A 70,463-nucleotide genomic window follows, 5' to 3' on the forward strand; every position below is an offset into this window, starting at 1 on the left:
TTATACTCATTTGAATCTTACCCAGTTTCCGGCGACCTCCAAGGATTTCATGGTATTTTCCGGCCAAACCACGATGAGTTAGACGTCGTGTGAGGTATCCTTCTCTTCGTCTCTTCGAGGGCTACAACTTTCGTTTTTGAATCACTTGATTTTGTGGAATTTTGACAAAGTTATGGCCATTTAAATGTTGTGCAGCTTCCGGCCGATTTCCGACTTTCTCTCCCATTGGGTCTGGCGACCCACTAAACCCAAGGCTTTTAGGCCTTCCCTGCCGACCCCAACCCTTTTGGTTGTGAGGCCTTTGGGCCGTGAGAGTGTGTGTGTGTGTGTGGGTTGTGTGGTGTGTGTGATATGTAGTACATGTGTGTGTTGTGTGTGTGTGTGTCCGTGCATGTGTGGTGTGTGTGTGTGTGTTGTGCACATGTGGGTGTGTATGTAAGTGTTGTGCAGGTGTGTGTGTGTGGGTGTACGTCCGTGTGTGTGTGAGTGTAGTGCATGCGTGTGTGTGTTGTGTTGGTTTGGGCTCAAGCCCAAACCAACTCTTTTGTTCTCATCTATCCTAAACCCAAAAACCTTAGGACCCTAAACCCAAAACCCAATAGGTCCTAACCCTATTTAACCTAAACCTAAACCCTAATCCGGATCCAAGCCTAAAACCTATTTGACCGTTGACCCCGGTCAACATTGATTTTAGGGTTGACTTTTCGGGTTTTCGTCTGAGACCCCCCTCCTAGCCTAATTTTGACGTCTTGAAGCCATTTCCAATGTCCGTTTTCCCAAATTCAATTGTTATTATATAGTTTTATTTATTGGACTATTTATGTGTTTAGGGGCAATTATAGTGGCGTTTTTGTCTTCGCTAGCTGTGTGACTTTTCGACGGTGAAGTATGTGAGTTGACCCCTTCTAAAATTACATGATTTTATAGTTCAATTGCATAAATGAATAGCATGCCTTACGAGTTTATGTTTTGATTTTATGTTAAGCATGCTTATTGAATATGTTGATTTTCATCTCGTGTTTTTTGTGAGGAATTAATTGTTGGCCTATTTTGAGCTATATTTTAATATACCGTATTTTCTATAAAAATCATGAACTGGTAGACTATCCAATGGATGACGATAGGATACTAGAACACGTTTTAGAAACTCCTCTTTATAGTATAGACGATGGATGACTTTATAATATGAAGTGGTTATTTATGAGAGGCGTAACTATTTGTGCATACCTAGAGGACACTATGCCCCCTGGGGCGAGGATCTGGTGTTGGCATTTAGGCCGGGAGTTGGTAATCCCTAGCTACGGGCTGAGGGACATGGAGCAGGCATTGGGCCAGGAGTTGATAATCTCTGGCTACAGGCGCAGAGACCACGGAGCAGGCATTAGGCCGGGAGTTATATTTATTCAGTGATCTTTCTAGCAGCACACCGCGCTTACGAGACGATATATGATACGTTTACTGTTTTGATTTCCGCGATGTTGTTCCGCGATGTGACTTTTGAGATATTTTTGGCATGCTAGGATTTTTATTAAATCCTTCACTTACTATGCTAGTAGTTTTCACTATTAAACTTTGGGGGTTAGTATGTTGATAACTGTTTTATTATTATTGTATATATAAACTTGGTCCACTCACCTTTGTTTTGCGCCCCCATTCAGAACTTAGGATCAAGGCACCTAATCCCGGCGTCAAGACACTTCCGCAACAACATCTTCGAATCCTCTCGATGTATGACCCACTTCTTTATTCATTCAATTTTATCTTAATTCTTTTAGAGCTCTAGTTAGTTGTATGCTCTGAACACGTTCCTAAAATTTTAATTCATTGTATTTAAATTCATAACCCGTATTTATTTCTTATTTTTAGCTTTTGTATCAATTAATGACTTTCGTCACCCTCGGGTGTCGGTCAGCATGTGTTTATCTTGGTATTCGGGGAATATCAGGGTCGGTGCGTCTCATACAAGCTAAAAATGAGAATGAGAATTACAAAGAGCCTTATGGGAAGGCTTTCTTATACTTGCGAAAACAAAAGGAACCACACAAGTGCTTTTAATAAACAAATACAACATGTTAGCTTTCCTAAAAGCAGTTCAGCTATCACATGGCAGCACACTGCTGTCTTGTAATCACCTTTTGGCTGACAGATAGAGGGAGCAATGATGTTTGTAGTTGTAGGTGGTGCTTTACAATATGGCTAATTTAGCTACAATGAGCTACAAATGATACGTAATCTACGTTGTCCTGGAATAAAAAGTTGTATGTACACACATAGAGATATATGTATGTCTTCAGTTACATTTCCTTCAATCCAGCCAATGGGACTATTTGGTCCTTTTTTTTCTCAACATGTTTGATTTCTGTAGCGTCTAAGGGAACCAGTGGGCACAGATATACACAGTAACTCTTGTGAGCAAGTCCATGTTCGAATGAACAGTTCAGATGCATGCTCAGAGAGGCACTGTACAGATGCTGTGCTGGAGAACATGTATCAGTCATTAGGCGATGATGAAGGTGGTGTACAAGTGTGCATCTAAGAAGCACTTGCACATTTTCGAGAGATTGATCACACAACGCGAGTTAAGGTTTGTGCTGCAACCAAGAGTTCATGTGTTCTACATATAATAGCCAGATTTATAGGCTATTGGCCATTGCTTTCATACTTTTGAGTTTCAAGACAATTTGATTTTTAAATTCTGTTATATTTATTGTTTTGCAGGAATCTGGTGATCATGAGGATAGGCACCGATGCTGTTTTCTGACACAGTCTATATTGAATGGATCTCAAAAGGCAGCCAGCATGAATGCTGGTGTTGTATCGAATGGATTTTCAAATAAATCAAACCATCATACAGTTACAGCGATGTGTCAGCGTGCTTTTTATAATGTTTTAGTTTCCGAAACGTTCACCTCGTTGTGCAAAGTCCTGCTGCAAAATTTTCAAGGAATCAAGGCTGACAGCGTTTTTGACTTTAGTCTCATAAACTCAAGGATGACAAGGGAAGATTATGAGCATTCTCCAATGCTCTTCTCAAATGATATGCAACAGGCAAGTTGGATAGTCTTATGTTTTAGCTGTCATGATAATACATGCTTATATTTTGCTTAATATCATGGTGTGAATGTGATAATATGTGGTTAATGATTCAAAGCATGTTTGGTACGACAAATAACTTTAAAAGTAATACTTTCATATGGTTACCATTTTGGGATGATTATGAACGTATGATTGACGTATTTTCAGGATGCTCTTCATTATTTGGTTCAAGTTGAAGGTATTGGTTGGTGAAATCTCTTTAAATATTATGGTCTCTGAATTTAATGTGTGCTGAAAAGAACAGTCAATTGGATAATCTGCTTTAGTAAGGCGTATCATGTTGTGGTGTGAGATTTACTGCTATACAAATACAAACTCTAAAATCCTGCTTTGTGAAAACACTCATTGACTCTATTTCTTTAAAAGGTGATTTTGATAGTGAAATGATCTGGTATATGAAAATTTTAATCCCATCACTTGGCATATTTATGAGTGAAAAAGATTCTGTAAATGTTAGAAAGTACCAGAAAACTATGCATACAATCGAGGTTTTGGATATTAGTTTGAAGTCTTACTATATTAATGTTCTTCATGGCTTATAAACTTTATAGCCCTGCTTTAAATTTTTTGCAACGTTTTGGCGGTCTTAAATTTCATTGGCTAATGTATGTGTCATGGTGAGGCATAGGTACCTGGAGACAAGGTGAACATTTTTGGTTGCTTTCCTTTTGAATGACCATCTTTCTGATGCTTGATATACATGATATATGATTCTAATTGTTGTTTCTTTTTTACATGTATATGTGTGAATGGTATACACTTTGAAATTCTCCCACCTGTTTCACTAATTATGTCTTAAAGTCTAAATTGTCTCATCATATTCCGCCGTTTTTTTTTGTGTGTCAATTACATATTCCGAGCCTGAATATTTTACAGGTATGGAGAAAACTTCAAGTGATCGGTACCGACTTGATTTCTCTTGCAAGAAACCTCTCGGACATGTCTAGGGCTTCTCACAATGAACAGGTTAGGTGATTCAGTTGAAGAGATGTCTAGTCCAAATACCTGAAGATGTAGTTTAAAGAAATCTATTACTTCTAGAAATAACTTATTGTATGTTCACTCTGTGGTGTTGTAAGCCTGATCTCACAAATTATTTTATCTATCATCTCAAGTGGGAGGTCTAGTCTGTTGGGGCTTAAAAAGACTTCACTACTTTGGAGACGTTTATCTCACAAAGAAAAATGTAATGCAGCGGAATTGATAGGCTAGAGAAAGAAAGAACACTCAATGTATTACACAAGATTTTTATTCACTCACAAACTTAGTACAAGAGGAAACACTCAAACACTCTTAGAAGCTTTGTTGCTTCTTCTCACTTCTCACTACTTGGTCTCTTGGTTGTTTCAAATGGTGTGGATGCCTTCTCCTTTTATAGGCATGGATGGAACCTTGGAGAAGCATGGAAACATCATGCTAGATATATCTAGACAATTCCACTACCTTCCTATGCTAGAATTATCTACACTAATCTTGTATGTTGGTGGAATCCTCACCATTCTTCTAGACTCTTTCACCAACTTGAACTTTGCTAGAATTCTCTAGCATGTGCATGGATCTTTCTTTGAGCATGGGTTAGATCCATTATCTTTGGGCCAAGACAAGATTACAATTCAACATCCCTTAATCTTGTCTTGTGACGCCGATTGTGTTCCTCAATATGACAAAGTCTTCTTGCCTGAGTGGTTTGGTGAATATGTCGGCAACTTGGTCTTGTGACTTCACGTATTCCACTTGCGCATCATTTCTTGCAATACAGTCTCTTATGTAATGATAGCGGGTATCTATGTGTTTGCTTCTGTCATGGAATACTGGATTCTTTGCTAGAGCTATTGCAGACTTGTTGTCGACATAGATCTATGTTGGCTCTTCTCGTGGCATGTTTAATTCTTTTAGCAAGTTTCTCAGCCAGATTGCATGACAGACACATGAGGTAGCAGCTACGTATTCAGCTTCGAAAGTAGAAAGAGTGACAATCGATTGCTTCTTCGACATCCATGTGAATGCAATGTCTCCCATGAAGAACACAAATCCAGTAGTGCTTTTTCTATCTTCAGAATCTCCTGCCCAATCACTGTCGCTATACCCAACAAGTTTGTAGTTATCAGAACTTGAATAGAACAAGCCAAAGTTAATAGTACCTTTAAGGTATCAAAGAATTCTTTTGGCGGTCTTCAAGAGTGTAGTTGTGGGATTCTCCATGTAGCGACTGACTAATCCGACGACATAGAGAATGTCTGGTCTTGTGCATGTCAAGTAGCACAAGCTTCCAACTAAACTCTTGAAAAATGTTGGATCTACACTTTCTCCTTCGTCATGCTTGGTTAGTTTGACTCCGCACTCCACTGGTGTACTTATGGGCTTGCAGTCTTCCATTTTGAACTTTTTCACTATCTCCTTTGTGTAGCTTTCTTGGGAGATGAAAATGCCTTCTTTGTTCTGCTTGACTTCAATGCCTAGGTAGTATGTCATCAACCCGATGTCGGTCATCTCGAATTCTTTGGTCATCACTCTCTTGAACTCTTCATACATGCTTGGATTACTTCCGATGAAGATTAGATCATCCACATATAAGCACACAATTAGAATATCTTCATATTTGACTTTGACGTAAAGAGCATGTTCATGAGGGCACTTGATGAAGTTGTTCTCTTGAAAGTACTTGTCGATTCGACTATTCCATGCTTGTGGCGCTTGTTTTAACCCATAAAGGGCTTTCTTCAACTTCAGAACTTTATCTTCATGCCCTTTGATTACATAGCCTAACGGTTGCTGAATGTAGACTTCTTCTTCAAAGACTCCATTTAAGAAAGCGGACTTCACATTCATTTTGAGCTACCAAAGAAATTAGTAATCGTATAGTTTCCAACCGAGCAACGGGTGCAAATACCTCATCATAGTCGATTCTAGCTCTTTGACTATAGCCATTCGCCACTAGTCTCGCCTTGTATCTTTCAACCTCTTCGTTGGCATTTTTCTTTGTCTTGTACACCCACTTGACTCCGATGGCTTTATGTCCTTTCGGAAGATTAGCGATTTCCCATGTATCGTTCTTTTGGATTGCTTCAATTTCTTCATCCATTGCTTTCCTCCACTTAGTATCTTGCACTACTTCTTAGAAGTCAACTAGTTCACAATCAGCAAAGAGACAGAAAAGTGTAGGATTATCGAGTCTTTCAGCTACCTCATAGAGATCTCGTAGACTTCTTGTGCGTGGTACTTCTCTTTCATTTAGACTCTCACTTGATGATGCTGATGCTGGTGAATTACCATAATTGGTTAATGTTGGTGAAGCAGGTGAAGTAGTGGACTCTTGTTGAACCTCTCTTGCTTGCTCCATCATCCCTTGTTCATGCTCTTCTTCAAACTGAGGAAAGAAGTGAAGATCACCTGCATGGGAGCCAAATCCCATTCTCCTTCTTTATCGAACGTCACATCTCGACTGATCACCGTCTTCCCATTGTTTGGATTATACAGCTTATAGCCTTTTGAATTTGAGTCATAACCGATAAAAATGAACTTTTCACTTTTATCGTCGAGTTTGGTTCTCCTCTCGTCTGGTACATGTACATAGGCTATGCTTCCAAAAACTCTTAGATGAGAGATACCTGGTTTTCTTCCACTTCATGCTTCTTGCGGAGTCTGGGTTTTTTTCCACTTCATGCTTCTTGCGGAGTCTTTCCCCACACTTCTTGTTGGAGACCGATTTGATAGGTAAACAGCACATGCTACCACTTCTGCCCACAGCTCCTTAGGCAATCTCTTACTTTTGAGCATGATTCGAGCCATGTCGAGGATGGTTCGATTTTTTCTTTCCGCCACACCGTTTTGTTGAGGGGATCTTGGAACTGTCAAAGGTCGACGAATTCCATTAGCTTCACATAATTCTTGAAATTCCTTTGAAGTGAATTCTCTTCCTCAATCAGATCTCATGGCTTTGATCTTGCAATCACTTTCTTTCTTTACAACAGCTTTGAACTTCTTGAATGCTCCAAAGACTTCTGATTTCTGCTTCAAGAAATACACCCAGGTTTTCCTTGAAAAATCATCACTGAAGAGAAGGAAATAATTATTTTTTACCCAAAGAACTTGGTTTTATTGGACCGCACACATCGGTATGAATGAGCTGGAGTGGCTTCTGGGCTCTTGTGGTTGACTCCTTTGGAAAGCTTTTCCTGAATTGTTTCCTAAGTAAACAACCTTCGCAAACTTGATCAGGGAGACTGATGCACGGTAAGCCTCTCACCATCTTCTTCTTGGGTAATAATTCCAGCCCCCCAAAGTTAAGATGCCCAAAATGAAGATGCCAAAGCCATGATATGTCTTTGTAACATGTTTTGAGGCACTTTGCAACATCATTTTGAATATTCATAGGAAACATCCTATTCTTTGACATTTTCACCTTGGCAATTAATCTTCCTTTGTCATCTCTAAGAAAAAGGCTATAATTTTTCATGTGAATATCATAACCTTTGTCTAAGAGTTGACCCAAGCTCAAAATGTTGCTTTTCATATTGGGCACGTAGTAGACATTTGAAATTAATTGGTGACCGCCATTTTTCAGGGGAATTAGGATGTTACCTTTTCCTTTGACGGGTATTTTGGATTCGTCTCCAAAAGAAACGTTGCCACTCACCGATTCATTGAGCTCTACGAACATGCTTCTTCTTCCGCACATATGGTTGCTAGTGCCGGTGTCAAGGTACCATGTATAGTCTTGGTCTCCATCATTGTTCTTGCATGCTAGTAGCACAATGCCATTATCTTCTTTCTCTTCTTTCACATAATTGACCTTCTCATCAAGTCTGTTGATTGGAGCTCTACATTCCCAAGCATAATGCCCAAACTTTTGACAATTGTAGTATTGAACTTGAGATTTTTCATACCTCAAGTTTGAGCGTCCTCTTCCACGACCATTTGTTGAGCTTCCTCTTCTTTCGTAGTTGTTATGATTGTTGAAGTTCTAACCACGTCCACGTCTATGTCCACGTCCACGACCTCGACCACGACTTCTTTCGTACTGGCTTCTCTCGTTGTCCAAGCTTTCTTCTTTCTTCTTTAGCTGGACATGCGTCTTGAGGAGTTGCTCATCATTCCCTTGCCTCTTCTTATGCTTCTCTTCATATGCTTGTAGCGAGCCCATTAATTGCTCTATACTAATTTCTTCCAAGTTTTTAGTTTCTTCAATCGTCACGACAATGTGCTCGAACTTGGGGTCCAACGAGCGTAGTATCTTCTCCATAATACTAACATCTTCTAACTTTTCTCCGTTTCTTTTTAATTGATTGGAAACTGCTAAGACTCTTGAAAAATAATCAGAGATTGATTCAGACCCTTTCATTTGTAGAGATTCTAACTCACCTCTTAGTACTTGAAGACGAACCTTTTTCACTTGTTCGACTCCTTTGTAAGAGGTTTGAAGTTTCTCCCATGCTTGCTTGGCAGAGGTTGCACTTGAGACCTTCTCAAAGCCATTGTCATCTAATGCTTGGTAGATGAGGTAGAGAGCCTTATTGTCTCTCTTTCTTGAATCTTTCAAACTCTCCTTCTGGGGTTGGGACAGAGTAGCTTCATCTTCTGGCTCAGTGTAGCCTTTCTCCAGGACTTCCCATACATCATGTGCTCCCAAAAGGGCCTTCATTTTGATACTCCAATTATCGAAGTTGTGGTTATCGAACACTGGAACTTGGAAGGCTGCCATAGCGTTGCTAGCCATAGCTCTGGTACCACTTTGTTGGGGCTTAAAAAGACTTCACTACTTTGGAGACGTTTATCTCACAAAGAAAAATGTAATGTAGCGGAATTGATAGGCAAGAGAAAGAAAGAACACTCAATGTATTACACAAGATTTTTATTCACTCACAAACTTAGTACAAGAGGAAACACTCAAACACTCTTAGAAGCTTTGTTGCTTCTTCTCACTTCTCACTACTTGGTCTCTTGGTTGTTTCAAATGGTGTGGATGCCTTCTCCTTTTATAGGCATGGATGGAACCTTGGAGAAGCATGGAAACATCATGCTAGATATATCTAAACAATTACACTACCTTCCTATGCTAGAATTATCTACACTAATCTTGTATGTTGGTGGAATCCTCACCATTCTTCTAGACTCTTCCACCAACTTGAACTTTGCTAGAATTCTCTAGCATGTGCATGGATCTTTCTTTGTGCATGGGCTAGATCCATTATCTTTGGGCCAAGACAAGATTACAATTCAACACAGTCCGCAATACATTGAAATATGGAAAAAATGAGGTACAAGAGTTTTCTATTTTTAACATAGAATTGAGTTTACTGAATCAGAGACATCTGATGAAATGCCTGATTGTATGGTGCATTTGGTGCCTTGGAAATATAAATTTAGGAAACGTTTTCAGAAATCTCCTAATATTCTTATGTGTTTACGCTTTTAAAGTAGTTGTTTCTTTCACTTTTCTAACTATTGCCTATTTTCCTTTTGCATACTTGTCACTTGTAGGATTTTGCCTTCTCAGCATATTTAAAGTTTCATGTCTTTTGGGATATGTGAAAACGGTTATTTGTTTAATTATTGTGATGAGAATGGAGTCACCTGACAATTAAAGAATTCTGAAAACAATTTTTGTGGTTTTCATTGTCAATCTAATTCATGTCTGGCTAAATGCATCTCAGTTATCATGCTTACGATTTTATTTCAAGGCCTTGATCAGCTGGTTTTTAGTAGTATACTAACGTTTGTCACTTTAAAACAGTTCTACCACTTGGGATCTGACTCTCGCGCTAAACTGGAGCAAACAGAGGATTGTGGTGTGTACAGTGCATGCACTTGCAGGTGCTGCGGATGCCATGCAAATGGGAAGGATTGTTTAGTATGTGATTCATGTGAGGAGATGTACCATATCTCTTGCATTGAGCCTGCTGTCAAAGAAATTCCTCCAAGTTGGTATTGTACTAGGTGCACTGCAAGTGGTATTGGATCACCCCATGAGAACTGTGTCGTGTGTGAGAAGTTGAACGTGGCCAAGACTGTAGTTGATGGAATTGGAGGTGAAAGTGTTTCTACAGAAGAAGAAACAGTCAATGAGACAGGTGAAAATTCAAAATGGAGTGCAGATGATGGAATCCAGCTATCGGAAGAAAGCAAAAGAATTTGCAAAACTTGTCGACTTGAGGTAAAAACACAATGATAGTTTGAGGACATGTGGTCATCCATACTGCCCCAAGCAATACTACCATGTGAGGTGTCTGACAACTAACCAGTTAAGATCTTACGGCCCCTGTTGGTATTGTTATTCTTGCCTATGCAGAAATTGTCTCATTGATAAAGATGATGATATGATTGTGCTTTGTGACGGTTGTGATCACGGGTACCACCTCTATTGCATGGAACCACCACGCACTTCCATTCCAGCTGGAAAATGGTTTTGCAAAAAATGTGATACCGGAATTAAGGCCATACGCAAGGCAAGAAAGGCTTATGATAAGAAAGAAAAGACACAGAGAGCGAAAAGTGAAGGTTTAAAGAAGTTGAATGAAAAAGGGGATAACAGGGAATCAGAACAAGGTAGAGGGGGAATGGAGGTCCTTCTCTGTGCAGTCCATACTCTAGATAATGAAGAGTAAATGAGAATGAGACGGTTTTCAGGGAATGACATGTTTTCTTTGAGTAACGGATTTGATTTTTGTAGGTCTATCTCACGGCTAACAAGTCTGCGTTGGAGGCGATATTTTGGTAGGTTGTAAACTCTGTTAGATTCTGCTGACTTTTGGATACTTAACTCAGCGAAAGACAGGATTCCGAAATGGCTGTAAATGTAGTTTCGTTCTTGCTAGAAGTGCACAGTTTGAGAAAACAGGACGGCAGATTGGTAAAATGACCATTTTAACGGCCACCATTGAACATACTGGTGGTTTCTACTTTTGTAAGTAGTTATTTTTTAAAGGTATCAGCATGTAATTCTCCGCGCTTATGTTGTAAGACGATGAAAGTTGATCAAATTTCGATAACTAATGGAACACTTTTTTGAACATTTTAAGCTCCTTGTCGGGTCTTTCTTGTCTTGTGGTCTTATATTTTGGTACATGATGCTTGATTTAACTTTTGCAAATGCTTCTTTATGCACGAATCTGCTCTTCATTGAGATTCTGTTTGGTGGACATGGACTTCATCCATGAAATAAACTTGTGATGTTTTTTATTTTTGTTTTTGTTTTTGAGCTACTGTTTTATATAATTTCAAAGTCTCTATCAACGAGATTGGTTAAGTTGGTAAGAATCGTTCTCTACGCTAATCCAAAGTCTAGGTTTGGGCCTCATTACCAACAATCTCTTGTGGTGGGCAATTTGTAAAAATAAAAAAAAATGGGCTGAGATGATAACATGCTAAAAGATGATACATTTTTTTTGCTCGACAAGAAACGATAAGGTGGTATCTCACCACAAACGAATACAGAAATGCCACTTTGGACGTTGCTCCAATGACTAAAAAATTTGTATGAAATGATAAAAATTTGGACTATTTCTTGATCCATGCCCTATCTTTTAGCAAAGGTCATGCTACTTCCAATAATGCAGGAGGCTTGATAAAAATTTGGACTATTTCTTGATCCATGCCCTATCTTTTAGCAAAAGGTCATACGACTTCCAATAATGCAGGAGGTTTGATAAAAATTTGGACTATTTCTTGATCCAAGCCTTCAAACAAAAAACTTCAAAAGCAATACAAAATAATGCATCAAATATAGTAGAGGTATTTTTCGTTATTTTAACAGTGTTTTTTACTATTTTTTTTTCATACAGTTTTTTTTTTTTAATAAATAATTGGTATCTCACAATAAACTAGTAATAATGTGATTCAATCAGTTCTTCATTAAATATTATTTTCTCTATTTTAAACACATGTAAAACATCTTAAGATGTGTGTAATGCCGGTTATAAAAAAAGGTCTTACGCACGTAGATAATAATGTGATTAAATTAGTTGTCAAATGATTGTATTTTTTTTTTTAACAAACGATATTATCTACACTAAAAGGTGATGGGGTAGGCTTAGTCTCGCAATGAGCTAGCAATAATATGATTTAATCAGTTGTTTATTAAATATTTTTTTCTCTATTCTTAATATAAATTCAATAGAGACTTTTTCTTCTAGCATGAGGGATTTCTTTTAGCATGATCTAAGGTTATTCATTTACTTCAAATATTTGACTTTTTCTTTTGTCAATTTACTCATATAAATACATTCAAAACATGTAAGTCGCACGTAGCACGCGGTGATTCACAAAATGTCTTCTACATGCGCTTGAGCGCGTGCATGAAGGCTAGTTTTTCCAATAATGCACTGCAAGCTGAACTTTTGTTTTATGTATCCCTTAGAACAACTCCACCCATTAAGACGAAATATTAAATAACCTTTCAGAACTTTGACACCACCCTTTCATTTGATTGAATTTGTATTTCAATTTGAGGACCCTCAATATGCTCTGCCTCTGTTACTTTTACATATCACTTGTGAAAGTTTTGGAAGTTAACTTCAAAGTTCCTTCAAACGCTGTTTCAAATGTGGTACAAAAGAGAGAGAACCCACAAAGGAGAAAGTGAATTTGGTTCTTTCGTTTCGATGGGTAGAGTGGAGTGGAAAGATAGGTGTTGGTGCTTTTGGAGAAATTTTTCAGTGTGCCTGAAATACAGTACCTATATTATATGTCATTATACAAGTGGAGAGACATTTAAAATAAATTTTTTTCTCAATTTGTATAATAATGCATGGCATATCATTCCATCCGATTAATCTAAGCTGTGAACATAATAAGTCTTGAAAGATTTTCAAAGTGCCCGAAACCAAACACATTAAAAATTACGTAGAACTTACATCGTCATTTTTTATTATTAAAGATGCTCCGGCTATTTAGTGAGAAGAATAGGGTTAGTTCGAGCATCTTTTTGAATAAAAAAAATATATATTTGAGATGTACATTTCCATTTACATCTCAATTTATATAAAGAAAAAAAATTAAACTTAGAATTACATTCACTTTTCTCTCTTTAATTCGCAAGCCCACCTCCTAGGATGTGAAAGTAGGATGTAAATTCACATATTTATTTACATTTTGCGGCGAAGAATTTTACATCTTGCAGAGCAGAAAGCTTTTTGACCAATCAAAAAGTAAACTTTTTATTTTTAACATTTTGCATTTTCTATCGGATATAAATAATTTATTGCTAATCTGCTTGTACAGACTGAGTGTGTAATTATTTATAGCTTGGCGCTTTGTATAGTTTCGGAGATGCTCTTCAAAATGAATTAACTTCGAAGTGAGAGGTAACAGAGAGTCCATAAAAAATTTCATTTTAAGAAAGTCTTTTTAGCATTGATCTTACATAATACATAGAAATCTTGGTAAGAAAATAAAAAAACAAACACTTGGGTCTGACAACCTATGTTCTACGTTTGTATATTTTATGTAGATATTAATGAGAAATTGGAGCATTGATTTTTTTATTTTTTTTAAGTTTGAAAAGGTTTTTGATGGACTAGATTCTCGGCCACCAGCAGACCTGCCTGCCCTTAACTCTCTGCTTAGTCCAAAACATCGTACTTTTGTTTTAATTATATGATATTAGGGTTGATAGTTCAATGTACGGCTGAGACAAGTGACGGTGGCTTACTCTCGGCCACCCAGCAGATAGGCCTGGCATTTTGGACCCAACCCGTTAACCCGATCCGACCCAACCCGTTAATATTTATATTTGGGTGGATGCTTAACAGGTTGGGTCGCTAACGGGTGAACCCGTTAACAACCCGTTAAATAACGGGTCACTTTGGATCAACCCGTTAGACTAGTTAGGACCCGTTAACACCCGTTAGCACCCGTTAGTTGATGATATTTTAGTAATTTTAGTAAAGTCTTGATAACAAAAAATAAATTTTATGCAAAAAAATAATAATAATAATTGTTAACGGATGATAACGGATGAAACGGGTGACCCGTTAGCTTAACGGGTCGGATTCGGGTGACCCGTTAGCTTAACGGGTTGGATTCGGGTGACCCGTTAACTTAACGGGTCGGATTCAACCCGATCCAAACCCAATAAACCCGACCCGTTTACAGGTCTACCAGCAGATGTGCAGCCCTTACTCTCTGCTTAGTCCAAAACATCATACTTTTGTTTTATTTTTTGATAATACGGTTGATATTTGATCCAACAAAACCAAATCAAGACATTGCCTCGCAAGTTCCTTCTCCATGACCAGTGCACCACCAACCGAAATCTGATTGAATCCGAAGGGCAGATTCATGTCAAGTTGTATATTATGTTAATATACATGTTGATTACGGGCCCAAAACAGGTGAAAAAGTTAAAAAGGGAAATTGGTTCGAATATCCCTCATAGAAAACAGGTCCGGTCTTAAGACGTTCCCGAGCAAAAAAAAAAAAAAAAGACTTGACTCTTTAGTCAAACATGCCGCGATTACAGATGTTTTGGATACGCATGAATTTTTGGTCAAAATAATCCACTTGACTTCAGTAAAATGATGGAATTAAAATATGTAATTTAAAATTAATTTTTTTATTATATGCGATATTTTCTTTTAATCTATACTAAAATGAGAGAAAAATGATGTGACATTGAGACACGATGAGTTAAAGAAGAAGACTCAACTCAATAAAGCATTATACGACTAGCACAACTCAAAACTAGTTGATAATGTATGTAGGAGGCCAAAATCTTAATTAGTTTAAATAAAACTATACTTTCCTGGAGGTGGGTAGAATCTCTCCATATATATTGCGAAAACATAATCCAAAATGTGAGGTTTTACTTTGAGATTTAGATGCATTCAATTTATTTCATGCATGATATGGATATGGTAATTTAATGCAAGCATTAGAAAATGATAAACACACACCATTTTTCTCTTCATGCGCACCATTTATTAACCTTATTTGTTGTTTTTGTTTAATTTATTCAATTTTATTAACCTTATTTGTTGTTTTTGTTTAATTTATTCAATTTAATAGCAAAACATAAATAAGAATATTGAGAGGCCAAAAATAGTGTTTAAATTGAGTTCATACATCACTACATATGCATTATTGTAGAATTCCACTTAGATTGTGTTTGAACTTCTCTTTTAAATTTGTCATGTGTTCTATTATAGTGGCTAGGAAGAAGAAATCTTTCAATCTACTATAAATTTTAAAAGGGTTTCGTATTAGCACCTCATATGTTGTTGGATACATCTACATTAAAAGTTATTATTGAATAACTTATATACGATAATATGCAATGACAATTTCGATCTCATAAGTTTTTGTTTTAAATAAGTAACGACCAGAATAACGTGAATATGAATATATCTTAAACGAGAACATGTGAAGAAAAAGTATGATAATCTATTATAAGTAACCATCATTCCTAATTCACATCCATCTAATTTGTAAGATTTTCGTAACGAAATCATCTTCATCCAAGAGCCTTACTTCCATTACTTCATGCCAAAACCTATTCCTCTTCATTAATTTGCCTATCGAGACACTCTGTATCCTTCCCATTAGATGAACAACATGGATTAGGCAATGTATACAGCTTCCTGAGTTCCTGTAAAACCATAATATTCCTTTAATAATCTCATCCATCCCGAATTTCGATATTCGAAAAAACTGCTAATCGTATTTTAACTGTGTAACCCTCTCTGTTTCTCCCCTTGAATAACCTCTAAAACTACGCCATGTTTGAAAATTGGAGCTGAAGAAAGTGACTGGAAGTTTCAGCTTGTAAGAAAAAATGTGTGCGCACTAGAATGTAGGCGTAGTAATAGTAAACATACTTTTTCAAAAAAAAAAAAAAAAAGAACAAAAGTCGTAGGTATGAACCCAAAATTTGTAGCTTACTCATTAATAAAATTAAAATCTCTCTTTACATTAATAATTTTTGTAGTTTACTCATTTTAACTTATTCGTATATAAAGTTGGTTGTATTTGTGTAGTTTCAGTCTGTTAGCACCATGGTTTTATTTGTACAATTAACGTGATTTCTTGATCAAACATGCATGTATCTGAATTTTTTTAGGGGTTTTTGAACTTGAATCCGTGAAGAAGATTAAAATTTAATAAAAATCTGGTGTTAGATTGGATATTGATTTTAGTCATTTAATGTGTACTTAATTCAAATTTCTATTATAAAACAAAAATAGATATCTTATGTAATGTCATTACTTTAAATTTTAAATGTATTATTATACACATTTTAATTCATTAATTTTATTTAACTTCCTCTAATTAGTGTACCTAAACATCCATATTGTCACAGCCCGTCCTGGAATTTTAATTCCGAGGACGTGAAAAGACGAAAACGCCCTTAAACGGGATTAAGGTGCGTAATTTTGGTGTTTGTTTTACCTAAAATTTCTAAGCTATTGTTGTGTTGGACTTTAGGTAGGGTCCTATACCCTAATTTCCTCCCCATTTTCCGTAACCTTTCCTTCTCTCTCTTCTTCTTCCATTTCAGATTTTCACTCTCTCTCTCTTACTCTCTAACATACGGACTCACACACAAACCACAATCAAATCTCCACGAACGTCCAAGTTAAGACCACCATTGGAACCCTGAAGACTTCACGATCACGATGGTATCCATTTCAGGTAAGTTTTACTTCGGAAAACCTAGATTCTAAACTCCCCATGAAAGTGTACTGTTCATGAGCTTTGAATTGGTTGATTTTTAGGACAATCCAAGCTCATAGTGAGCTTAGTGAGGTCCCAAGGAAGCTCGGAGTGCTTCGTTGGAAGTTTTTGGACGTAAGAACACGGAGATCGACAAGTTCAAAGTTTGGCCGGAGCTTTCGAGGAATTTTCCGGCGAATCCCCGACGAGTTAGGCGTTGAGGTAGGTATCAATCTCTTCGTCTCGTCAAGTACTACAACTTTCCTTTTTGTTTCACTCAATTTCGTTGAGTATTGAAGAAGTTATACTCATTTGAAAAATACCCAGTTTCCGGCGACCTCCGAGGCTTTCGAGGCAGTTTACGGCCAAACCACGGCTAACTAGGTGTTGTGCAAGGTACCATTCTCTTTGTCTCTTCAAGGGCTACAACTTTCGTTTTTGAATCACTTGATTTCGTTGAGAAATGACAAAGTTATGGCAATTTGAAAAACTGCCCAGAAAACGGCCGCCGGAAAAACCAGTCCGGCGACCCAAGGAAGAAGAAGGTGCTACAGTAAAAATAAAAAATAAAAATAAAATTATTTTAAAAATATGTCGACGTCCGTGACGTCGAGTAGATCACTGTGGTATATTCATATACCCAATTTGAGCACCGTATGAGAAAGTTATTAAGGATTGTTGGTTAGGTGTTCGAATAACGTTTTATAGTTTTGGTGAAAATGTGAATTGATGATCCGACCGTTGGATCGTCACCAAAATTTGATACGTTGTAATACGTAATATTTGAGGATTATAGGAACTTACAGATTGGGAATCCGATTTGCGGATCTTCCGAAATTGGAGTTGTAAGTCCATAATATAGAATGTTAACCGTCACTTAGTTTTGGAAATTGACGGAGATCCGACCGTTGGATGGTAATGAAATTTTAGGATGTTGTCCTAGAGGTATAATGTGGACCTCTGGAAGTTATGGATTTAAAATCCGAGTGGTGGATCTTCCGGATCGAACTACGTAGTGACGTATTTTATATCAGTTATATATTCTATCGATATGAATTCTAAGGTTGGAATTGATTATTGTTTTAGGCGCCGATCGTCATGACGCCTTGGCGTATTGTGCTAGGGAGTTGTAGGGCGAACTCCAGGTGAGTGGGCAGTTTTGTTTTCCGTATACATATATACTTGCCGTTTTTCCAGAAATTGAAAATGCATGAAATTATGCTTTAAATGAAAATGTATAAAAGTATATGAGATATATTAGTTGAAATACCATGCATAGAAGTATGTGAAAAGTATATAGAAAAGTGAATCGAAATGCCATGCATGAAATGATATGAAAAGTATGAATTGAGATATGATGCATATGTATGAATTGGTGCTGTGGACGCACAGGTGAGTATCAGGTAAGTATATTACTGCTATGATGATGATGAGATATATTGAGCTCATAACCTGCACCTTGGTATTAGTGCTTATTATTATTCACCGCGTCGCATGCTCACCTTGGATCCAAGTAGATGCTAGTCGTACAGACCACCGGGGGTGGTTCCGACATGCCAGTCGTACAGACCATTAGAGGGGTTCCGACTGGTAGGTGACCTTAGATTATGTGCACAGATGATTGATGAGAAAAGCACTAGAGCATATTATTACACCATTAAGTCGTACAGATTACATTAGGTAATTCCGATTTATGTGCAGTGTAGTGCCGTACAGGTCATACTAGGTGACTCCGGCATGGCCGTACAGGTCACAGTTGGTGACTCCGGTTAGATGATATTTTGAGCTCTAGATTCAACCGTACAGGACCATTGTAGGGTCTCCGGTTGATTATTTTCTTTCACCTGATTTATGTTGATGCATTCATATTATACTGTTGAATTTAGACATGGCATGGCATAACTGATATGAAAAATGTTGAAAAAGTGAATTGAAGTTTTGAGATTATATATGTATATTTATATTTTACATTTCTGGGAAAGTATACAAGTTTTACGGAGAGGGGTTACAATGTTTTGAGAAAAGTTGGATTTGAAAAGATTTGTTTTACTGACCCACTCAATTTTGGTTTTACGCCCCTCCAGGTTCATGAATCACAAAGGTGTGGTGACTACGAGGAATTCGACGGTGTTCTGACAGATTGGACAAAATTAGGACTCACTTTCGGGTGTATCAACTTAGGAATTGTATCTTAAAGCTTCCGTACTGTGCAAATGGTTACGTCACTCTCACGTGACGGCCAGCATGCCCTCCTTCGGGACGGGGTGTGTCACATATCATAATATATTTTACTAAATTGGTGTACCGAAATGTCCATACCTAAATATATTGTAGTGAATTAGTAGCACATAAGCAAATATGTAAAAATGTAAGTGTACCAAAAATTCCGTACCTAAATATATTATATTAAACTAGTGTATTGAAATGTCGGTACCTAAATATATTATATTAAACTAGTGTACTAATGTACTGAAATGTCGGTACCTAAACATATTATACTAATCCAGTGTACCGAAATGTTTGTACCTAAATATATTGTAATAAATTAGTGGCACGTAAGAAAATATGCAAAAACATAAGTGTACTGAAAAATCTCTATGAAAATATTTTCTTATATAAGATACTTACCCTAATGAGATTAAAATTTATAATATTTTCATAAAATTTAATTTATGAACACTGATGTGAATTTAAACTAACCTAATAAATAGATTAATTCAAACCAAATTTACTCACAAGTGCACGAATCAATTGTAGTGGAAATATGTAAATACGAGATCGAATCCACCGGAGTTGATTTAACAATTTAATCCTATAACTATTACTTAACAAATTGAAATAAAGATTGGGTTTGTATCGAAGAATAATTAAAATTAACAATGCTTAAACAAAAATATGATTGAGAACAAATGTAAGAAAACACTAAGGCTTTGATTCCACTACTAATTGTCATAACCTAGTATCCAATTGTCAACTCATGAATTATCAAATTAATGAAAACAATTTCCGTACATATGTCTGTGGTCAGATACACATGCCAATAATTTTCCAAATAGATGTGAATTTTACTGTGGTCAGGCTTAAACTCAACTATTCCTACAGTCTCTATATCCATGGTCCGGTATACACAAACATGTAGGAATCCAATTAAGCAAAGTGAGAAACAAGTTAACCACTTATCAACTTGGTCACGTCAAACAAATAGCTAATTTTCTAGGAAGCCACACAAACCAATATTCGTCTACGGTCTGATCAAAATATAAGTTCATGGTTCTCATTCACAAAGCATCTATATAATCCAATTCATGGTCAGAAATAACTTCATATGCAAATAATTTCAATATCAAAATCCTAGGCTATGGTCAAGCACAAAGAACCAAACATCAAAATTACAATTCTACTAGTGAATGAAAATTAATCATCAATCTGAAATTCACAAATTAAACAATCAAATAACTAGAGTAATCATAATTAGGACTTCCTCTTAACCTTAGCTAAGAGTTTAGAACAGCATGAACGACGAATTCATAGTAGTTCTAAGAAGGAAATTTTACATAAAATAAAACTAGAGAAAAAGAACCAAATTGTTGCCGCACAGCGCCCCTGCTCTCTGTTTCACCCCAGAAGAAGAAAAAAAACCCCTCTTTTTGCTGCTGCTTTATCCTTTTATAGGTTGCGTGAGAATTAATAAGAATCAAAGCCCTACATGTCAAGCCCACTCCATGTCTGATTTAGTTTCCTTCCGAATCCCTTTATCAATGCTAAACTCCAACTGGAATAGGAAAGCAAAAACATCTTCCAACACGTCAAAACTATTTCCTTTTCCATCTCACTCTAATCCTCCTATTTCTTTTGATCCCATGCCAAAATTCAATTTGATTAAAAATCAAGAATGCCCAGTCCATCTCCATGTACTCAAAACCACACGAATTAGAAGTAAAATTTGTAAAGTACTTTCCCATCTTTCTCTCTGCTTTCGCTTGACTAAGACTCCAAATGTGGCATGAAGAAATTGCATCCACTCTCACCGCTTAGTTTGTCGGTTGAAGTCCCTCATCTGTGGTTAATGACAAAGCCCACACCACCGCTTAATAAAATAATAATTGATTAACTGGATGAAGCCAATGCGATTAGGAAGACTAAAACGTATAGAATGTGTTAAGACCATGTTAAATTCCACTTTTATCAATAAGCATCCTAATCCTTATAAATTACAAAACTAAAGTAATTTACACAAAATAGTCTGAATGAGGCACTAACAAATATAAATAATAAGGTAACAATTGTAATAAATACGTGTCTATCATACAACATAAAATATAAATAAAAAGGAGAGAAATTGAATACATATGCTGACATTAAATAGAGTCTAGGGACTAAAATCAATTTTTAATCTTATATAAGACATTTTTCTAAAATTCATCTTAAAATCTAGTTTTCCATTTTTTTTTACTATTTATATGTGCATATAAATAGTTCCAAGCAGTATCATAAATTAATGTGCATATTTTAAAATGTTCAATTTGCATTATTGGTGTACATTACTATTTATGACAACAGAATATTAAAATCATGGTAAGTGGGCAGCCAGCCAGTCCTTGCCGCCGAAATACTAAACGGAAAAGGCACTCTATTAAGTGTAATGCTAAGAAGATTAAATTTGTAGAAAATTTAAAAAAAATTAAAGGACATGAAAGTTGATAATTGGTTTATTATTTAAACATTGATAAATATGCTTATTTCTATTGGTGGCACATCAGTTTGTTTGTAAATTTAGTCTCTTTAGCATTACTCTTTCATTAATCGATAATAATAAACTGCTACAAAGTACTGTTTAATTAAATAGTAAACTCTCAAACAAACCCTAATAAGCAAAATATTAAAAATACCTTAAAATCTCAACACTCCTTATCAAACTTTTGACGATATATGACATGAGTTTGTTTACGAACATATGCGGATACAAATCTTGTCAACCAGCATACTGAGTAACTGAACTGGACTGGAACGAACTGACGAACATGCAGATTCCATAGTAAATATGGTCAATACTTTCGGTGTTTTAGTCCCAACAACTGCAAGTTGTTTCTTATTATCGTATAGCGTTATGATTTTTTTTTCTGTACTTTTCTTTGTCTCTCTCATCTCTTAGTTTATAGTTATACCAAGGAAAAATTAGTATCTGGTCCCTAGTTCTTACTGTTCATTGACTAAGACCTTATTAGTTCTCAAATTTTGATTCAAGTCCCTAACATTAATGTGATAATGAATTTACATGTTTATTATATAATTTTTTAATATAAAAATTAGTAATTAATTTAGGGTTTAATACTCACACCTCTATTAAACTTCTAATTAATTTTCAATTCAAACATTTCCAAAATAATAAAAAATTAAATTAAATTAAGTTTGTACCTATTAGTTTTTTTTATATATAAAAAGATTCTCAATTTTTTAATCTTAAATGTACCCATTCATATAATTTTTCAATTTTTTAATCTTAAATGTACCCATTCTCAAATATATCAATTTGTTATATGTAAAATGTACCCTTTTTTAATATAAAATCCCTTAAAAATTTTTAATCCATGTTTAAACTTATATGGGTACATTCTTTTTCGTTGATTTGAGAATGTATCCATGTTTTGGTACAATAACTTTTTTTTGTTAATTTTGGTTAATGTACCCATACATATATGTGTACACACACACACACACACACACACACACATATACAATAGAGAGTATAATTTATATTTTATTATTTTTAATCCCGTAAATTATGGATTTTATTTAAAATCTCATTAATATAAACAATTACAAATTTCAATTTTTAATTTTTAATTTAAAAAAATATAGTAACTTATATTATTACATTAATGTTAGGGACCTCAATCAAAAACTAAAAACTAACAAGGTTTCAATCAAAGAATATTGATAGCTATAGACCACATCCAAAGTGTCCCTTATACCAATCACAAATAAAAAATATGCCACAAAAAAATTGTGCATTATATGCAACAGTTTTTCCCCTCACATAGAGAACTCCCAATATATTAGAATGAGACGTCACCTAAACTACAAAAACAAACCTAGTTATTTGCTAATTTAATTAATACAGAGTCCAGTTTTCTCAGCTTATTATTAAGACAAACCCTTGCGATTCTTCTCATGATCCCAGAGCTTAATTAGAGCTTGCAACAAAAAGCTGCTTTAATATTCTATTGTTTTTTTCTTTCTTTTTTTGGACGAAACTTTAATATTCTTTTGTTAATGTCTCAAAATCTTACAATAACGCATGCATAATAAGCAGGGACTCCAAACCAAAGATAACGTGCACAATCTTATTAATTAAATGAAAAACCAAAGTCAATGGACTAGCCTTACATATGTGGACCCTCCAATCCAAAGACTTTTATTTTTATGTATGTGAAATGAAAAATAATCACAAAAACTGTGATCGTGAAATGATTATTTGACTAGGTAGAAAACTCAGCTGCAGCAGGGGTGTGTATACACCGGTTATCCAGTACTCGCTCGCATCACGTGAAATGCATAACCAATGAATGAATCATTTTATGCAAGTATTTAGCTTGTAATAGATTCACTACGCAGCACGGCTGTCTCGACTGTAAGTCCCGGTCCTATTCCAATTACAACACCCCATTCCAAACCTTCACCAGTTGTAGCTTTGCCTTCTTCAATCGACTTCTTTCTCATCTCATCCAAAATAAAGTGGACAGATGGAGCTCCCATGTTGCCATACTCACTCAACACATGCCTTGTTGCCCTAAGTTTCCCTTCCTTCAAACCCAATTGCTCCTCCACCTGGTCTACAATAGCGGGCCCACCAGGGTGCACACTAAAAAACAAGGAGTTCCAATCCTTATTCTTTCCGTCAACTTTTTCAAAAGTCTTAGTCAGAAAATCCACAACATTTCCACCAACAAATTTGGGGACTTCTCCTGATAAATAATAATTAAACCCCATTTCACGAATGTTGGCCACGACACCATGCTCTGAATTAGGTATGATCGTCTGTCTGCATGCCACGATTTCAAACAGTGGACTCTCAATTTCAGGCTCTGGATTGGCCCCAACAATCACAGCAGATGCTCCATCAGCAAAAAGAGCTTGCCCCACTAGTATGTCTAGGTGGGTGTCAGTGAGTCCGTGGAAAAACACGGTTGTGATCTCTGCGCACACCACAAGGACGCGTGCACCCTCATTGTTCTCTGCGAAGTCCTTGGCCAGGCGAAGGACAGTTGCACCAGCATAGCAGCCAGCTTCGTAGATCATGGTTCTGGTGACGGATGGGTTAAGGCCGAGAAGCTTGACCAATTGGAAGTCAGCACCTGGCATGTCAACGCAAGAAGCTGTGCAAAAGATGAGGTGGGTGATCTTTGAGATAGGTTGGCCCCACTCTTTGATGGCTTTCAATGCTGCTTCTTGCCCTAGCTTTGGGACCTCAGGGTTCAACATGTCTTGGCGCACATCAAGTGATGGGGCTCCATAGGTATATATGCTTGGGTTAGCCTTTAGAATCTCTTCTGTTAGGTACAAGTAACGCTTCCTTGTTCTTGATTTCTCACCTGTTCAATAGTAAATTAAGACTTTTGTTAGGTTAGGTTCTATATCCTTAAAACACTAATAAAATGAGATTCTGGGTCAAAATACAATGTCATTTGTAAGTTTCTCTTAGCACGACATAGTAGTAAAGTATCCTTATAACATAAATTAACATCATTTATTTTGACATGAACACGCCCGTTGGTATCGGGATGTTATTCACTTTAACCTCATAACAAGATAGAATCATAGTATACTAAGATCAATTGGTATTCCATAGAGAGGTCAAAAACCTTACATATTGTAAGATAATTTCATGCATGATATGTTTTTGTTACAATATAAAAATATATGGTATCATGTATATCATGCATGTATTATACACTTACATATGCGATCGAACTTCTCTCTTAAATCCGTTCTGTGCTCGTTTTTAGTGACTCGAAACAAGAAATCAGGATAGTCCTCTTGGTAGTAGACATTTGGTGGATTTGCAGTGCCAATGGCTAGGATTTTGGCATGTTGAGGCTCTACTTGATCCTTAACCAAGGGCGCCATTAAAGATATAGCAGATGGAATTGGGATTAGTTAAACCTTGAAAGAGAGGGGGAGTTCAAAGGTTGCAGTAAAATGAAAGCCACTACTCCGTTCCTTATATAGCAATCAGATCGTTAGTTGTGGAATCTTTCAAGGTTAGTGGCTTTCATATTTTATGGGGATGGCTGCTTGTAAGGAAGGAAGATGATCCACAGGGGTTTTTTCTTTTGTGGAATATTATAAGGATAGTGGCTTCAATATTTTATGGGGATGGCTGCTGGAATTTAAGGGAGAGAAATGTCAAGGAGGTTTTCTCAAAAGTGAGATTTTTCGTGGACTCTTTGACACCTCATATTTTTTAGACAATATTTTTTATAATGTTTAATGCAATTTTTTAATCTATAAAGTTTTTTAATTTTAAGTAATTAATTATAGGGGTAAATACGTTAGAGAGTAATATGAAAGTAAATTAGAACTTCAGGAAACATAAATTAAAAAATTTGAATAAATTTTGTGAAAAAATGATAAAGTATTGTCAAACGGTCATATGACTTTAGATGTGAGTGATTTTTTTTAGTTATGATATTTTAGAGAATATATAAAAGATAAACGGTTGGATCGTTAAAATAAATTACAGAGTAAGCCTCCCAATAACTTATGTCAAAATATGTCTCCGAAACACCCCATATTGAAAACATGACTTCCATTTGTGTCAAAGCGTGGGTGCCCGGCGCTTTAAGATAAGTAATGTACACACATTTTTTCTTACAACTTGAAACTTCCAGTCACTTTCTTCTGCTAATAATAACTGTTTTTATTTTGTTATATTTTGGTAGTTTTGGTCTGTTGGCATCACTAGTCTATTTCGTAAACCAAACCGGATATCTTGATAAAAAATGGCATGTATCCGACTTTTTTGCCTTATATGAAAATGTTACGACCACAGAATATTAAAATCGTGGTAAGTGGGCAGCCAGCCAGTCCTGTGGACTTGTAAGAGAACGAAAAACCTAGAAAACAAAGAAAACCCTGGCCGCCGAAAAAGAAAGGGAAAAGAATTGAAATAGTAAACTGAAAGGCATTTTTTTAATCGATAACGACAAACTAATACAAAGTACTGTTTAAATAAAAAGTAAAAGAAACGTCCACGAAGCTTGGAATTGAACTCGTGCTAGGACAACACTAAACACTAGAATCATTCAAAAACAACTGCTGTGTAAGGTGGTGTCTTTCAATCGATGTTGTTGTTGTTGTTGTTGTTGGGGTGGGTTGCCTCTTTTTGGGACTTCGTATTCGGTTCTTCATTCTTTGTTGTAGTGTACTTGGTTTTTTTTGGATTGATTTATTAGCTTTTCTTATCTAATACAAGTTACTTTCGTTACCAGAAAATAAAGAAACTTGCTTCCATAAATATATGTTCATCTAGCCTTGTTTGACCAAATTTCCCTTTACTTAAATGCACAACATCGATAGTTCTATGTAGATATGTCCATATTCTCTATTAGGCCAGGCCAAGGTGGATAGACTCGATGCGCCAACATTTCCTTTACTTAAATGCACACATCAATTGTCCAGTTTTAAATCGAAATTGAACCGTTAGGATTCTAAACTGCTAATATCGATTAAAAGATTAACAGTTGGAATAAAAAAAAAATTCTATTTTTAGAGAGTTTCCTTTGCTCTTATTCATCTCTCAATAGATATTTCTCTAATATTTATAAATAAAGACTAAACTTGAAGCTAAATAAGATTTGTGCTTATCACCTCATATTATTCTTGGGACATTATGGATATTCACATGTCCCCAACTCCTTGCTGTTTGTTTCTACCTCAATTCCACAAATATATGCAAATGTTCAAGTCTTTGCATCCATCCGATAGTCAGATTCGTCATCCGTACTACAATTTTGAATTTTCTCCCGTCGAATTGGTTTGTCTCTGTCTGTAGAGTCTTGGGTACATGCAATTTCGCACGCACAACGTAGTTGCTTAAGGGATGATCTAATACCACTTGCAGTTGGCCCTATGCAGGTGACATTGTACATCTCCCCACATTAATCAAATCCTAAATCCCTCCCTCCTACCGTGGCAGAAGAGTAACTTATATGAATCAGGACGTGATGTGGTGATGAATCAATTTCATGTTAGTTCTTTTTCGACAGAATTTGTAAATTTATAAGTTGTGCAAGATGTATTTGAATTCTATATTAAGAATAGTTGAGAAGAATGATTCTTTAGAGATAGGTGCTTGCAAATTTTCTTAACAACACTCACCTAATTTTAAACGATGAAATAAAACTCAAATTTCGAATAAGCCGGCATGTAAAAGGTAAGTGGCCTATTATTACAAAATAGACGGAAGGTCTTATAACACTACCCAAAAGGACAATTGGACTAATACTCCCATATTTTTAATTCAATGTCTAAAGTTTCAGTTGGGCCAAAATTTAGAAGAACACTTACATGAAATGAATTCACTACCACATGACGTCTCGGTCTAATAATGCAATATCATGAATTCTCTCTAAAAACGTCTTAGTAATGGTGAATCAAAGTAAGCCACCGTTAATTGTCCCAGTAGTACATTTTTCTAGCTTATAATAACTTGAAAATTTGATGTAGGAATTTGTTTCCAATTCTTTTGGTCATATGTACATGAAAAGTCTTTCTTCTTGAAAACGTGCATGGAAGTTATTTCAATCTTTTTTTTTTTATCTTCTTGAAAAAGTGCATTTTTTATAATTATAAAATATTGAATTATTTATCATAATACAATGGATGAACAAAAAAAAAAAAAAAAAAAAAACACAATCCAAAACCTCAATGTAAATATAACCATCAAAAGGTCCATCTATGTAGTTCTGCTTAAAAATATCACAAGGAATGAAAGAAAAAAAAAGTAGTAGGCCTTGATGAAAGACCATTCAAAAAGAAAAATTTACACGGGACAAAATTTCAAGATTGAAACCGTAACATCATGATAAGAGATATTTAGGCCATCTCCAACTGATCCGGCCAGAGCGTCATAGGGCTAAAAATAGCCCAAAATGACACGAAAACTGTCTCCAACCGAGGGTTAGGCCAAACGGCTCGTGGACCCCATCGGGCCAAAAACACCAAATCAGGCCAACCGGCTGGCCCAAATGAGCCAGCCCCGAGCCGGCCCAAAATTCAAATGATGACGCTAGTAGCCGTTGGATTTGAATTTTTTTTTTCCGAAAAAAATTTTAAAAAATAAAATAAAAAATTCTAATTTTTTCTTATAAATACCTAAGCTAGCCGTAGTTTTTAAGTCGTAGTTTTTAATATTTAAGTTGTAGTTTTTGAATTTAAGTTGTAGTTTTTAAATTTAAGTTGTTGTAGTCTTTAAATTGAAATAATAAATTATGTTTGGCCCTGGCCCCTTGGCCCCCTCGGTTCGAGATGGTTTTTGGTCACAAGGTTATGTTTGGCCTATGGCCATTTAGCCCCTCGGTTGGAGATGGTATGAAATATGACCTAATACTATTCATTAAAATATAATTTCTTGGAGGGCTATAAGGCTAAAGAGAGCCCTCTGGCCCTCCTTCGGTTGGAGATGGCCTTAGTGCTAGCACTTTTAAACTACCATAACACATTTCCTCTAATTTCAAAGGGAACCTAAAATGTCCAATATATACGATATTATCTACATTAAAGGATAGGAGAGAGGAGGACTAAGTCGTACAATTGGCAGATCATAATAATTTGGTTCGATTTTTCGTTTTCACTTACTAGATTGTTATACTAAGTGGTGATATAATGAAAGCAATAACTATGTTAATTCTAACTTATTTTTTCTAACCACCTTAACTCCACCACTTAAGGAGACCCTGAGAAGGTTTGGAAGTACGACTATTCGTGTATGTACACCTCCGGAAAGCGAGCTAAAATACATGACAAAAGAGGTTCGTCTTCAATATTATGCATCTTAGTATTACAAGTATTTTAGCTGTTAAATTTGATTTTCATTATTGTTAAATTTTTTATTTTTAATCTCATCCATTTATTTTACATATCACTAATTATGCATACCATTGAGAAATAATTGTGACAAAAGAGAAAATAATATATCGAGAAGTTGATTCCAGAACTGTTGTAGCTAGGTTTTTTTTTTTTTTTTTTTTTTTTCAAACTTATGTTGTAACCTTTTGGGGTGAGTTGTGAGCCATGTCCCGAGTAAATCAAGCAAGCTGAGATACAAAAAGTAATTGGTTATGTAAGCAGCTTGGGGTAGACCTATGTTGATGTACAAAATCAGTGAGGATTTTGGTACAACAGAAAGTGTTAAGTTTATGACCTTCGTTAGATTGCTTCGGTCACTAGTATGGATAAGAATGTAAATTGATAGAGATAGGGAAGCAAACACAAGATGTACGTGGTTCACCCAGATTGGTTACGTCCACGGAGTAGAAGAGTTCTCATTAATTGTGAAGGGTTTACACAAGTACATAGGTTCAAGCTCTCCTTTAGTGAGTACAAGTGAATGATTTAGTACAAAATGACATTAGGAAATATTGTGAGAAAATGATCTCTATTTATAGAAGAGAGTTTCTAGTTTCATTCTAACATTGACACGTGTCGTGTTGTGATTGGTTTCTGATGTTGACACGTGTCGCGCTATAATTGGCTTCTGATGTCGACACGCATCGCGCTGTGATTGGCCTCCTGGTTGGAGGGAAACTCTTCTAGGTCCTTGACGGTATAACGTTGACCGGTGCTCAGTAGTTTCGATATTGGTCAAGTATAGTACAAACAAACTAGATCCTTCGTGTATATAACAGAACAGAGAATGTTTTCTGTTTTCCCCAGGCCAAGAGATGTTAGAGGAAGCCTAATGTGGACGGACAATTTGTTACTGTTTGTGGTCTAAAATTTCAACTTCTACTTCCAACATAGTATGTTAATAAAAACTTAAAATAATATATTAACATGTGCATGGTACGTAGGATGGCTTCCTCGTATATTGTCATATATATTTTATGTACTTTACTATATTGAGTTGAAACTTTCTATTGGACGAAACTGGGTAGTGGAAACTGTAAACGTACGTTGGGGTCGAAAAAGAAAATATCCTAACCTTGAAGATTCCAAATTTGGAGTGCCTGCTGCTTACCGGAACCCTCTTTGCTGACTTTTTCAATCTGGTTAAGAGTCGACCCTCCACTAGAAATCACGAGTTGAATATTATGTGTGCATTAAAATATGAGATATTTTGGATGCGGTCCTTAATTTTTAACATTCTTTTATTAAAACCTTAATATTATTCAAAGTTTGATCAAGGTCCCTTGACTTTGTACACCTCATTATATTACTATTAATATTTATATTTTTGTAGTTTTGACATTAATTATTTGATATTTTATGAGATTTATAATCCTATAAATTTAAAATCCCTCATTATAATACTATTAGAAACGGTTACAATAAAAAAATTCAAACATTTTGATTGAATAAATGGATAAAAAATATGTAAAAATAAGAAATAATAAATGGCAAAAGAATGTATCCATAGTGTTAAAAAAATTGGTACATTTTACAAAAAAATTGGTACATTTCACATATAACAAAGTGGTACATTAATAAAGAAGAATGGGTACATTAGAAATAAATTAGGGTACAAATAAAAGATTAAAATTTATGAATACAAATGAATTTTTAAAAATATAGTCGCTAAAAGAAATTAGTACATGGGTACAAAATAAAATAAAAAGAAAATACTACAAATTTAAAAAAAAATGTTACAAATTAAAAGTGGGTACAAACTAAAAATATAAATATATGATACAAAGTTTAGGCATAAAACATAAATATACCATATGTAATTTTTCTATTATTGATTAAATATACAATGTCACGTGACAGTATATACATGGGTACAAACACAAATAAAACTTTAAAAAATATGGGCACAAAAAGGAACTAATTTATGGGTACAAATTAAAAATGAAAAGAAAATTGGTACAAATTAAAAAATATTTGCAAATTAAAAATAGGTACAAACTAAAAATAAAATTATATGATGAAAAAATTTAGCCATAAATATAAATATACTAATTGTAACATTTTTAACATTAAAGGAATATATTTAAAAATAAAAATATTTTATTATTCAAATAATTAATGATGTTATTAATACCCAAGGACCTTGATCAAAAATTGAAAATGAATAGGATTTTAATCAATGGAGTAACAAAAAGAAGGATGTTAACCTAATTTTCCCTTAAAATATATCCTAACCTTGAAGATTCCACAAGTTAGTAGGATCTGTGATTGCTATATAAGGAATGGGTTAGTGCCATTCATTTTATCGCAACCTTTCAACTCCCCCTCTCTTCCAAGTTTCAACAAATCCCTACTATATATCTGCTCTTTAACTTGCTTAATGGCGCCTTTGGTTAACATTCATGTAGAGCCTCCACATGCCAAAATCCTAGCCATTGGCACTGCAAATCCACCCAACATCTACTACCAAAAAGACTATCCTGATTTCTTGTTTCGAGTCACCAAAAATGAGCACAAAACATATTTAAGAGAGACGTTCGATCGCATTTGTAAGTATAATTTTTATAAGCACTACTCGTGCACATTTATACTGCACATGCACGAGATTACCTTATATTTATATGTAGGAAGAAAACATATCATGCATCAAATTGTATGAAAGTTTTTTAACCTCTCCATGAATTGACTTTGATCTTGAGTTGCAAACTATAACTCTACCAAATTATGAGCTAAAATGAATCACATCCCGGACTCAACGCGCCACACGACGTGTTCATTTCAAAAGATACATTGTTATTAACGGAAGAAAATAGTCACTTTAGACATGTTACACAAATTAAATTGTGGCATCTCGGTCCAATAGTACATTATCATATGTAAGTTTTTCTTCAAATTACATTGTATTAGTTGATGCACAAGGATATAAAACATGTCCTAACTTAATTACTAATTAACAGGTGAGAAGTCAAAAATAAGGAAGCGTTACTTGTATCTAACAGAAGAGATTCTAAATGCTAACCCGAGCATATATACCTATGGAGCCCCATCACTCGATGTGCGCCAAGACATGTTGAACCCCAAGGTCCCAAAGCTAGGGCAACAAGCAACATTGAAAGCCATCAAAGAGTGGGGCCAGCCCATCTCAAAGATCACCCACCTCATCTTTTGCACAGCTTCTTACGTTGACATGCCAGGTGCCAACTTCCAACTGGTCAAGCCCTCGGCCTTAACCCATCTGTCACTAGAACCATGATCTATGAAGCTGGTTGCTATGCTGGTGCGACTGTCCTCCCCCTGGCCAAGGACTTCGCAGAGAACAACAAGGGTGCACGCATCCTTGTGGTGTGCGCCGAGATCACGACCGTGTTTTTCCACGGACTCACTGACACCCACCTTGACATACTGGTGGGTCAGGCTCTTTTTGCTGATGGAGCATCTGCTGTGATAGTTGGGGCTAATCCAGAGCCTGAAATTGAGAGGCCGCTGTTTGAAATCGTGGCATGCAGGCAGACGATCATACCTAACTCAGAGCATGGTGTAGTGGCCAACATTCGTGAAATGGGGTTTAATTATTATTTATCGGGAGAAGTCCCTAAATTTGTTGGTGGAAGTGTTGTGGATTTTCTGACTAAAACTTTTGAAAAGGTTGACGGAAAGAATAAGGACTGGAACTCCTTGTTTTTCAGTGTGCACCCTGGTGGGCCTGCCATTGTAGACCAGGTGGATGAGCAATTGGGTTTGAAGGAAGGGAAGCTTAGGGCTACAAGGCATGTGTTGAGTGAGTATGGCAACATGGGAGCTCCATCGGTGCACTTTATTTTGGATGAGATGAGAAATAAGTCGATTGGGGAAGGCAAAGCCACAACTGGTGAAGGTTTAGAATGGGGTGTCGTGATTGGAATCGGATCGGGACTCACTGTCGAGACAGCCATACTGCGTAGTGAATCTATTACATACTAAATACTTGCATGGAACGGTGTACACTGATTATGTATGCGAGAGAGTATAATTTGGAGGGCTTTGTTTGTTCCTCTTTTTTCTATGTAGTATGTTGCTTTGTCTGTTCTTGCTTTTTCTGTCCATGTCTATGTCTGTTAAAAAAAAAATGTATGTTGCTTCTGCATGAGGTAGAAGCAGCTTGCCGCCGCTGAACTTTTGCCAGCAACTACCGGCGTGACAGCCATGTAGGAACCAAAACGGAAGAGGATTTACAAAGAGTCAAGCACAACCAAAATAACCCCACAAAAAAAAAAATAAAAAATAAAAAAATCCACAGCAAAAATCAAACCTTCGAGCCCTGCAATTGACCAAGTGATCTAGATCCATACCCCCAACCACCACACTTACGAGAAGAGAACCAAGTTGACACAACATGGATGTGGGGAGGGCTAAGGGGATGTGTAAAACACCCTTACTGCGACGGGGCGACATAACACTAGCCCAAATTTCTCGGCATGTTGTGTTGAAGCAAAGTGCAGTGGGGTAGAGATCTACATCCCAAATTGAGTTCAAAACTTGAAGATCTGATTTTTGGTAGGGATCGAAACTTCAACTTTCATTGAACAAGGAAAGCAGATACAAATTCTTTAATGAGCTAAGTTACGATTGATAGTTATAAAGCTTATCTCCCAGCTTAACCAACCGATTGACAACAAACAACTAACCATGGTTTACAATAACCCAACTAACAATTAACCGAGGTTACATATATCGACAAACTATTAACCCACAGTAAGAAAAATACAAGTAAAAATAACTAATATTGACCTACCAATAGAGGAATGCCAACTGGCATCCTACTATTTTTTAACACATGTTTTATTTATTTAAAAAAATAGTGGATATGTTACTAATTTTTCTTGAACTTTAGAAAACAAAAAATATATAACACATTTTTATTGGGTCAAATTTGAAAGTGAGTACGTAAAATACTTGAGTATTATCTATTTCTTCAAGTCCAAACTTTAAGTCTAAGTTCCCCATACGAATTCATCAATGAAATCAAAAGCAGGGCAAGATAGTGAACTGGAGCCAAGACTCACGAGTGTGCAGCCATATGTTTAAAACTTGAAGTTGCTCCTATAATTATGAATAGAGATGTTTTTCAATATCTTACAGTCTGGAGCCAACGAATTGAAAATTTTTGAATCGCTCATTTAAATCTCATGATCTCGTTACTACATTTCACTAGTCCACTTTGCACAAATTTAAGGTTCATATTTTTCTCTTCCTCACTTGAACGATCTAGATCTGTCCGTTGGTTTGGAACTGCGAGATCTAGAGAATCTGAACTCCTATACTACCGGAGAGACAGGTCGCAAGGATTTTAACTTGACACGTGTGATAATATCATTGGCCCGAATAAAATTTTGTGTTTTATTTAGTACACAAGCGATCCGAATCACTTAAGTCTACTTTGTTGTTGTTCTTCCTGGGGATCTGCCAGCCTGCCACCACAAATCCCCTCTCCCCCAATCGCCGATCGTCCCCAACTACTCCGGCTATTTCTCCGATAAGGTACGCCTCTCATACATATCTGACGTCATCGTCATCGTTTTCGTCGTCATGGTAGTTCGGTTTTGGGATTTTGGGAATTAGGGTTAGGGCCACGCTATGCCGTCTGTCTGAATTAGATGAATTTTCATATCGAAAAATTGATTTGTTTTTCGAGTGATTATTTCACTTTTCAATTGTTTTCCTAAACCCTAATATTTGACTGATGAAATTACTGTAATTTGATTATTATCAATTGGAATATAGTATTACTTTCTTTGAGTTAATTGAAGAATATTTGCAGAAATGTTTGAGGTTATTGAAAAATAATTGTAGAAATGTAAGAGAGTATTGAAAAATGTTTGGAATTAGGGTTATAGAAATGCTTGAGATTAATAGTGAAGCATTGTCTTAGCTGAGATTTTAGTAGCAAGTTCGATCATTTGAAACAAGAAACTATTTAGATCTAAAACATGATAAGAGCTTTAAATCATGTAAAGTGGGGTTATGTAAAATAGTTTTTCGGTGCAGGATCGGAAGTTTCTAAGTAGGTTTGGCAGATTGACTTTGAAATCGTTATGTTTGTAATATACCGTACTCTGTATCTTGTCATTGTTGGAATCTCGTCGTCTCTTTTTTTTCTTTTTCTTATTGTTGTTCTGACTTTGCAGAGATTGTAAGAATGGCTTCGTTCCGAGCATTCTTGAACAGTCCAGTTGGTCCAAAAACAACTCACTTTTGGGGACCTGTTGCGAACTGGGGATTTGTTGCTGCTGTATGCTTCAGCCCTATGATTTCTTGCATAGAATGTATTTGAATTGAAATGCAATTCATGCATTTGTGACTAATTTGATCATACGGGTTTGATTTAATAGGGATTGGCGGATATGAACAAACCTCCAGAAATGATTTCTGGCAACATGACAGCAGGTCCAAAATAACTGGTTTTGAAAGATGTAGCTTAGTTTCAGTATCTAGTATGTGGCAGGATTATAACCGGGTTTGAATTTGTTTCTGCAGCAATGTGCGTTTATTCAGCATTGTTTATGAGATTCGCATGGATGGTACAACCTCGCAACTATCTTCTTTTGGCATGCCATGTCTCAAATGAGACTGTCCAACTCTATCAGCTCTCTCGCTGGGCGAGGGGTCAGGGGTAAGTAGCTAGCTGGTCTCGTCATCAATTTCAGAAAATCAATGATATATCTGTATTCAATTTAGTTGAGTTGTCAATTGCCATAACTTCTGACCTTCTGTGTCAAAATGAGTTAGCCTAAAACGCGCGAGGTTTGTTCTTGTTTACTTGCTTTATGATAGGTACTTGGCCCCGAAGAAAGATGAAGCTGCATCCGAGTGATTTGCTGCTGCTTTCATTCCCTTGCTCGTTCATTGTTTTTGTTGTGATTTTTACCGAAGACAGTGTTGATCTCGTTTAGGACGCATATGATACAGTTTGCTTTTGATATTACCTGAGCATGTGGCCTTTTTTTGTTCATAATTGGTTGTTTTTAGTCAATTGTGTACCAGATGTCTCAAGCATAAACCAGTCGCTACTCGTTTCGACGGTGACGTTTGAAAGTAATAAGGAATTTCACGATGATGAATTCTAAGGCACTGAATATTGGTTCCGAACTTCAGATAGTGAGGACTGAAAACTTGCACTTTCATTGCAGCAGACCATCAGAAAATCACTTGCTACCCGAAACATAGGTTAAAGCAATTATCTTTGGATGCAAAAACTAATTTCGTTATAAGTTTAACACCAATCTGATTAAATAGCAAATGTACCGGCTCCTGAAAGAGACGATTTACAACATTGTCAAAGTTTTCCTATCAAAATTTTGTCAGGCAGCAGAGGCCGAACATGCTCCACCCTTTTATGCGTGTTCGGCCTCTCTTCCCAGTTACGTGAACATATACTCCGTCCTTTGGCCCTAACGGGTTCACGACGTGCTATCAACATCTTCACGTTTTGGCCTTTTGCTACTTTTTTTCGATTTCAACTTCTTGCATCCACTCTCTTCAGAAGCTTCCTTCTCGCTTCCTTTATTTTCCTTGGACTTCTTCCTTTTCACAGGTGGTGTTTCGCCGTCATCTCTCCTACCCAAACTGGATACTTCTTCCTTGTTTCTGCCTTTTGCTTTGGCTTCCTTCTTGCTTCCATTCTTTTTTTGAGATTTCTTCTTTTTCACAGGTCGTGTTTCCCCCTCATCTCTCTCAGCAAAACTAAGCTCATCATGCTGTAGCCGATCGGTTGGGGGATTGACAATTTCTGCTTCTGCAGAATAGAACGGAAAGCTTGTTGATAAAGTTTGGGAAAAAGTTACATGATATCACTACTTTCAGATATAGGAAATAGGAAAACACACCTTCATCGGCAAAATTGGAGTCAAAAAGAACGTTTGACAAGTGCTGCTTCAGGTAAACCTGCACCATTCAACAAGAACAATTGGTCTAAAAGAATTGCAAAGTGAAGAGCATACATCATTCTTACTTGAGTATGCAAGAAACAATGAAATTTGGAGTCTATGCAATTATAAACATAAGATGTCATCAGGCTGGCTGGCCAATGCAGTCACATACCGCAGATAGTAATTGCCGCGTCTTCACATTCCAAAGGCGTAGGTAGCTATCCAATCCTAGAAGAAAGAATTTGAGGTCAGTGCATATACAGATATTTTTGGTTTCCAAACAGTACTAACTACACCAATAAAGCTTAATGCGCGTGCGCGCGAGAGAGAGAGAGAGAGAGAGAGAGAGAGAGAGAGCACTAGTTTTGATATTGAAAACAGAAACCGTGCACTCACCACATGATGCTATCACAGGAAAGTCGGGGTGCCTTGCAATGGATCTTATACTACCTGAACACTTGCCCAAAAAGCATCCTAACAATTTCCCTGTAGTGAAACACAGCATTAATAGTCGGAAAAGAAAGATTACAGAGTAGCAAAAATAACATCAAGAAGTCTATACTATCGTTATATGTTTCCAGGGGGCAACACACAACCATTTTATGCCTATCCATAACACCAATAATGCCCTCAAATAGTGCAACGGGACTTCCGCAGTGTACATTCCTGACACAGGCAGTTGGTACACCAGTCATTCCATAATTTAGGTAGCAAGTACCATGCTCAACAGATGGCTATTTCTAATCATGCCCAAATGGGCCAAATCCATAACTCAACTATTTTTGCCAATTCAATTCAATTCAAATTGTTCTTAATTTGATTGATGGTACAGAATTCCTACAAGGTCTAATCCGACCCCACCACTTATCAGAATGTTCTAATAAGGTCAATGCACCTGTGCGTATGTCAAAAGAAGCTAGGTCACCAGATCCATTCCCTACATAGATTGTGTAGCCATCTATATCTTCCGCTACAGATTTAATAGCAGTCTCCCGAAAATCAAATGATATGACAGGTCTTCGCTGAGCAGAAATGTCATAGAGACGAACCTGTTGAAAAAAAGAGTCATAAGGTGCCAAGAGAATCCTTTTCGCATGAGCTACCAAGGAGTAGACATTCACTAAAGTTAACTTCTAAAACAAAAGTAAACATCATAAGATTCCAACTATAATTAACTTTATGTATAAACTGTTCATCTTTCAAGGGATTGAAGAGCTTCTAATATAATTAACAACTTGAAGCATTCTTACAGAGTAAAGGGAGCACTTTCCACAGGTAGTTTATTCCCAGCTGAAAACAACAACAAAATCAATCCTACTTAGGAGATTATTACCTCATGACTGTTGGTGCCAGCAACAAATTTACGATGATCATCTTTACTCAAAAATGTGGCAGATGTGAACCAAGTTGGCGTAAAGATGCCAAGGCTGTTTTTAGGAGGCTGCTCAGGGTAAAAAATGAGAATAAACGTCGGATAAACTGATTGTAAAACACAAGAGTATATGTATCGGTTTCTTCAAGATATAATGATAGAAGATAGAAATTCTCACAGGTTTGGCTGTCCAAATCTTGGCACAGCTGTCAAGATCCCAGACATTCATCTCAACACGCTTCCTGAATGTGAAAATAATAAGGTCGCCGCTTAGACCAATATTCTAGTGATGACAATCTTTGTTTAATGAAGACAAGTAGATTTTAAACCTCCTAGAAAAAGTTACTCAACATGAGAACTCACCCTCCAAATAAGAAATAGTTTTCACTCCCATCCACTTTAGAACATGAGATACTGCCACCGGCACCCACACTCCATGTTCTTGAAGACCCAGAAGAAGTAACATCTGCTGCTGGTTTAGTCAATTCAAAGGATTTTATGTTTGCATTTCCATTTGTTGTACATGTAAGCAAAGTGCAAGACCTAGCAGAAAATGATTTAAAAAATATCAGCAACTGTATGCATAAAGGGATAACTCCACTGATTTCAATAACATTGACATAAGAATATGGACGAACTTGAGACGCCCCTCATTGGTTAAAGCTTAAGAAAAGTTGGTTTTCAGGGGACATTTATATAGGTTGGTATACATGCTAACAATTGAACTAAAATGAAAAACAAACAACTGAAACATGCAAGAGGGATCCGTTGGTGCACGTATGATTAGCATTCCACAAACCAGTGCACCAGAAAGTGGACCTATACAATCTAAGTGTAATGCAACACACTCAAAATTGGAGTAAAAAAGAATATTAGAAAATTAGTGAACCTAAAATTGAACACCCAAGCATACCCAACCCCGAGCATCCTAAAATGATTTAGTAATCTAAATTTATTAGAAATTCCAGCAATCAACTTATGTCGCAAACAAAAACTTTGGGATTGTAAGGTATCTCATTGTCGTTGGTATTGGCAGAAAACCAGGAAATCACAGAAGTCATCTCACCTAGAAGCCAATTCCAAATTCTTTTTGGCAAACAAATGTAATCCAGCAACAGGGTCGTCCCCACCGTTATCACTAGAATTGGTGACTGCGAAGCGGAGACCACCATTAAGAGGATTTAGAACCTCAATCTGTAAGACATACAAGCACACAACAGTTATCAGCCCCTGTAACTAATAACACGGAAACCCCGAATTGCTCCCACATATTCATAGTCCAAAGACGCCACTCACCGTCCCATTTCTTCTGGCAACAGCTAGTAACTGCAACATTACAAAAAGGGGAAATTTTAATCACTCCCTTCTTTCACATTTTTACCTCAAAAAACACAGAGCATAAAGCATATTCCCAACACACGAGTGATAAAACTGCAGTCTTTCAATAAACCAAAACGCATTGCATTCACTTTTTATGATTTCGAACGCAAAAAACAAACAGAGGAACTGATACCGGGTCGGATTTTCGGTCATCGATAGAGGCGGCGAGCACGCTTTTAGACGAATCGGGTTCGCCCCATCTCTCAACCACCTTAGGTTCTGCTCTTCCTTGCTGACCCCGAGCTTCAATAACTAGAAAAAATAAAAGGAAGAGAAAATTGAGTTTTAGACATTTAGCAAAAGAATTAGCCGTTGATGCTCGTTGATTAAGAAAAGAGCAGGAGAAGATTTACCTTTGATGAGACCAAGCTCATCGAAGGTTAGAGCTCGAAGTGGAGGGCAACCTGGGCACTCGAGAGTGGTCGTACGAGGCATGGTGTTTTTCTTTGTTTCTCTGCTTCTGACTCCTCGCACACAGATGGGAGAAAGACAGAAACCCCATAAACCCTAGCTTTTCAATAAAATGCTTTTTGGTACCCTTGTTTTTAGGTAATTCTCTTTCTGCCCCATGCTTTACCATTGTTTTACTTTTTAGTTCACTTATTATTATTATTATATTATAAAATCGACGATGTGTGTAATGGAATAAATGTAATAAAACACAAAATTTACAAGGTTCGTCTACAGTTAGTGTGACTGGAGTACGTCATCGGGCCAGCAGTGGTGCTTTCATTATAAATTAGAATAATAGGAGTACAAAAATAACTCTCTTTATTATCTCCTCTCCTCTTCCTCTCTTTTCTCTCTTCCTCTTTTGTTAATTTCTTACTTTCATCCTTAGGTGTGTTGTGTTCCATAAGACTTGCTTTTATAGAAGCAAATCATGAGCAACATAGTGAAAGGCGTATTAGTGGAGTCACCTAACATTCCATCCAATAAAGACAGATTGAAGTGGATTAGTGGCCAGCCATCCAGTCACCTTTACAACATATTATTACTATTACTACTATTATTATTATTATTATTTTTTGGTACCCTTGGTTTTAGGTAATTCTCTTTTTGCCCCATGCTTCTTCTTTTTTATTATTATTATTATTATAACTCTGGAGAAAGAGATGCGGAGAGAATCTCAACTTTTTGTATACAACTACTATCCTAATTCCTAGAATTCTAAGAGACATTACAACACTACCAACACTTCGTAAATGATCAAAGCATAGTAAAATTTTCTAGATTTGACTTTGGGACATCACGACTCACAGTAGTTTTAATTTCTCAAATCACATGTAGCTAAAATTCGTAGTCAAAACTAGAGAGCCAAAACATTAATATTCATAACTAATACCGCCATTGTGGCATTGTGTACCACGAAAGTCTGTATCCACAAAAAAGAAACAAAAAAAGCACTAAAATATCAAGGTCTTCAATCAAAACATGAATTTCAAACTCTAACAAAAGAAAATGTCTACATATACAAGTAATACCCAAATAATGCCACTTAGTATTAGGGTCTAGTGATATTCTTCTTCACTTGGTATTCATGTTGACTTATAAGTGAGAGGTCTTTGGTTCGATTATCGCCAAAGGCGAATTTGAACCACATTATTACTAGCCCATTATGACGCCGAGCACAAAATACCCAAATAATGTGGGCATTAAAAATAGGAAATTGTTGTAAGCCTATTTGATTGAACTAATCTAAGGGATTAGAGAGATAGGGAGCCGGCGGTATTGAGGGAGAATAGAGAGTGATTTAATTGTGAGGTATGTTTGTATCACCCCATTATGCCTTTATTTATAGTAGTAGGATAGACAAAAACCTTACCCTTTATTATTACAACTTTTAATAGGCAATCAACTCCTAATAGGAATATAAGATACATTCCTATATCTACTAGGATTTACATAATCATATTCCTATTCTAAATATGATTGCAACACTTCCCCTTGAGTGCGTAAACACTTAACAAATCATCGCATCAGATCTTCAGCATATAAGGTAGAATAATTGATGAAGCCATCGACATAACGGGTGAACGCAAGTCTCAAATTTAAGAGAGTATGCATTGGTAGTAAAACTCACAAACCTCGCTATGGTAAAACCCAAGGTATGGGGAAAAAGCCATATGGTAAGGAGAAAAGTAAGAAGTATGTATAATGTCTAAAACAAACGTTAGACGGGACGAAAGTAGTGAACTCAAAGGAGTATGATCATCCCAGGTTGGGTGCCTCACCAAAACCTCATTAGGTAGCAAAAACCCAATGGGAAAAATGCTCCTAATCGTAGGAAAAAGAGTACATTAAGATTAAGTGAGTATGCTTCAAGTACTCCCCCTGAGTTAGACATAACTTCAAAATAAGATAACTACAAGCAATTCAATTCAAATAATTTATGCATAACAATTTCATGGACGAGCTTCTGAAAAGTAGACTTGGGTAATGACTTGGTGAAGAGATCGGCCAGGTTATCCTGGGAACGGATTTGCATGACTTCAATGTTCTGATGTTACTACTGGTGGTGTGAGTAAACGAATTTTGGCGCTATGTGCTTGGTGTTGTCTCTTTTGATGTATCCCTTCTTTAATTGCTCGACACATGCTGCATTGTCTTCAAAGATCGTCATAGGAAAGTCAACGACAGAAGTAAAACTACTAATGCTTCGAATATGTTCCATAACTATTCTCAACCAAAAACACTTGTGCAATGCTTCATGTAAAGCGAGAATCTTAGCATGGTTCGAAGAAGTCGCAATTAGCGTTTGCTTGGTAGACCTCCAAGATATAGCGATGTCTCCAATATTAAAGACATAAACCGTTTGAGAACGTGCCATATATGGGTCAAACAGATATCCAACATTTGCATAACCAACAAGGCGAAAATCAATTTAAGGACCATAGGGGGCGGCAACACTTGAAGATTCGTGGGTATATAACAAGCCCAAATCCGTCGTACACTTGAGGTAGCGGAAAATGTCTTTAACACCATTCAGTGCCTGCTTGCGGGTTCATACTGAATCTAGCCAAAAGATTAACAGCGAAAGAGATGTTGGGTATAGTGCACTAAGCTAAGTACAATAAAACCCTAATTGCACTTAGGTAAGGAACTTCGGGTTCCAAAATCTCTTCCTCATCCTCCTTTGGATGGAAAGGGTCTCGTTTGGCATCTAGAGTCCGAACGACCATAGGTGTACTCGAAGGTTTCGTTTTATCCTCATAAAATGTCGCAATACCTTTTGGGTGTAGTTCGATTGATGTACTAGGATTCCATCCGAACAATGCTCGATCTCCAAGCCGAGACAATATTGAGTTTTCCTAAGATCCTTCATCTCAAATTCCGATTTCAAGTGCATAGCAATTTCCTCAAGCTCTGTAGGAGTCCCGATGAAGTTCATGTCGTCGACATAAACTGCAACGATTGCAAATCTGGAATGTGACTTCTTTATGAACACACATGAGCATAATTCGTTGTTCACATAACCCTGACTTGTCAAATATTCACTCAGACAGTTATACCACATTCGTCCGAATTGTTTCAATCTGTAAAGTGACCTCATCAACCTAATTGAGAGAGTGTTCCATGGTCTAAAACTATTTGAACCAGTCAGTGGAAGTTATTCTGGAACTTTCATGTAGATTTTCGTATCTAGAATCCCTATAGAGATACGCAGTTACCACATCTATAAGCTGCATATTTAGTTTTTTCAGAAACTACCAAACTGATTAGGTAGCGGAACGTCCATTACGGAGGAATACGCTTCCTTGTAATCAATCTCAGGGCATTGAGAGAAGCCTTGCGCTACAAAGCGTGCTTTGTATCGCACTATTTCATTCTTCTCATTACACTTCTTCACGAAAACCCACTTGTAGCCAACGGGTTTCACATGTAGTGGTGTAAGAATAATAGGTCTAAACACTTTACATTTCACGAGCGAATCGAGTTTGACCTGGATTGATTGTTTCCAGTTTGACTAATCGGTTATACGTTGGCATTCATCAACGAAACGTGGTTCAATGTCATTGTTAAGCATGATGTCAGTAGCTACTATGTATGCAAATGCATCATCGACGATCATCTCATTCTGATTCCTAACCTCATCCAATACTGCGTAATGGATCGAAATCTCACGATTCTCGGGAAGTCAAGTTGTCTCATTTAAGACATCGTCGTAATCTATAATAACCTCATGCGTTGGAACGAATAAGCGAGCGATGGTCAGATTCAAACTAGGGTCACTAGTTGGTGCCATTTTCCTCTTTCGGGGTTGTGAATCCTTTAAACCAAGGGGTCTGCCACGCTTCAGGGTCGGAGTAAATGATTGGCTAGTCGTCAATGTACCATACCGTGTGGAAGGTGCGGCCTCCCCCACCTTCGGGGATGGTCTGGCCTTCACATATGAGTTATTGACGTACGCGGGGTACATCTATCCTTGCAGGTGCTTTTGCAACGGGTATATGTGACCTTGTCACATTAGTTAGATCATTAAAAACATCTGGCATGCTCTGAAGATCTATAATTTGTCACACTTCAGTTTTAGACTGGGTAGTACGAGGATCTAAATGAGACATAGTGGGAGCATACCACGACAATTCACGGTGTTCTACAAGAACGTTAGCATGCTTATCTCCTCCTAATGACAGGAAGACTATCTTATTAAAGTGACAATTTGCAAAACATGCGGTAAAGAGATCTCAAGGGTTCTAAATAGCGAACAATTGATGGCGAATCATAACCAACATAGATTCCTATATTTCTCTGATGACCCATTTTGGTACGTAGCGGCAGTACTATTGGCACATAAATTGCACACCCAAACACCCATAAATGCAAGACGTCAGGCTTGTATCCAGTGACCAACTGTAACAGTGAATGTGGTTGGGTAGCGGTGGGCCTCAGGGGGACCAACATAGCTATGTGCAATATTGCATAGCCCTAGGCAGATACCGGCAGTTTGGTTCTTATAACTAAAGTCCGAGCTATCAATTAAATGCGCTTTATGAAAGCTTCTTCCAGGCCATTTTGGATGTAAACATGGGGTACAAGATGTTCCATATCAATCCCTACTGATATGAAATAATCGTCAAAAGTTTGTGACGTAAACTCTCCAGTGTTATCCAGTCGAATCGACTGAATCGAATAATCAGAATGGTGAGCCCTTAGCTTAATGATTTGTGCTAAGAGTTTTAGCAAATGCAGCGTTGCGTGTGGACAACAGACAAACATATGACCATCGTGTTGATACATCAACCAACACCATAAAATATTTAAATGGTTCGCAAGTTGGTTAAATAGGTCCACAAATATCCTCTTGAATCTTCTGCATAAACTTAGGGGGGTTATGAATGATCTTTGTAATTGAGGGTTGAGTATTCAACTTCCCTAAAGAACACGCTTTGCATGACGGGAATCCAACGTAAGGAGGTAACCGATGCCTATGTGATGATTTGAGGATACAGCGCATCATGTCACGTCCAAGATGTCCCAAACGGTTATACCAAATCAACAAAGTGCTCTGGAACTCTGGCATAGGGCCGACCACATGGTGGGCTTCTATGCCACGAATGGTTGTGATGTACAACCCACTTGGGAGACGTTCCAACTTCTCGTAAATACGTTTCTGGCCATATTCGTACGAAGTGATACGAGGAAATTTAGAACTATTATCTTCAGTGGTTTCAATATGATATTGATTATCTCGAATATCTGTAAAACTCAGCAACGTTCTTCCGGAACGTGGAGAATGGAGTGCCTCTTTAATGGTTAAGACTGTACCATTGGACAACATGATACGTGCCTTTCCGTATCCTTCAATTAGGTTGGATGAGCCTGAAAGAGTTGTCAGAGGTGCTTTCTTGGGTATTACAAACCAAAACCAAACAAATTATTCCAAATACTTAGAAAAATTGTTCAAAATTAAACCATAAACCTAGAAAAATAGGGGAGAGGGGTTGGCCACTCTTAGTGGGTTCGGCTATTAAGGGTAAACACCCTAAAAACATGTCTAATTTATTCATCCATAGGAGCTGACGCCTCCTGAAAATTCGATATCTCCATTGATGTAGTAGCATATTCGGGATGTTCCACATGTGCAAAATTAGACTCACGACGGGAATGATATTTTGCAATAGCCTCAGGGTTAACTCAGCATACGCGTGACCAATGATCATTTGATCCACAGCAGTATCACATGTCCATTTCAGTAAAAGCTAACTGAATGGGAGCTTTGCCCTTGTTCTTGAAGTTCGAGGTCTTAGGGGCAAGGGGTGGACGTTGATGGGTTACATTTCCACCCTTAGGGCCAGCACTCTGTTGACCTTGGGCCCGTGGCTGGGCTTGCTACCCATTACCATAGCCACCACGACTCTTTCATCGTTTGTGGCTGCTAGAATTGGTCGCATGCGCTTCAAGAGCGGCGTTCAAGCCAGTTGGTCTAGCTTGATGATTCTTCATCAAAAGCTGGTTCTGTTTTATAGCGAGAAGTAGTACAAAAATCAAATCTAAAAATTTGGTGATTTTTTGTGCCCTATATTGTTGATGCAGGACAATATTGGTAGCATGGACTGTCGAATACGTTTTCTCCAGGATATCTGATTCAGTTAGTTCCATTTTATAGAACTTCAGCAATGATCGGATTCTATAAACTTCAGAGTTATATTCATTCACGAACTTAAAGTCTTGGAAGCGAAGATGCTGCCAATCGTGTCTTGCTTCATGTAAGTATATTGTCTTTCCGGTGATCGAAACGGTCGGCCAAAGCAAGCCAGAGGGTGAATGGGTCCTCCTCAGCGAGGTACTCGGTCTACAGAGCATCATGGATGTGTCTTCGAATAAAGATCATTGCAGCAGCTTTTTGAGCTTCGTCGACAGGTTTGTCTTCGATATGTGCCTCGATGGTGGCTCTAATACCTTTTGCAGTAAGATAGGGTTTCATGTCTTGAACCCACTTCAGGTAGTTTCTTCCAAAGACTTCCAGAGAAGTGAAATCGAGCTTGTTCAAGTTCGACATGTCCCTAAAATAGAGGGAACAAAAAAAATATGATTAGTCATATGGTGATCCATAGACATATATCGTAGAACATTCAGGTTCTATAGACATGTATTGGTTTAATTTATGCATGAAAACTACAAGTTTCAAGTGGTAAGTTTTGAATGAAACTTCAGGTTTCAAAGGCACTAAATATGAAACTATAGGTTCAATTTAGTTTTATGAACGATTAGTTCATAAAGGAGAGATTCCTACAAGAAACACAGAATGCAATATGCTGATTTAAGTGTAGTGAATTTGAGTTTTTTCGGGAACTCAAGTGTGAGAGCTTCGTTACTACGCAAGTATGTTAACGATTCAAAGTATACAAATAAATTAGGGGTGTGCTATCCACACACCCCAAATTACTTCTCACACACCCCTTGTTAATTTCTATCCGTTGATCTTCTTCAATTCATCCGATCCAACGGTCGAAAATTAGAAGGGTGTGTGAGAAGTAAAATGGGGTGTGTGGATATCACACCCCATAAATTATTGAATTGTTAATGTCCCAAAGTGATCATCAGGTCAATAATTTTGAATTCATTATCAGATTAATAGACTGCATGTCATTTTTAATTATTTCAATAGATCGGGACCAAACATGGTCAATTGTGGGAGCAAAATAATGCCAAAATAATAGCATAGGGTCGAAAAAGCATAGCCTAAAAAGATTTGGGCTTGGGGTAGCTACAAAAGGCAACCCACGGGCCAAGGGAACTAGGCGAGCCCAACAGTCAAGATTGCTGGTATTAGGCCAAAGGGGCTCACAGGGACAAACCCAGCTGAAGCGGCTTGTGGGTTAGCACACGGAAGCCCCAGTCGAAGCTGAAGCTTGGTCTTCGGGCCAGAGGGAAGAAACCCAACCTACTGGGCTGGTAAGCCTAGTTGTCTGAGTGTAGGAGCAGTAAACCCAAAGGCTGCTACAACGGTCCATGCAGCTGGGCTTTAGGCCAGCCACGGTGCATGGTGTTGCCGACGGTGGTGCTGCACCATGCCCAATTTTCTTTCCCTTTTTTTCTTTTGAAATCCCTAGGGTTTGAAAAACCCTAAATTGTTTCTAATTTATTTATATGCTTTGACTCACAAATTCCACATAGCAATTTAATTGCGTAATGCATGAAACAAATATATATATATATATATATATTGACAAATATATGAACATATACAATATATATATCGTAAGGAAAATATAAATATAGAGGGGTTCATACATCATGGAAATGTTTTCATACTTCGTGGATGTTTCAAAAATCTTCTTTTATTTTAAGCGTACTTGATTGGTAGAAAACAAAGAAGAGCCTTTTAATTTTGTGGAAGATGGCCTTCTCCTACTATCCATCAATTCCTCAAGAACGTGCTGATAAAGTGTTGCAGGCCTATTTGATTGAACTAATCTAAGGGATTAGAGAGAGGGGGTCGTCGGTATTAAGGGAGAAGAGAGAGTGATTTAATTGTGAGGTATATTTGTATCACCCCATTGTGCCTTTATTTATAGTAGTATGATAGGCAAAAACCTTATCCCCTTTAGGAATTTAAGATACATTCAAACATCTAATAGAATTTACACAATCACATTACTATTCTAAATATGACTGCAACAGAAACAAAAAAAAAAAAAAAAAAACAGAATGTGCATAGAAAGTTATATTTGAAGTCAAGCTTATACGGCCACACTCCGATCCGATCCTCACGGCCGCCGGCCTCCAAGATCGTGTACATGATAAGGAGAGCGCGAACGAGTTGATATGGCAAACGCCAAATCGAATGCAACGCTGAGAAAGCTTTCTTCTTCCTTTGATTCGAACGAACGAATCATAATTTTGATGAACCAGTGGATAAAGCATGAGTTACAAGCTCCCTCCTCAAGATCTTTCCTGCTGGAGATTTTGGAATGGAGTTGATAAACGCTACACGTCGTATCTTCTTGTACGGAGCAACCTGCAACAAGAAATACCACAATGTGAAGGCCTATAATATTTGTAACGTGGTTCGTTCTTTTTTTCCGTAAATACGTTGCTATGTGAAGATACGTATTCATGACACAGGAAACATTTGTAAAACGCATCAAACATCAACGCTTATTTCTGTGCAGCGTGATCAAGGCATGAGGATATAAAGGAGGCATGAACAATTTTACTTTGCAGGATGTGAAGAAGGCAACTAGTATGCACATTCAATGAAAGATTTTCACAAGTATATTCAGAATCATACTTGTTTTGCAACGAAATCCATAACTAGAGCCTCAGTGATATTGCTTCCGGGCTTTCTAACCACATATGCCATGGGAATCTGCCCCGCGTCTTCATCCGGATATCTGATTTACAAGAAAACAGTGAATTATTTCAGTAACGATTATCCTTTTACTAGCTATGCAAGAAATTCCAATCCATTTTTTCTCTCCTTTCAGGATGGGGGTGGATCGAGCGGCAAAAAATACCAGATTTCACAGACAATCTTATCAGCAAAACATCCGTTAATAGAAAATATTCTTCGCCTTTTTGTCTTTTTTTCAATGCACCAATTTCGTGTCAAGAGACAAAGCTAAACTTGTAAGAAAAGACATTTCAAAAGTAGCAAATAAGAGATATCGCAGTCGCAAACTGCTGTACTTTAATGCCATAGAGCATCAAAACAAAGTAGGTTCTTTCCAAAAAAAATGTCATAGTAATAGATACATACGGAATCACAGCAGCATCCTCAACGTCGGGATGGGATTGAAGTATATGTTCCAACTCAGCTGGGGGTACCTGCAATTTGTTCCACAGATAGAGACACCAGATATAACAGATTATTTAAAGGGACTGATCAAAAGACTTTTACAACCATCTTTGCTACGAGTGTCTCAAAGGGTCCGAAACAAACTTTCAATCACCTGATATGCCTTGTACTTTATCAATTCCTTTAACCTGTCAACAATGTAGAGGAACCCCTCGTCATCAAAGTAACAAAGATCACCGGTCTTCAACCACCCATCTTCATCCAAGGTCTCAGTAGTTGCCTTGTCATCTCTAACATAACCTGCACGCATAGTAATAGTTTCAAAATGTTAGATTCGAACCTACATTGTCTCACTCACACTAACTAAAGGTAATGGAGTCCGTCGTCTTGACTCGCTTACATTAACCAACTTATAAGAAACGAGTGCGAAAAGACCAAAATATTATGTTAAGACATTCTAATTTTGCTACAAGCAAGACTTGAGACGGAGGAAGTGTCTCGTTACCCTTCATGATTGTTGGACCTCGCAGCCATAGCTCACCCCTCTTGCCAGGAGGCAAGGCCTCTCCGGTTTCAGGGTCAACAATCTTGGCTTCCATATTTTCGGCCAGGCGGCCCACAGAAGCATGACGCGCACATTCTTCAGGGTCAATCATCCTCGTAGCCCCTCCTCCGGTCTCGGTTAAACCATATCCCTAAACAACCATAATAATCAAACATTTGACCTTGTTACTTTCAGTAGTGAAAAGTCTCCTTAATTAATCACAAATTGAGAAAAGACTCCTTAATTAATCACAAATTGAGAAAAGACTCCTTAATAATCACAAATTGAGAAAAGTCTCCTTAATAATCACAAATTGAGAAAAGTCTCAAGGTCTAGCTTCAACTAATCAAAACTCTTAGCTTCAACTAATCAAAACTCTAGAACCCTTTACCGCGTTCTCGATCTTCTTGAATAATATAATATTATTAAAAATTAAATCCTAAACTTAAAAAATTTCTGACCTGTACAACTTCCACATTGGGAAATCTCTCACCAAATCTGTCCGCAGCCTCCTTGCCCAGCGGCGCGCCGCCACAGCCGAGAAGCCGAAGCGAGCTGAGATCGTACTTCTGAGCCAACTCCGACTTCGACAGAGCCACGATCAACGGGGGCGACACTGGCATGTACCACACTTTGTGCCTCTCCACGGCCCTCAGCATCGCTTCGAACTGGAACTTCTCCATCAAAACCAAGGTCTCGCCCAACGCTACCGCCCGAACCACCATGAAGAACCCGAACACGTGGAACAGAGGCAGCGTGAACAGCGATACGGGTTGCCCGTCGAGTAGGGTAGGGTCGGGTTCGCGCCGAAGGGCGTGGAGCCCGGCCAACAGGGCGATGAAATTGCGGTGAGTCAACATAACGCCTTTGACACGACCGGTGGTGCCGGAGGAGAAAAGAATCGCAGCCGGGTCGGTTTGGTTGACTTCAACTGAGCTCTCAGATCGGGTTACGGACGACCCGTCCCGGTCGAGCATGGAGAGGAATTCGGGCGAGTCGAGGATTACGGTGCGGATTTTATCATCCCCTTTGGGGAGCTTGTTGGCGGTTGCTGACGTGGCGAAGGCGATGGCGGGTCGGGTTAGCCGGACCTGGTGGGCGATCTCGGACTCGGACCCGATCGGATTGGCGGGACAAACGACGACGCCGAAGGCGAGGAGGGAGAAATAGAGGACGGGGACGTGGAGCGAAGGAGGGGAGAGAATGAAGGCCACGTGGCCTTTGAACAGCGCGAGGGATTGGAGGGAGAGAGTGAGGGAGTGGATTTGGCTGAGGAAGGTTTGGTACGAGACGTGGCGGTCGGAGGCGGCGTCGATGAGGGCGGACGTGGTGGGCTTGGCCATGGAGGAACGGAGGAGGGAGAGGGTGAATTGGGTGAGGGAGAGGGGTTGCGAGAGCGGCGGGAGTGGGACCGGAGGCCGGAGAGAGTGGAAGGTCTTGGTACGTGGGCAGTAGCCGCTCTTCGGGTCGATCCAACGTCTGAGATTTGCTGCTGATTCCTCCGCCATTGTTGAAGGTTTCACTTGAAAGTGCTTTACTTCGGAGTAGCAGTGAGATTTAGGGGGGGTGTATTCAATTGAGAATGTGAGAGATTTTAATGGATTTATAAATCCATGGATTTTTATGGAGTTTAATTGATTTGTAGAGATTTCATATAAAATTTTGATTCAATTCTCTCGAAATCTCATGGGAAGAGGTGAGATTTGTGGATACTTAAAATACACTACGAAATCTCTCCAATTCCCTCTAATTCTTTAACTTTCTCAAATTCTTTAAAATCAATTTCTAATTGAATACACCTGGAATGTTATAAACTTCTTTAAAATCTTAATTGAATACACCTAGATTTCTAAGGATTTTAATAAACTATTTTGAAATTCTAATTGAATACACCTAGAATTTCAGAGAATCACTTAAAATCCTAATTGAATACCCCTGGAATTATTAATTCCCTGAAACTCTCTCAGAATCCTAATTGAATACACCCCTCTTATTTGAGATATTTATTTATATTTCAAATATATTATGAGCTGTCCTGTTATATAAAATGTCAGTTTTCTTTACGGGTGTTTTTTCTGTTTTTGTATTGCCCTTACGGGTGTTGAATATGGTTGTTCTGAGTGTCGGTTTATTTCAGGCACACTTTTTTCACTTTTCACGTTCTTTTCAATTTTCAATTGATAAATTGAAAAAAGTCAAAAAATAAAAAATTACAAAAGTGAATGAAAAGTAAATTTTTTTTTTTTTAATTTATGAAAAACTATTACCTTTTCTTTTGAATTAAAATTTTGATTATACCTATAAACTTCATAATCATACAATTTTTTCATTGATTTAAGTTTAGAATTTTTGGTCTATTTTTTTTATATCTATTTTGGTCACATGGTGAACATTTGAGGTTAATAAAGTAATTTTATTTCTAATATGAACAGAAATTGCTTTTTCTTTCTTCTCTTCTGCTAGTTGATTCCGTATCTATTCGAATTAGCTTATGAGAGATTAAGATAGACAAAAAATTAGATGAGATTTCAAAATTTAACATCAAAAAAAAATTTGAATAAAATTCAGAAAAATAAGCAAGGGCCGTCTTAAGCAAAACAAACTCAAATTAAAAAAAAAAATTAGCTACTATATATAAGTTCAGGAACAAATTCAGAAATACGATGTAGTTTTCTTTTATTTAGCAAGTAGTGCTCGTAGCTTAGTGCTTTTCAAAAGCTTAACTAAATGTTTTTCTGTGACTGTAAGATGGAAGATGAGTGGACATACGAATTGACACTATTTTTGCTACTGGTGAATCGCACGATGGGTATTGGGCACCAGCAGAGGAAAGGTGGGGTCAATGGGTGACTGTGACCCCAAATAGATGGTTTTCTTCCCATTGAATTTGGGTGCTGACCTGTAACGACCCATCCCCAATTATTATGATTTTTATAATTTTAAAAAGTGAATTTACGAAAATACCCTTTAAGGAAAATGCGTTGACTTTTGTTGAATGCCTTGTCGAGTTACGTAAGATTCATTTTCTTGGCGTATTCTCGTAGTACTTGTCGCTACGAACACGTGGTCGCAAACGGTTCGTGATTTGGAGTTATAATGAATGAGATATTAACGTTTTAAGTTGGGGGCATTTTAGTAAATTAATAAAGTTCAAGAAAGCTCTAGATTTTTGAAGCCAAATCTGGAAAGCCACATGTGTGGCTGAGATTAAAGGAAAGGAAAGGAAAGATTAGCGATGGAGATGAAGAGAGATTAAAGGAAAGGAAAGATTGGCAGTGGAGATGAAGGATAAATGAGAGAATGGAGGGAGGAATCAGACCAATTAGGAAATGGAGAAAATGAGAGAACCAATGGGAAAGGAGAGAGTTGAGGGGGTAGCTGATCGGACCCCCGACCCGTTTTGAAACCGTGACTCGATTCCTGGCGCCATTTTTCGATAAGATTTTGTCGGGTTTTGGGGTGTTTTGTAGCCCTCCACCACTATAAATCAACCCAAAGATCTTCCATGTTTGTTTCTCCATCAAATCTGAGATGTTTTGAGCTTTGTTTCACGATGAACCAAAGTTGTTGGCTTCAAGGACACCCAGCGACAATCCACCCATTTTTGAAATGATTATCTCCAATCACCACAACCAAAACACTTCTCTGGAGGTCAAGAACAAAGCCTAAACAATGGTGGAGGCGTTGGAGAGCGTATGGAGGTTGATTCGAAGCTCACCCTTTATGGGGTTTTCAGCAGATCGAGGGGAATTTGAGGTGTTTCCCGGCTGAATTGGCCTTGGCCACAAGTATGAAAGTTGTTCCTCTCATTGAGATCTTCATCCCTGTAAAATTTGATAATTTTTAGAAATAGTTGAATTTTTCAACAAGTCGAGGCGGCGCGTAGGCCAAGACGTCCCTTGACCTTCCTAGGTTAAATTTGAATACCTTGTGTTGATGCACAAAATCAGCGAAGACTTTGGTACAACAGAAAATGTCAGGTTTTGTGACCTTCGCTTGGTTGCTTCGGTCACTAGTGAGGATAAGTACGTAAATAAATAGAGACAGAGAAGCAAACACAGGATGTACGTGGTTCACCCAGATTGGCTACGTCCACGGAGTAGAGGAGTTCTTATTAGTAGTGAAGGGCTTACACAAGTACAAAGGATCAAGCTCTCAATTTAGTGAGTTCTTGTGAATGATTTAACACAAATGGCATTAGGCAATATTGTGGGGGAATGACCCCTATTTATAGAAAAACTTGTAGCTTTGTCACATTGACATGTGTCATGTTATGATTGGTTCTTGATGTTGACACGTGCTGCGCTCTGATTGGCTTCTAATCTTGACACGTGTCGAGTAGTGATTGGCCTCCTGGTCGGAGGGGAACTCTTCTGGGTCCTTGACAGTATAGCGTTGGCCGGTGCTCGGTAGTTTCGGGATTGGTCAAGTATGGTACAAACAGTGCTCCCCTAAGTTCCCGAGTGAGGGAAACTCCTCGGTTGGGGACTTGCAAGATCCAATCCCTTGAGTAATCACGAAACTTCTAAGTACCGAAGTGTGGTCTGATTTTCATCTGCCCTTCTCTGGAAGTACCTTTCCTCCATCCGGGAATGGTGTATTTAGCTGATGTTGACGCACAAGGTAATGTATCAATTTCACTTGAAGCTTAGTTGTAGTTTCGGGCTTAGTCAAGTGTGATACAAACCCTATAGTAGGAGTCCCCCAAGTCGCCGAGCTAGGAGATCTGCCGAAAGAGGTGACAGACAAGGTAAGCAGTCAAACTTCCAAGTAAGCAACCCAGGATCAGAGGTTTGACTTCGGCTTCCGGTTGATTGTTCTCCTTCTCCTTGTCTCTCATTCAACTGCCAGGATAAGGAGAAGCAAATGGATAAGAGATGATATGAGATACTTTTGCTTTTGAAGAAGTAACTTTCCACAGGCTTATTCTTGAACTGTGCTGGAGGGTTTTCTGGTGCCCTTCAGAGTATAAGGCCGATTCAAAAATTTGAGGGTCAAAACAAGTCCATCAAATCTAGAGTACGTTCGACCTTGATGATATGGGATACTTTTGCTGTTGACGGAATAATGAATGTGGTATGGAAAGGTGTCGTGTTGTAGTGATCTGTTTCAGCTCACCGTTGAACCTTCTGCTTCAATCTTTTGCATGGCAGAAGTGGTGTGCAACCTTTGCATTTAAATGGTCCTTCAGAACATTCCTTCATAGTGACTCATCCACGCTTGGCAGCTTCAGTGTAAAGAGCCAATATCTGATCAACTGTCATGAGGTATTTGCCGGTGGAATTCGTGACCTTGACAGCAGTTGAGGATGAGTACTCGAGAGCAATGCTAAGTAAGCAACCAGGCAAAGGCTCCAGGCAGTCAGTTCCAAATTGGAGGTTTGATTTCAGGTTCCGACTGACTGCTCTCTTTCTCCTTGTCCTGCAGGTGTGGACAAGGACAAAGACAAAGACAGGGAGAAAGCATGATATGGGATACTCTTGCTTTCGACCCTGATGATATGAGATACTCTTGTTCTTGGTGTGGCTTATTTGCTGAGGTATTATCGGGGGGAAATAAAGCTGAGTATTTCGAGAGGTTATGTTGAGGGTGTCTTTTCGAATGCGAGAAAGGGTTGAGCATTTTTGCAGGTTTGCCTGTCCGTTGAGGAGGGAGGTCAATATATATAGGGATTTCCCAATAACAAGTAGTAATGCTATTCCTTTACCCTTCTTGGTCACAGCAATGTAGTGGGAGCTGCCAGCTTCACGTGTTTTAATTTTGTCAGAGCACTTTGAAAAAGTGGTATGTGGTATCTGGAAAGCTGATATTACGTGTGAAGATTACAGACAAGCTTTATCTAAGGAAATCTGGCTCTCGAAGTTCTGCCTCTTCGGTTTTCGAACAAGCAATCCCGTCGAGGATCTGACTCTCGAGATTCGGAAAGCGGTGCTGCTCCGGTTTTTGAGAAAGTAATTATGTTGAGAGTCTTTTCTCGAATGTGAGTAAAGGTTGGACGTTCTTGCCAACCTGTCTTGCCGCAAAACACGGAGGTCGACACACATAGGGACTTTCCAGTTGTCAAGCAGTGGTGCTGTTCCTTTACCCTTATGGGTAATAGTAGGGTAGCTGGAACTTCGAAATTCTCGTGCCTAAACTTTGTCAGAGATCTTTGACAAAGTTATATGTGGTACCCGAGGAGTTGATGGTGCATATGGAAAGCGGTGATTGAACAGTAAGATTCACGTGCTTTCTACTTCACCAGAAATCTTCGACAGATTGCCCGTAATTTCCGCAAAGCTGATTGTGCATGTGACAGGTGCTGACGAGGCTGCAAAAGCAGGTGCTTCTTCGATTTCTGAGATCGGCCCTCGTGGTCTCTGAGCAGCCCAGCTTTTGAGAAAACAAACGCCTCTTCGATTTCTGAGATCGGCCCTCGTGGTCTCTAAGCAGCCCAGCTTTTGAGAAAGCAAACGCCTCTTCGATTTCTGAAGCTCCGTCGAGTGCAGATTTTTATAGAGGCTGGCATTAAGTTCCACAGCACACTTGAATCTCTACCAGTAGAAGCTCATTTCTTGCACTTCTAAGATCTTGATTTGTCTGACCTCTTCCTTCTTCAACACATTTGAAAATGTCTGGACCCTCTGACCGTCGTTTTGACTTGAACCTTGGAGAAGAGACAGCCACGCCTTCTCCAGACAACATATGGCGCCCATCCTTCATATCCCCTACTGGTCCTCTTACCGTTGGGGATTCTGTGATGAAGAATGATATGACCGCTGCAGTGGTAGCCAGGAACCTTCTCACTCCCAAAGATAACAGACTACTTTCCAAACGGTCTGATGAGTTGGCTGTTAAGGACTCTCTGGCTCTTAGTGTTCAGTGTGCAGGTTCTGTGTCTAATATGGCCCAACGCCTATTTGCTAGAACCCGCCAAGTTGAATCATTGGCTGCTGAAGTGATGAGTCTCAAACAGGAGATTAGAGGGCTCAAGCATGAGAATAAGCAGTTGCACCGACTCGCCCATGACTATGCTACAAACATGAAGAGGAAGCTTGACCAGATGAAGGAATCTGATGGTAAGGTTTTACTTGATCATCAGCGGTTTGTGGGTTTGTTCCAAAGGCATTTATTGCCTTCGTCCTCTGGGGCTGTACCTGGTAATGAAGCTTCAAATGATGAACCTCCAATGCCTCATCCTTCTGGGGTTTTGTCAAGTACTGAGGCTCCGGATAACCACCCTCCGGTGCTTTCTCTTTCTGGAGCTCTACCGACTGCTGAGACTTCCCCTAAGCAACCTTTGTGAAGGCTCCCTTTTGTTTGTTTATTTTGACTTATGTATATGTACATATTTGTGGCTTATCGAAAATATTAATAAATAAGCTTTGCTTCATTTCAACATATTGTGTTAAATACACCAAAGCATTCTTCATAAAGTTCTTTGAATTTTTGCTTTTGTTGAAACCTGTATTGTTGAAGCTTTGTGAGTGAAGCATGTAGTTTGAGGTAGTGTTCCCTTAATTTCCCGAGTGAGGAAAACTTCTCGGTTGGAGACTTGAAAAATCCAAGCCACTGAGTAGTCACGAACTTTTGAGTACCAAGGCGTAGTAGCATATGGTGGGAGTCCCCCAAGTCTCTAGTCGAGGGAGTTGACGAATGAGGTGTCTTGCTATAGGGAGATACACACACATACTGCTATGATAGAGGGTGTAACCGTTGGTGCATTACAATCATAATGGAAGCATCACAATGATGGAAGCATCACAATGATGGAAGCATCACAATGATGGAAGCATCATAATGATGAAAACACCATAATGATGAAACATCATAATGATGTTTCTTTGGTGGAATTGTTTTTCATTTCCCCTAACACCCTGAATTGGTTTTCAATATAAGACCATCATATGTAGCTCGAATCACAAAGTTGTCTTCATGAAAGTTGTTCTTTAATTCCTTAACTACAACATATCCAAATTTGAGAGCCATCAGATCAGTACAACTCCAGAAATCCAGGTATGATGAGTGACTGTTTATCATTTGTCTGTCAACCCGTCAGATTTGTTGTGAGCTTTGAAACTCTATTTTCTCTTGCTCAGATCAGCATGCTTTCTTCATTGAAGTTGTTCCTCAGCTTGTGACCTACAACATATCCAAATTTGAGATCCCTCGGAGCAGTATAACTCAAGAAATTCAGGTATGATGAATGACTGGTTATTATTTTTCTGTCAACCCGTCAGATTTGTTGTGAGCTTCGAAACTCCATTTTCGATTGTTCAGATCAGCATGCTTTCTTCATTGAAGTTGTTCCTCATCGTCTCTTTCATAACATATCAAAAATTTAGAATGAACTAATGGTTAAATATTTCCAGATCTTCGAAACATCACAGCAACTTCGAAATTTGCAAGAATCCGACTGTCATGCTTGGAGCTTCAACACTTTAATTTCCGTGGCTCAAACAGAAATGGTTCCTTCTTGAAAGTTGTTCATCTGCTCAAGAACTAGAGGGTGTCCAAAATTCAGCTCCATTGGAGAAAAGCAGCAGCTGCAAAAATTTGATAGAGAAAAGGAGGCGAAGCTTTGTTGGATTTCTAGGCTGGGGAAGATTCCAGTTTTTGTAGCAACTTCAGTACTGGTGAATTGCTTGTATTTTTGTCCACAACTAAATTTTGGACTTTGAATTATTATTTGATCTATCATAATATGTTTGGGAACATATATAAGTGAAAAAATAAGAAGGAAAATTTTGGGCCCTTGTGGGTGTAAAACAAAAAATGTTTATGTTTACCCAAGTGTTTTTGTACAAGTTCAAGGGCATCTTGGGTTTTGTGAACAAAATTTGTTTATTTGGAGCAAGGTTTTGTGTTGAAGCTTTCTAGGTGAAGCTTTGATGGTGAAGCTTTGATGGTGAAAGTATGTAGAGGGAGCTTTCTAGGTGAAGCTTTTTTAGGTGAAGCTGTGTAGGTGAAGCTTTTTTAAGTGAAGCTTTTCGGGTGAAGTTTTTTGGGTGAAGCTTTGTGGGTGAAGCTTTTTAGGTGAAGCTTTGTGGGTGAAGCTTTTGTAGGTGAAGCTTTGATGGTGAAGCTTTGTGGGTGAAGCTTTTTAGGTGAAGCTTTGTGGGTGAAGCTTTTGTAGGTGAAGCTTTGATGGTGAAGCTTTCTTAGGTGAAGCTGTGTAGGTGAAGCTGTTTTAAGTGAAGCTTTTCGGGTGAAGTTTTTTGGGTGAAGCTTTGTGGGTGAAGCTTTTTAGGTGAAGCTTTGTGGGTGAAGCTTTTGTAGGTGAAGCTTTGATGGTGAAGCTTTGTAGATGAAGCTGTTTTTTTTTTTTTTTTTTTTTTTGCGCTTGACACGGTCTTCATTTGCTTGTTTTGTAGTGACTGTGGAAAACGGATTGCTTTCTGATTGAGAAGGGTTCCGGCATCGCTTTGCACCATCTTCATGTGGGTAATATAGGAATTTCCTTATGTGTTGATCATGCATGTAGTGATAGAATTTGTTTCTTCTTATTGTAGATGTCAGAGCCTGGAAGTTCTAGTGATGAGGGCTCTTCTAGCTTTAGCTCTAAGTCTGAGTCTGCAATGTCGGAGTCTTCAGGGTCTTTGTTAGAGTCCTGTACTAGAGAAACATTGGATGATCTTCCCAACCGTCGAACTTTAGCTATTGCTAGTTCTTCCTCCATGGCGTTGGGTGAGGGGGTTGTTTTTGATGCCATACCCATAGTTCGCTCTGAGTTCACAGCAGACCATCTAAAGAATAACTTGTTAAATAATGAGAAGCAGGTTGAGGCGCTAAGGCAGTCATGTAATATCCCTCGTAGTGTAGGGATACGCTTGGTACATGATGAAGAATGGCCTTCTGAGCCTCCCCAGGGTCATGTTATGTTCTACACCCAAATATTACTGACTTTAGGGGTGAGACTACCTTTACATCCGTGGTTGCAAAAGATGTTATCTTTGATCGGATATGCACCTGGGCAACTCAATCCTGGTTTCTGGGATACTTTGATTGGATTTTATATCATTTGGATGGAGTGTGGGTTGTGTGAGCCTTCCTTCCATCAGTGGCGTTACTGTTACAAGATGCGCCCAGCAAAATCATGCACTGGTTATGCCGAGTGTGCATGTCGGAGTGAGAGAGAGCGTATTGTGTATGGTAAGAAAAAGGCATACTACACATGGAAAAACCGTTGGTGCTTTCTGTATAATGATTGGGAGTATGATAAGGGTGTCACGCCTGAGCGACGTGTGCTTACTCACTTCCAGACTGTAGGTTGTAACGTATCAACCGTTCGTACTATTTGCTATTTGTTGTGGTCTTTTCTTGCTTCTAACACTTTGTTTCATGTAGTGACGCGGGGCACCATCCAACTGTTTGGGCAGGAGCTATCTGACATAGAGAAGGTGTTGAGGGTGCCCAAAGAGGATAGACACTTAAGCAAGCTACGACCCTTATTTCGTCGGTACGGTTTCCAACCCTTAGTTTCCGAGAGCCAGGGACGGTCGAGTAAGTTGTATCCTTCATGTAAACTTAGCTCAATTCCTTACTTTATTTGGAAAGTTGTATTTCTTATTTTGATTTTCCTTATGCAGTGGAGAAGGTAAGCAAGAAAACAGGGACTAGCACCCATAAAAGGAGAGCACCAGTGTTAGTTCCTTCGGAAGACATCCTACCGCATAAGAAAATTCATAAGTTCCGAGGGGAACCATCCGTTAGACCTAAGTCCCAAGATGGGGTCCTTAAGGGGCCTGCCTTTAGGAAGACTGGAGTCGAGGCCGTTGAAAATGCTGCTGCCGTAGTTGTAGGAGAAGGGAGCCGACTGTTGCCTCATCCTCTTACTATGGAGCACACTGTCCAGGAAAATGATCCCGGTTCCCGCCATGAGGGGAAAGGCAAGGAAAGAGCTGGCAGTGTCCCGTGGAAGGACTTGAGGGTTGCCACGCGGCCAAAGGATTTTGGGGATATCAACAATTGCTTGGCAGGGCGTCGATTCGCCTTTGATGAGCTCGGAGAGCCCTTAGCTAAGGATGAATCGGATTGCGACCGGATGTTGAAGCTGTCTTCATATGTGAGTGTTACTTTGTCATTTCCTTACTTTTTCCTCTTTATTATCATTATTTAGGTAGTGATGATCGTCTTGCCATGCAGGTCATGGCCGAGTATCACGACAGACTGCAAGAGGTTGAGCGGTACAAGGCAAAACTGAAGGAGAATAAGCAGCTTGTGGACGAGGCCCGAAGGAATAAGGGACTTTTGACTCAGGCTCTCCAACTGAAGGACGAAACCATGGAGAGCTTGAAAAGGCGAAATAGTGAGAACTTAAGGCTTAAGAAATTGTTTGAGGCAACTAAAAAACAGTTGGAGGTGGCTACCTTGGAGGTATCCAAGGTTAGGGGAGAATTGGATGGTGCCTTAGTTGAGATTTCTGAACTGGAGAAGAGCATTCCAACTGAAAGGGAGGCTGCTGTGCAAGAATACTTAAGTTCTTTGACCTTTCATCTTGCTATTAAACCCCACTGTGCTCAAGAAACTCGCTTTGAAAAAAGGAAATGGATGGCCGTCCTTGATCGTTATGATGATGGGAGCATTCTTCGAAAATACCACGAAGATATAGATGAGCATCATCGAAAGGGCGAGACATTTGTCCTTGCTGTTGATCCTAGCAGCGAAGATGAGTCTGATAATGAAGGTAGTGCTGATGCACAGACTCAGCATGGTGAAGAGGGTCTTGGGGATGCAGAGGATGATGGTAGGACGCGGAGTGATACTGCCAGGGGTTCGGCTTCAGATGAGAATGAATAGCAGTGTCTTTACTATCTGCATGTATTCTGGATGTAGTAGTCTGATGTGTGTATAACATGTGCCCATGTTATAAGCTTGAGAGTTTTGGATTTTAGGTGTTTATGAGTGTTTGCACTATTATTAATGCATGTTTGGCTATGTATGAATAGATCTATTGTTTGGATATAAGCCCTTGTTTGGTTGTTCCTTTCTTTGTATAGTCTTGTCGACACATACTTAGATTTTGTTTCGTGTTGGATATATCTGCTTTGAGGTTTCAACACTTGAGTGTTCCATTGCTAGGAATGTAAAAGAGTGAGGGCTGAGTTGGCTAAATTACCTCTTTATTGAATTCATTGCCAAATGGCCTTCATTACATAGGATGCCGAACGGCTATAGCTCAACACTTGTACATCGTGAGTCTATTTGTAGTAGTACTTCAAGTGATCAGCGTTCCATGGATGGCCAAGGGTCTTGCCATCGGAGCTTCTAAGTGTGTAAGAGCCAGGGCGACTGATGCCAATGACTTCATACGGTCCATCCCAGTTTGGACTAAGTGTGCCTTCACTCGGGACTCTGTCGCAGAGTAATCTTTTCTTTAAGACCCAGTCTCCTATTTTGAAAGAACGAGGCTTGACCCTAGAGTCATAATAGTTGGAGATGCGCTGCTTGTAGGCGACATTCCTCAAGTGAGCTTGGTTTCTGTGTTCCTCGACTAAATCCAAGTTGAGGGTGAGTTGTTTGTCATTTTCACTTTGAATGTAGTTCTGGACTCGGAATGTTGCTTGCTCGAGCTCAACAGGGACAACCGCCTCTGTGCCAAAGGCAAGTGAGAATGGAGTTTCTCCTGTTGAAGTCCGATATGAAGTGCGATATGACCAAAGAACTTGGGGTACAAATTCTGGCCAACAACCTTTAGCTTTGTCCAAGCTGGTTTTCAAAGTGCGCTTGATTATTTTGTTGATGGCCTCAACTTGTCCATTAGACTGGGGATGAGCTGGAGAGGCAAAGCATAAGTTGATGTTGAACTTAGAGCAGAACAACCTGAACTTCTTGTTGTCAAACTGTCGCCCATTGTCAGTGACTATCGCATTGGGAATGCCGAATCTACAAAGGATGTTCTTCCACACGAAGTCTTCTATCTTTGCCTCAGTAATGGTTGCCAAGGGTTCTACTTCGGCCCACTTTGTGAAGTAGTCCACTGCAACGACTGCGTAACAGACTTTGCCCTTCCCTGCCGGCATTGGGCCGATCAAATCAAGTCCCCACTGGGCGAAGGGCCAAGGGCTGATCATAGGAGTAAGAGGCTCTGGAGGGGAATGAGGAATAGTTGCATATCGTTGACATTTGTCACATGAGCGGGATACTTTGATGGCATCCTGGTGGAGTGTTGGCCAGTAATATCCTTGGCGAAAAGTCTTGTGTGCTAGGGACCGAGATCCAGCATGATCTCCACAGACTCCCTCATGTATTTCCCGAAGGACGATTTCCGCCTCGGCAGGCGTAAGACACCTTAAGTATGGCAGGCTAAAACCTCGCTTATAGAGTTGATCATTGATGATCAGGTAGCGGGTAGACTTGTATCGAATTTGCTTAGCCTGAACTTTATCATTTGGGAGGGTGCCATGAGCAAGGAAATTATAGATCGGGGTGATCCAACTATCCCCATGTTGTAAGTTGCATACTTCTGCGGCCATGGTGCTTGGTGTTGTCAACAGTTCGACATGAATTTTTCTTCCAATCTTGTCTTCCACAGCTGAGGCGAGGCGAGCCAGGGCGTCTGCATGACTGTTTGCCGCTCGAGGAACTTGGGTGATCTGGTAGTGGAAGTGCTTGAGCAAAAGTTGTGTTTGCGCAAGATATGCTGCCATGGAGCTGTCCTTAGCATCAAAGTTGTTGGTAACCTGGTTGACCACTAATTGGGAGTCACTGAAAATATCAATTTGTTTAACCCCGAGGTGTTTGGCCAAACGTAATCCTGCTAGAAGGGCTTCATACTCGGCCTCATTGTTTGATGCCTTGAATTTGAAACGAAGAGCATACTCCATTGCTACTTTGTCGGGCGTAGTCAAGACTAGTCCCGCTCCACAGCCCTGTTGGTTGGATGAGCCATCAACATACAGACTCCATGCTGAGGTCGTTGATTCTACTTTCTGAGCTTCCGATGGTAATGAAGCTACTGCTTCAGGTGTAGAAGCAATGTCAACAGGATATGTGAAGTCGGCGATGAAATCTGCTACTGCTTGGCCTTTTTCGGCTGGTTTTGGTTGGTAGGAGATGTCAAACTCACCCAATGCTATCGCCCATTTGATCATTCGTCCAGACGTGTCAGGACTCTGGAGTATCTGTCGAAGAGGGTGATTGGTAAGCACGATGATGGCGTGTGCTTGGAAATAAGGGCGAAGTTTCCGAGCAGACATGACCAATGCTAGAGCTAATTTCTCAATGTTGGAGTATCGTGTCTCCGCATCTTGTAGGGCCTTGCTAGCGTAGTAGACGGGCCGTTCGACACCACTGTCCATTCGAATAAGAACAGAACTGACTGCTGAAGCCGAAACCGATAGATAGATGATGAGAGTGTCACCAACTTCTGGTTTGGAGAGCAGAGGGGCTTTACTCATGTACTCTTTGAGGTTCCTGAATGCCTTGGCACATTCCTCCGTCCATGTAATGTACTTCTTATTTCCCTTGAGTGCTTTGAAGAAAGGAGCACATCTGTCCGTGGCCTTAGAGATGAATCTGGTTAAGGCTGCCACCTTGCCAGTAAGGCTTTGGATGTCTTTTGAAGTTATTGGCTCTTTCATGTCGAGGATTGCTTTGATCTTTTCAGGGTTAGCTTCAATGCCTCGTTGGCTAATCATGAAGCCTAAGAATTTGCCAGAGCCCACGCCGAAGGCACATTTGTTGGGGTTCAACCTCATTCGATACCTCTTTAGAATGGTGAAAGTTTCAGATAGGTCGGTGATGTGTTGGTCAGCATGTTTGCTTTTGACTAGCATATCATCAACGTAAACTTCCATGTTCTTCCCAATTTGTTCGGCGAACATTGAATTGACCAGTCTCTGATAAGTTGCTCCTGCATTCTTTAGGCCGAAAGGCATGACTTTATAGCAATATAGTCCCCTGTCAGTAGTGAAGGCCGTGTGTTCTTGGTCTGAGGGGTTCATGAGGATTTGGTTGTATCCTGAATAAGCGTCCATAAAGCTCAAGAGCTCACACCCTGCCGTAGAGTCTATAAGCCTGTCAATAAGAGGAAGAGGGAAACTATCTTTCGGACACCCTTTGTTTAGGTCGGTGTAGTCAACACACATCCTCCACAAGACCTTTTGAAGCGAAAGACTTTCTTTGGTCGGATTTTTCCTAACAAGGACCACATTTGCTACCCATGTTGGGTAATTGACTTCGCGGACAAAGCCTATGCCTTTGAGTTTTTCAACTTCTGCTTTCATTGCCTCGTATCGTTCAGCGTCATAAGATCTTCGCTTCTGTCTCACCGGCTTGATCTTGGGGTCAATACTCAAACGATGACAGATGACATCGGGAGAGATGCCTGGCATGTCCTCATATGACCAGGCGAAGACTTCAGTGTTCTCTTTCAAAAAAGATATCAATGCTAACCGAAGGGGTGGTGACAATGTGGTGCCAATATTCACCATGCGGTCTGGATGATCTCTTGAGATAGGTACCTTCTCCAACTCTTCAGCAGGTTGGGCTTGCCGGGTGAAAGAGTCATCTCGAGGATCATCGGGTTGATTGTTGCTATCAGGAAAATCCATCTAGGCTGGTCTTTGTGACTTGGTCATGTACAGACAGGGTTTCCTTAGGTCCGGGCAAGTGTTGTTGCTTAACTGAAGTGTTGTAACATGATCGTGCACTAAGCTGATCTCCTCTGATGTAGCCGTTGCCATGGGGGGTTGGAAATTTCATCAACAGCATATGCGTGGATACCATAGCCTTGAGATCATTGATGCCTGTGCGCCCAAAGATGACATTGTATGCCGTTGGGCAGTCAACCACTAGGAAGTTAGTGGTAATGGTAGCCGTGTAAGGGCCTGTACCAATAGTAAAGGGTAAATGTATGCTCCCTAAGGGTTGCACGATATCACCGGAGAAGCTTATCAGAGGAGAAATCGAGCGATCGAGCAAGTGTTCAGCTACACTGAGTGCCCTGAAAGCTTCGGCAAACATGATATTGACCGAAGCCCCTGTGTCTACGAGGATTCGTCGAACATCAAAGTTGGCTATGTGAGCCTCCACGATCAATGGGTCGTTATGAGGGTAGATGATGCCTCTTTCTTCCTCAGGGTAGAAACATATCGGATCCCAGTTAGGTTTTTGATACTTCCCTCCCCTGATGTCTTCCACGTGAAACACTTGGTGACCAGGCCTCAGACTTCGTTCACTGTTTTTCATGGCCCTATTGGAAGATTCAGATATGGGTGTGCCGCCGCTTATGGAATATATGACATTCACCTGGCGTTGGTTACGGTTATCCCTTTGAGGGTGAAGAAGGAATTGATCAATTTTTCCTTCTCGTGCCAAAGCTTCAATACGATCACGGAGGATGATACATTTCTCGCTATCATGGCCGTTATGCTCATGGTAGCAACAAAACGTGCCCGCGTTATTCGGGGGCGTGTAATCTGGGTGCCTCGGCTTTGGCTTTGGTATCAGGTGAGCTATGCTGGGGTAAATGACCGCGCATGTGGCATTCAAGGGCGTGTATGTCTCATACCTTGGGGTAGGGGGTATCTTGACGCGGGTTTGACCCACTGCATTGACTGCCTGGGGGCGAGCGTTATTGTGGCGATACCCTTGGTTATCGGGATAGTGTCCCTTACTCTTTTTACTGAAAGGAGAGTGGTGAGGATGGAAATCCTTCCTCTTGCCTTGAAATTGATATGTCTGTTGATTCGGTGAAGCATTATGCAAGGCATGGGGAGGTGCCACTGCTGTTTGGGAAGTCGAGGTCTTCTCATTTAGGTGAGTCTGGCTTCCACCTCCCACTTGTTGATAAAGGATGGTTGTAGGGGGTTTCTCCTGATATGTCTTTGCCTCGGCGGAGGCATGGTTATAAGCCTGCGCCATCACCTCAGAGTAAGTCTTCCAAGTATTGGCATTGATCATGTATTTAAAGAAACAATCACGTAGGCCTGCCGTGAAGGCTTTGAGGGCAGTCTTGTCGTCTGCCTCGGCACACCGGGAGTATTCATGGCTGAAGCGGCCAGCATACATACGTAATGACTCGTCTGGCTTCTGGCGGATAGTGTACAAGTCATCTGCAGAGTGCAAGCGATCGGTTTGGAAAATGTGTTGGGAAACAAATAGTTTCCTCAATTCCTCAAATGAGTCTACCGTCTCAGGTGTAAGACGACAATACCAATTTAGAGCTCCGCCAGAGAGGGTGGAGGGGAAGAGAAGACATCGCTCTTCGTCGGTGTGCATCCGGTATGCCATGGTGGACTCAAAGAGGTTAAGGTGCTCAATCGGGTCCTCTTTCCCAGTATAAAGTTGCAAGCCAAGCTTCTGCTTTGTCTTTGCTTGAAGAGGGGTGTTGAGGATCCTCCTTGTAAGAGGGCCAGGCCTGGGTTGGTTCCAGTCAGGTATTTCAGCCTGACGTTCAGCCTTCAACTTGTTTACTTCCTCAAGAAGTTGTAGGACAAGGGGGTCCTGAGTGGAGTTATGTGTCACTGGAGCTTTCTTTCGTAAATCTCCATCTCCTCTTGGAATTAGGAAGGTTTGATTAAGGGCATGTGATTTTTCCCTGGACTCGCTGTACTGGCTTCCAGGGTATGTCTGTCGGAACACCTCTGAGTCCCCTGTACCCTCATGTCTCTCTAGGACTTGTTGCCCATTCCCCAAATTGGTGGCCGGCTTGGGCCGTGGCAGGGGACCGAGTCTCTCAGAAATCCTTGGGTCATTAATCTTTGAGCTTATATGGATGGAATTCTCTCGACGTTGCTTCAGGAAATCCCGACAATCGCGAAAGACGGCTTTCGATCCTTCTGCCCCTTCAGCAAAGAGGTGTCTCCCTCCACTTCTCATGGTTCGGGTCGAAGCAACTGGGTTAAGAGAAGCCTCATGTTGATTATCAAGTCGAGGGTAATCTGTTCCCTATCAGGGATATCTATGTCGAATGCATGTGACCCTCCATGTTGGAGGGCACCCAGTTGATGGTTGACTTCCACGGGGGCAACAAGCTCGCGTGTTTGAGCTTGCCTAGCTTCGTGGAGTGTCTCGAAGAGCTTCTCATATTGCTCCTGGAGGACCTCATTCCTCATTGCTATCTTGTTGTTCTGAGCTTCCAACTCATCGACTTTAGCTTGAAGAAGAACTCGTTTTCCTTCATTCTTTCGTTGTTTCGCACTATGTGCAAGGGGGGTGTCATTCTGTGTGCTGTGGCTTCCTTCGCTTCCCATGTTGGAGAGGGATGCCTGGTCAAAAGAAAGTGTACGAATGATAGAAACCAGCTTGACACAGCTGAAGAGAGTAGGAATAAGTGTCGGTTCCCACAGACGGCGCCAAATGTTGATGCACAAAATCAGCGAAGACTTTGGTACAACAGAAAATGTCAGGTTTTGTGACCTTCGCTTGGTTGCTTCGGTCACTAGTGAGGATAAGTACGTAAATAAATAGAGACAGAGAAGCAAACACAGGATGTACGTGGTTCACCCAGATTGGCTACGTCCACGGAGTAGAGGAGTTCTTATTAGTAGTGAAGGGCTTACACAAGTACAAAGGATCAAGCTCTCAATTTAGTGAGTTCTTGTGAATGATTTAACACAAATGGCATTAGGCAATATTGTGGGGGAATGACCCCTATTTATAGAAAAACTTGTAGCTTTGTCACATTGACATGTGTCATGTTATGATTGGTTCTTGATGTTGACACGTGCTGCGCTCTGATTGGCTTCTAATCTTGACACGTGTCGAGTAGTGATTGGCCTCCTGGTCGGAGGGGAACTCTTCTGGGTCCTTGACAGTATAGCGTTGGCCGGTGCTCGGTAGTTTCGGGATTGGTCAAGTATGGTACAAACACCTTGATTCCATTGGTGAAGTCCGATTGATGAATTTCCGTCATTTAAACGTAGTTCCATTAAGGTCCGCCGCTTAATTATTATAACAATCGACGATTTGACCATTTGATCGTCACCAAACTTTGATACGTTATAATATGTAATATTTGAGGATATTAGAGACTTACGGATCGGGAATTCGAATGATAAATCTTCTCGAATAGAATATGTAAGTTACATGTTCTATTGATAAGAATTCTAAGACATGATTTAATAATTATTCTAGGCGCCTATCGTTCGTGACACCTTGATGTTTGTGCTAGGGAGTTGTAGCACGGACTCTAGGTGAGTGGGTTTTTGGTTACATGTTCTATTGATAAGAATTCTAAGACATGATTTAATAATTATTCTAGGCGCCGATCGTTCGTGACACCTTGATGTTTGTGCCAAGGAGTTGTAGCGTGGACTCTAGGTGAGTGGGTTTTTGGTTTCCTATATATGTGTATATATGCTTTACATTTTCCCAGAAACTGTTTTAAACGGGCGTATTATTTTAAATGTCATGTCATGCTTGCATTTCATTTTATTATATGCATTGGTATATATATGCATACTATTATATGACGCTGCGAAGGCCATGTAAGTTTCAGGTGAGTACTGTATGATGTTAGTGGTTGCATTGGTTATGGTTATACGTAGATGCGTATAGAACTCATTATCCTGCACCCCGGTGTTAATGCTCCCGTCCGTGGCCAGGGCACAGTCCTTTACGTGATGTTCACCTCCAGCACCGCACGCTTACCTTGGATCCAAGTTTGGTGCACAGTCCTATCGTACATACCACATTAGGTGGTTCCGACTCATAGATGACCCGCGATTATTCACACAGGCTTTATGTGATCGTAGCTCTTGAGTGTACTTATTTACACCTAGCCCTGTCGTACATACCACAATAGGTGGTTCCGACTCGTGTGAAGGAATTGGTTAATGAGCTAATAGGTTCAGCCATATAGGTTGCATTAGGTGACTCTAGCTGACATGTCATTTTACATTGATTTATTTCACCTGGCTTACTTATTTCATTGCTGAGATACTTGACATGGCATATACTTGGTTTTCACTACTCTCGAGCATGATTTCTATATACCTATGTATTATTATTTTTTGAGAAATTATACAGGTTTTACGGTGAGGGGTTATAACATTTTCAAAAGATTTTTTTAAAAACTTTATTTTCAGGCCCATTCACTGTTGTTTTGCGCCCCTCCAGGTTTTAGCCGTTGAAAGTTCGTATTGATGAGGATTCGTGGCGAATCTCAGTATATGTGGCTACCTTTGAGGGTATGATCCTTACCCACACTACTGTACTTTACTTATGCTCTGACGTCGCATGTGAAATGGGTTCATCCCCGTTCACAGCGCACTCTTGCCGTTAGGTACTTTTAGGTTTAAATTTATTCACATTTTCCACATCATTATACTTTATGACTTCGTCATCTTTTAGGTGTCGGTCAACACAGCTCGATTCGGAGTCCTAGTGGACATTCCGGGTTGGGGTTTGTCATGACCCCAAAGATATGTTCATGCAAAGAAAGGCAAACACATAGGCATAATATATCTCTTTTGCAAATAATTTAGGGTTCTACATTAGATACATTACTAGAACTAACATAGATGTGAATTAACATAGAGCATTTGATATGTACAAATATGTGTTCGGATGTGGTTTTTAAATGATTGAAAATGCTTCGAAGAAATTATACTTGGAATCAATCATTAATAAAAACGCAAGTAAATCCTAAAAAAACATTTTGAAGTACTCCTACAAAAAGCACATTAACGAGCTTCTTCCAAAATGCACTTGTAGTGTTTT

General features: G+C 39.0%; 6 protein-coding genes, 1 long non-coding RNA gene and 1 pseudogene across 7 annotated transcripts; 5 read left to right on the forward strand and 3 right to left on the reverse strand.

Moving 5' to 3' along the window:
• Positions 1-2,351: 2,351 nt before the first annotated feature.
• On the forward strand, positions 2,352-10,371 carry LOC139191572 (PHD finger protein EHD3-like). Its single transcript, XM_070812480.1, has 4 exons — positions 2,352-2,584; positions 2,719-3,048; positions 3,973-4,062; positions 9,830-10,371. Exons 2-4 carry the CDS (start codon positions 2,800-2,802, stop codon positions 10,262-10,264), a joined length of 774 nt encoding a protein of 257 aa, XP_070668581.1. The 5' UTR covers positions 2,352-2,584; positions 2,719-2,799; the 3' UTR covers positions 10,265-10,371.
• A 6,453-nt stretch (positions 10,372-16,824) lies between these two features.
• LOC139191373 (uncharacterized) lies at positions 16,825-18,964 on the forward strand. The gene is made up of 4 exons (XR_011575404.1): positions 16,825-16,965; positions 17,071-17,139; positions 17,830-17,888; positions 18,828-18,964. It is a non-coding gene; the product is annotated as an uncharacterized lncRNA (long non-coding RNA).
• Positions 18,965-23,068: 4,104 nt separating this feature from the next.
• On the reverse strand, positions 23,069-24,955 carry LOC103418590 (4-hydroxycoumarin synthase 1). Its single transcript, XM_008356699.4, has 2 exons — positions 24,702-24,955; positions 23,069-24,335 (listed from the first exon to the last, which is right to left on the reverse strand). Exons 1-2 carry the CDS (start codon positions 24,868-24,870, stop codon positions 23,332-23,334), a joined length of 1,173 nt encoding a protein of 390 aa, XP_008354921.2. The 5' UTR covers positions 24,871-24,955; the 3' UTR covers positions 23,069-23,331.
• A 6,248-nt stretch (positions 24,956-31,203) lies between these two features.
• LOC114820822 (4-hydroxycoumarin synthase 1-like) lies at positions 31,204-32,951 on the forward strand (annotated as a pseudogene).
• A 936-nt stretch (positions 32,952-33,887) lies between these two features.
• On the forward strand, positions 33,888-35,979 carry LOC103455024 (mitochondrial pyruvate carrier 1). Its single transcript, XM_008394618.4, has 5 exons — positions 33,888-34,389; positions 35,037-35,140; positions 35,241-35,295; positions 35,386-35,521; positions 35,683-35,979. Exons 2-5 carry the CDS (start codon positions 35,048-35,050, stop codon positions 35,720-35,722), a joined length of 324 nt encoding a protein of 107 aa, XP_008392840.1. The 5' UTR covers positions 33,888-34,389; positions 35,037-35,047; the 3' UTR covers positions 35,723-35,979.
• A 28-nt stretch (positions 35,980-36,007) lies between these two features.
• On the reverse strand, positions 36,008-40,039 carry LOC103455023 (uncharacterized). Its single transcript, XM_008394617.4, has 12 exons — positions 39,882-40,039; positions 39,662-39,780; positions 39,445-39,474; positions 39,215-39,342; positions 38,512-38,691; positions 38,327-38,390; positions 38,110-38,217; positions 37,672-37,825; positions 37,173-37,262; positions 36,949-37,004; positions 36,735-36,792; positions 36,008-36,643 (listed from the first exon to the last, which is right to left on the reverse strand). The coding sequence occupies exons 1-12, from the start codon at positions 39,961-39,963 to the stop codon at positions 36,309-36,311; spliced, it is 1,404 nt and encodes a 467-aa protein (XP_008392839.3). The 5' UTR covers positions 39,964-40,039; the 3' UTR covers positions 36,008-36,308.
• A 7,959-nt stretch (positions 40,040-47,998) lies between these two features.
• Positions 47,999-51,401, reverse strand: LOC103455025 (4-coumarate--CoA ligase-like 9). The gene is made up of 6 exons (XM_070812547.1): positions 50,279-51,401; positions 49,779-49,968; positions 49,428-49,573; positions 49,235-49,302; positions 48,767-48,869; positions 47,999-48,493 (listed from the first exon to the last, which is right to left on the reverse strand). Exons 1-6 carry the CDS (start codon positions 51,323-51,325, stop codon positions 48,368-48,370), a joined length of 1,680 nt encoding a protein of 559 aa, XP_070668648.1. The 5' UTR covers positions 51,326-51,401; the 3' UTR covers positions 47,999-48,367.
• Positions 51,402-60,104: 8,703 nt separating this feature from the next.
• LOC139191245 (uncharacterized) lies at positions 60,105-70,157 on the forward strand. The gene is made up of 4 exons (XM_070811822.1): positions 60,105-60,299; positions 60,386-60,861; positions 60,942-61,259; positions 70,095-70,157. Coding segments are annotated over exons 1-4 (858 nt in total). The 5' UTR covers positions 60,105-60,298.
• The last annotated feature ends 306 nt before the right edge of the window (positions 70,158-70,463 follow it).

This window comes from Malus domestica, chromosome 14, assembly GCF_042453785.1.
Source record: "Malus domestica chromosome 14, GDT2T_hap1".
NCBI classification, from domain to species: domain Eukaryota; kingdom Viridiplantae; phylum Streptophyta; class Magnoliopsida; order Rosales; family Rosaceae; genus Malus; species Malus domestica.

What these genes read in the sequence shown, in the direction of transcription:
- LOC103455025 (XM_070812547.1), bottom strand. Translation starts at nt 51,325, where the DNA reads ATGGCGGAGGAATCAGCAGCAAATCTCAGACGTTGGATCGACCCGAAG. An exon ending in TAAAGTACAAGGCATATCAG is followed by an intron (nt 49,303 to 49,427) that starts GTGATTGAAAGT and finishes AACAAATTGCAG; the next exon opens with GTACCCCCAGCTGAGTTGGA. An exon ending in TGGATTTCGTTGCAAAACAA is followed by an intron (nt 48,494 to 48,766) that starts GTATGATTCTGA and finishes TTCTTGTTGCAG; the next exon opens with GTTGCTCCGTACAAGAAGAT.
- LOC139191572 (XM_070812480.1), top strand. Translation starts at nt 2,800, where the DNA reads ATGAATGCTGGTGTTGTATCGAATGGATTTTCAAATAAATCAAACCAT. An exon ending in TCTCAAATGATATGCAACAG is followed by an intron (nt 3,049 to 3,972) that starts GCAAGTTGGATA and finishes AATATTTTACAG; the next exon opens with GTATGGAGAAAACTTCAAGT. An exon ending in GGGCTTCTCACAATGAACAG is followed by an intron (nt 4,063 to 9,829) that starts GTTAGGTGATTC and finishes ACTTTAAAACAG; the next exon opens with TTCTACCACTTGGGATCTGA.
- LOC139191245 (XM_070811822.1), top strand. An exon ending in TGTTGAAGCTGTCTTCATAT is followed by an intron (nt 60,862 to 60,941) that starts GTGAGTGTTACT and finishes CTTGCCATGCAG; the next exon opens with GTCATGGCCGAGTATCACGA. An exon ending in CAACTGAAAGGGAGGCTGCT is followed by an intron (nt 61,260 to 70,094) that starts GTGCAAGAATAC and finishes GTCATCTTTTAG; the next exon opens with GTGTCGGTCAACACAGCTCG.
- LOC103455023 (XM_008394617.4), bottom strand. Translation starts at nt 39,963, where the DNA reads ATGCCTCGTACGACCACTCTCGAGTGCCCAGGTTGCCCTCCACTTCGA. An exon ending in AACTATTTCTTATTTGGAGG is followed by an intron (nt 38,391 to 38,511) that starts GTGAGTTCTCAT and finishes TTTCACATTCAG; the next exon opens with GAAGCGTGTTGAGATGAATG. An exon ending in CTGGCACCAACAGTCATGAG is followed by an intron (nt 37,826 to 38,109) that starts GTAATAATCTCC and finishes TTTTTTCAACAG; the next exon opens with GTTCGTCTCTATGACATTTC.
- LOC103455024 (XM_008394618.4), top strand. Translation starts at nt 35,048, where the DNA reads ATGGCTTCGTTCCGAGCATTCTTGAACAGTCCAGTTGGTCCAAAAACA. An exon ending in ACTGGGGATTTGTTGCTGCT is followed by an intron (nt 35,141 to 35,240) that starts GTATGCTTCAGC and finishes TTGATTTAATAG; the next exon opens with GGATTGGCGGATATGAACAA. An exon ending in TTCTGGCAACATGACAGCAG is followed by an intron (nt 35,296 to 35,385) that starts GTCCAAAATAAC and finishes TTGTTTCTGCAG; the next exon opens with CAATGTGCGTTTATTCAGCA.
- LOC103418590 (XM_008356699.4), bottom strand. Translation starts at nt 24,870, where the DNA reads ATGGCGCCCTTGGTTAAGGATCAAGTAGAGCCTCAACATGCCAAAATC. An exon ending in AGAGAAGTTCGATCGCATAT is followed by an intron (nt 24,336 to 24,701) that starts GTAAGTGTATAA and finishes ACTATTGAACAG; the next exon opens with GTGAGAAATCAAGAACAAGG.